The sequence below is a fragment of the Papilio xuthus genome, unplaced genomic scaffold, assembly GCF_000836235.2.
Source record: "Papilio xuthus unplaced genomic scaffold, Pxut_1.1 DF826938.1, whole genome shotgun sequence".
NCBI lineage: Eukaryota > Metazoa > Arthropoda > Insecta > Lepidoptera > Papilionidae > Papilio > Papilio xuthus.
In genome coordinates, this window is record NW_013531711.1 from 3,114,625 (window position 1) to 3,183,034 (window position 68,410).

Here is a 68,410-nt window from a genome sequence, read left to right on the forward strand (position 1 = left end):
GTTTCAGATTATGACCTTCATCTCTGCCAAGTTTTGTCAAAAACCATTGAGCCATTTTGAAGATACCTTGTAACAAACATCCATTCACCCATACATCCAAATATTCACATTTATAATGTTAGTATGATTTTAACAAAATAATAAATTATTAATCTATATAATACCAGTAAGCTACAAAATGTGTATATTAGAGGAAGTTTGAAAGTAGCGCCAGTGATCAAGAAATTGAGGAGTAAAAGATTAGCATGGTTTGGACATGTTATGAGGAGGGATGATAATGATATAAGCAAAAAAGTAATGAGATTGAATGTGGATGGCTACAAGGGTAGGGGAAGACCAAAAAAAGTATGGAATGACTGTGTGAAAGAGGATATGCATAAGAAGGGGGTAGACTTGGATGTGACGGCTGATAGAGATGTATGGAGGAGTAGTACATACTGTGCCGACCCTCGATAGGGATAAGGGCAGATTGATGATGAATATCAGTAAGCTACAGATAACAATTACCTTGAGTTGGGCTAACTCTTCAGCTGTGAAGTATAAGATAGTGTTGTATTTGTCTGGTAGGACATCAATGTATGGCTTCCAAAATGATTCTGAAAAGTTACCAAAAAACTGACATAAATAAAACAATTTAAACACAAAATGTAGAGTTCAAACAAGAAATTCACTACTTTTTTATCTAGATTTTAAAATACTAAAACATTAGATTTTATTTAGGTTTTTCATATTTAATATTTCCTATATAGAGATAGGTGTCATAGTTACCTGGCTTGCTCCTCTCTAAAAGCAGATACAGTGCCAATGAAATATTTGACATATTCATCAAGATAGGATCAACATTAATAAAACTGTTAAGTTCTGATTCTATAGCATTTTTTTCAGTCAGCATAAGTTTACCAGGCACAGTCAGAATGAGCGAGTCTTCGGGGAAATCTTTAGTTGCCTTCAAACCCATATCATACCCCTCAAATTCACTTATTTCCACACCTGAAAAAATAAGACATAGTATATGGAAAAATTCAAAATAAGATTAATATAAAGTACTAATTTCAAGCTATAAATATTCTAAGTTCTATGTGTTGTCACTATGAGAAAAGAAATTAACCTTTTCTTTGTTTAGATCAATGCAGATTCTTGAATTAGATCAATAGAAAAAAATGCAATGCTCAGACATTTACATTTATTATACCAAGTTATATTAAGTGATACAATTTTGTAATATATAAGCATAAACTAAAACCTATAAAGGAAAAACTTTAAAAAACTTTTTATGAATAATTACATTTGAAACATTAAAATAACAATGATTATATCACTGTTTAATAAACCTACCATTTTGTAGTAGAAGTATGTAAGTACAGAAGGCAATATTCTAAGCAATAGTTGCATCCTTGACCTAAACTGAATGCAATTACTTTTATTTACAACAAGACTTCTTGATTATTTAATGACAAAAGGTAGAATTAAAAGAAAATTATTATTGTCAATTACCTTCAAACTGTGCTCCATTGTCACGCAACCAAATGAGATATTTATCTAATTTTTCTTTACGTTCAATCTGAGCATCTTTGGGGTACAATTCATTTTCAATGCCTATGATCTCCTTTACAATAGCATCGATTTCTAAATGATGATCCCAACTTTTTAATGTATTACCAGTAGTCCGGAACACACTGGTGAGTTTTAGCACTTTATCTATCAAAACAGTTAGTTCTTTTCGCTTTTGAAGATGGAATTTGTTAGTCTCCTTTCCAACATTCCGCTTTTTCGAGATATGCTTCGCTTGCAATTTTCGACCCATGATTTAAACGCTTACTTCACTGTTAAGTATAACACTTATAAAATACAAGTTAATTAATTGTAAAATGATCCCATTTACCGATTTGTAAATGTAAAACGTGGGAATGAGGATAAAAAAACTAAAAATAGTTATATTGAAAGTGTTGTTTTCAAACCTATGTAACGAAATATGACACTGACGTTTCAATGTTATAAATATCATGACATCTTGTTAATGTTACCATATTAATAAATATATGACGCAGGTAATAAAACTACCTAATGCGAGAGTTCATTTATCCTTTAATATTTTATAAGAAATTTTGTCTATTTTCTTTAAGATAATAAATTTTAGATTAACCCTAACATTATCTTAAAGTTAAGTAAGTCGGGTAAATCTTAAACATATGGTGGTCGTGTTTTAAATCAGTTTTTTTTTAATAAATCTTATTTTATTCGCCAAATCAGTATATTTCTTGGCAATTTGAATTTTAGGCATCCGGTTAATTCGATGTGTAAAAGGGCTTTCATAGTAATTGCTGCTTGCGTTATTGATTAAGTTCTTAAAGCATACTAAAGCCATTCCTATTTGTTTAAATGTAACGCCAATGTCATAGGCAGTTCCACTGACAAACTTCTAATTTCTAACTGGCAATGGCAATGGGACAATAATATTTGGCACCACGCTCCACAAGTTCCACGAAAAGTTATTTGAAACCGCCCCAGATTTCGACCACAGAATAGCCCTGTAAATTATTGGATGGCGTTTAGATGCATCCCGCATATTTGATTGTACATATATAACATTTTCGTGACATGTTATACTAATTAATTTTATAATAGTTAACTTTAAAAAAAAACTTTTGAAAATAATTGTTTCAGTGGCCTAAATGATACAGTCAAGTAACCTTAATCTTAAACTAGGCCTAGTGGTTGTAATATGGCATATTTTAACAATATGCGCAAAAATGTGCATCACAAAAAGCCTTAAGGCTGACAACTAATAAGCGTTTATTTTAAAATAATGAGGACGAAGGTGAACTTGTAATTCTTTATAATATTATACCGATACTGATAAAACGATTAAGGAACGTCTGTTTATTTTTATGTAATACCAGCCGTAGCCCCCGACTCCATCCACGCGAAACTGACAAAAAAAAATTTGTATGTATATATATGTTCTTCTACACTATGTTCACATCTATACCAAATTTCAGCGAGATCCATGCAGCCTTTCTGAAGATACCTTCAAACAAACATCCATCCATCCATCTATCCATACAGCCCACCATTCGCATTTATAATATTAGTATGAAGTAGGAAGCAAGAAGTAAGATTAACTAACGCCAACGACTTCGTCCTCGTGAAGGAACATTGTATTGAGAAAACCTGAAGACAGAAATTTATTTTGAGCATTGGGGTACTGTAATATCGATTTAAACAAAACAAAATGCAATGGATTTTCCATACGACTATAGCTTCCGTTGTCGGCAGAGTAAAACAAATACTCATATATCAAAACCCCTGCGTAAAACTGTCAACTCCTTTCATTCCTTTGTTTATAGATTTTTCGAATTTATGGGTGAATTAATATGTTAAATAAATATGCATAAACTTTTACTAGTGATGTGTTTTTCTGATTGACTTTTGAATATTTGAGGTATTCTTTTGTCCAAAAGTAATTGACGTAGAGAAAGTTACTTAATCGCATTTACCGTTGATTTCTGACATCAAAATCTCTATTTAAAATATATCGTTATCTCTGTCATTATCTTTGATAAGACAGAGATAACAATATAAAGAGAGATTTTGTTCTCAGATACCCACGGTTAGAGAATATTTCGATTGAAGAAATTTAAAATCATAGACTAATACACAGAATAAAGAATATTCATGCAAAAAATCGACACATATCCTAATAAATGCAAATCTTGTAACTTAATGATTTATATTTCTATATGATTAAAAGGAATATTGCATAGATTCATTTAATAATTCGATCAAACGCAGTGCGTTATTAAAGCGTGGAATATTAAATTGATAGTTAATTGAAAACACAATTTGCGTGACGTGGAAATCGTTCGCAAATTCCAACGCGACACACCTTTCATTACGAAGTCACTACACAGAGTATAAAATTATGACTAAATTAAATGAATAAATAAATAAATAATTAGGGGTATTATAACAGCCAGCGTAGTCAAAATGGCGGTTAAAAATCTCTGCATTTTCCCTGCCTAATTTTTGCGAATTATTATTATTACGAGTATATGTTATACAAAGATGAAAGATTTGATTGTTTGCTTGACTACGAAAGAAAAGAAATAAAAAATATTTCACTCTTTGGAAGCTACACTCTATCCTCGGGAGACATAATCGACATTTATTTATTACTAGTCTACTTTTATTACTAGATTCTTTTGTAATTTCGCGCGGACGAAGTCGCTAGTAACTGTTGATAGAAGATAAATCGACGCTTTTTCAAGACTTTAGACATAAAATAAATAATAACGAAAGAACGTTAGATAGCATTACGTAACAGGATGTGTTGCGTACATTATTATTATATCAATAAAAAAATCGATGAATCAAAAAGTTTATCTTAGTACGTAATATCTTATTCAAACAGATGAGTCATTTAATATGGTACTTCTAATATGTTGAGAGCTAAATAAAGTTTGTGTTATTGATCCTAAGTAAATTCGATATTGCAGAATTAACATGAAGATTAACTACTTAGGTTAAAATTGCGGCGACAACAAACTTTAATGTGTTTTACCTTATAATAAAAATTTGTGGAAATCAACAAGGTATCCAAATGTTTCAAACCGATATATTGTTTAGGATTAGGACAGGTTCGAAGTCACATAAGCTAAAAACTCACCTGAAGTCACAAAGCTGTTGTGACTGACTAATGAGTTTGTAGAGACGAAAAATATGAAAAATAGCTGTCGCCCGCGCTTACGTCCTCGCTGTATAAAAAAACTTGTAGCCTATGCGTTCTTCCAGATTATGTTCTACATCTATGCCAAATTTCAGTGAGATCCATGCAACCGTTTACGAGATACCTTCAAACAAGCATCCGTCCATCCATCCAAACATTTTTAAAATTAGTAAGACGTGTCTAAACTCAAAGTTCAACTCTATTCAAATCACATTTAAAATTTCCTATGTTACAACTTTGGAATTTATAAGCGCATTTTAAAATTAGTAATGATGTAATAAGAACAACGGGAGTTACTGGTTTCGTACGTCACATTAGAAACATACTAATAGGTGGTTCTGTGAGCAGGTTGTCTGTGCAGAGCCTCATCGTTACTAATGTCTATAATACCGTTGAAACATTTGAGTCGATTGAGAATTCTATTAAAGGCTGTGAGCTCAGCGCTCGTGGAATATATTAGCGACGCGTGAACTTTATGCAAAGCTCTAAGCTCTGAGTCGCACCCGCTAAGCGACTATCATTTACAAATTAATTTATAAATATGCGTTACTTTGAAATGCAAAGAATTAATTAATTAAATTTATAAACAGTTAATAAAGAAAATAAATGGTAACTTAATTTAAATTAAATAAAAAATCTTTCTAATAGTATAAATGCGAAAGTTAAGATGGATGGATGTTGGTTTTGATTGTATCTCCGGAACGGCTCAATGGATCTTTATAAAATTTGGAACAGATGTAGATCATAGTCTAGAAGAGCGTATGAACTATTTGTTTTTTTTTTTAATTTTACAGGATGTAGTCGCGGGCGACAGCTAGTAGAATAATCACTATTGCTGGTACTTAAATGTTAAATTTTAGCGCAACTCACAGACTATTTGGATAAGCAAAAGAAGTATTATAGAAAATGTATTTTTAAATCACTGGCTGATTTTTCCTCGAAAAATTATTCAGCAGACAAATTTGAAACGATGTAAGTCCGGTTTAAGTTCGGGATTCGTCGAACATCTACCATATATAATCGATACAACAAAAAGTAAGGACTAAGCAAAGTTTGTAAAAATCTTAACATATTAACCAAACAAAATATGAATACTCAACTTTGTTCAAATTATTCGTTTATATTATTTATCTATCTAAATTAAGTTTCATTGAATGCATTTAAATATTATCCTTTTACTTCTGGTTGACGCAAGAACAAACGTGGGTGGTTTTTATCCGGTATTTTATTAACAATTATCATTGACCGCTTCGCGCCTACTGATTTTAATAATTACAATAATCTACTAGTTTTGATTCTATTTAAATGTTACGGTCACCGTAATGTAATAATATAGAAATATCTCTAGATATAAAATGAAGTTAATATAATTGTTTTTTCTAACAATCTATTCTTTATTCATAAAATAGCTCATGCATCTTTTTACTAATTATTTCAAATAATTTCAAAAAAATTCCAAGGAATTGCAAATTTTTATTTCATCAATTGACACAATATATTACGTACTACAAAGTATGTATTTGCATCTGTATTACTTGCACTTTCAATGAGCAATTCGGTAATAAAACGTAAGAGATGACGTCGATTACATTCGTGACGCAGTAACCGCAGCTCTGGGAATAGTGATGGACTTTATTATATCGATATATGCCGATATATATCATTTTATCGACAAGAAACTGTAAAAAATATTTATTGGTATGCAGAATTTCAGAAACGTTGTAAAAAATAAACAATTAATAAATTTTAAATGAAAACTGAGATGGAAAAGTGTTTCCTAAGTATGGTTTAAATTGACATTAAATACTAGGCGACTAGTGGATAAAGGATCAGATAAATAAAAAAAGGTCTTGACAGACAGATGGGCGGACAACAAAGTGATCCTATAAGGGTTCCGTTTTTTTCCTGTGAGGTACGGAACCCTAAAAATAAACAATATTAGTAAAGAATAAGATGCATCCCTACCTACCTACACAATGTTATTTTTAATGTTTCTATGAATATAAAGTCAGTGTTTAGTTTGGCTAAGGATTTTGGCTGTCGCATACGAACATCCGGGTTAGAACATCGATAATTTTGTTCTGATGTGGCTAGCACTAGTGTGATGATTAGGAGCGAATCATCGAATCAATTACGAAGCATTACATCACCGAAGGATTGAGTCACGGACACGGCTCTTAACATATACTTGGTCCTTTTGTCCGTGGGCTTGGATCCTTTTAGTCATCATTTTAGTGAGACAAGTCACTACTAACCGCAATATTGTAAACAATCGTTTTGGCGGTGCATTATGACGTCTAAAACTTCAACTCTACTTTGGCAGATTTTTAGGAAATATCTTGAATAGGTTTTTTATATCTTTGCAAAGTTGTGACAGTATTTCAAATATTGGTTCAACTTAAGCCATGCTGATCGTATAAATATTGCTTATCTACGTAAAATTATGTTGCAATAAAATTATTACAGTTCGATGAAAATGACGATATTTGTCTTACGTTAATTAACAAATGTATAATAATCATTGTTACTTTAATGAGTATATTATTACTTTAATAACTGGATTCAACTGCAGTACTTCTATTATTACCTATTGCTGTCTCTGTTTTTTCATACAGAGTGCAAGGGATAATAGTATGTTTTATACAAGAGTCAGTCGAAGCCTACTCTAATTGATAGTTACTTTTCACCACAATTTATTTTATTGACTCGATAGATGGCGCTGTAATACCGTGTGAATAGGGAATTTTTTAAAATCATATTTTTCAAATCTATAACTGGTTGATGGATAAATATCTAATCGTGGTTCAGATTATATCTTTTACCGACAATTTTATTATTGTTCGTTACAAAGAATCGCGAGAGCTTATTCAAAGATAAACAATACTTCGAATTGTTCGTAAATCGGTTTGTCAGTATGTTAATTCATTAAGGAAATCATAGTACAAGGGTGTTAGTGCAAATTATTTGCATGCATTTTATTACTAGACTTAGATGATGAATCACCAGTTCACTGTAAATTATTTAAAAATGGCATGATTAAAAAATGTATTTCTTATGTTGCGTATGTAAAAACAAATACATATTTATATGAAAATGAATCATTTAACATTAATTGTAGTTGGAAATTAAAATTCAAATCATACGACACTTCAACAAGTAAGTTCTTTGATGTTTTGTTTTTAATTTGTAGCCCTTCTTTGATCAAACCATTTGTAAAACGCCGCGTCTCTATATTTGAGTGTAAAACATTATTAAGAACTTTTATAGTCTATGGTAACACTCACCAATTGATTACGAAATTTGTGAAACCACTAATTACTTAAGTAAAATTCACGTATTAGTGTAAGGAAGATTTAAATAAAATTGTAGATATCAAAGACTTTTACTTTTTGCGAATCCTTGCATAATTTAAGTTTGCTGAGCATATGTGAGATGATATTTAGCTTCAGACCTTGGCATTTAATGAAAAGACGTTCCTAAATGTTTACTGCAGGCCACTTAAGTGACGCGTTAAACTTACGTTCCAAATAGAATTTTAATTTCGAAGTACCATTGATTCGTTGAGCGTTTATCGTAGCGTCGTAAAAACGTACGCAGCTTGTGTGGCATCGTAAATAAATTGAAGGAAATTATAATAACGAGTATCTGACTTTTATACTTTTAGAAGCCATTGAAGGAATTGTAAATGAAGTTTTTTTTTTAATTAAATTGTTTGAACTTGTTTTTTTATGAGTAAAAATAAACCTTTTTTAATCCAATGTAACTTAATAGAAATACTTTCTGGTTACCTAGGGTGCTATAAAAATTGGAGTGTCTATATGTAATATTGAAAAAAGAAGATTATTTCGACACATGATGTATATCTGTTGCTGATAAACGAAAAGCTGATTTTATTATTATTTTTGTCTCTGGCTGTGTATGTCTTACTTCCGTGTTTGTTCCGAGTAATGCGCGGAACGGCAGTACACATTTTGACAAGACTTTAACGAGAAGGTTGCTGATGCACGCGGGTTTAAACTGTAGGCTATTTATTAATTCTGCGCTGATGAAGTTACGGTTGACAGCTAGTTAAAATAAGTTTACCTTTTCCTTTTAGATTACCACAACAGATATCATTATTGTATTTTGTATATTCCTAACACTTAAGCATTAAGGCGTGACTTGCAAATACCTACAAATGCTGGCCAGTAAGTTTCCTGGCGTAATATTCGAATAATTATACTAAGCAACCTGTCCAAATCATAATAAACTCAAGGATAAGTATGTTCTTTCTTTATTTTTGTTTAAAAAAAACCGTAAATAAAATAGAATCCAGGACAAATTAAAAAAATATTTATTTTAAACCTCTATACTATATACCTATAGTTTATTTTTATTTATGTTTATTTTTATATAATGTGGCACACGAGCGAGCGGCCACCTGAAATCGCTGAAATAGCGAAGTGACCGTTACCCATAGACATACGCAATTGCTTATGCGTTGCCTACCTTTGATCGACGGAGGAGAGGATGCACAAAAAGAAAATATTTTACCTTTCCATGCGTCCTCTCATCCGGAAAGTCCACTTCCACTTTCCAACGTTTCCTTATAAGAAAAACGGTGGGAAGAGAAAGGGGACTATAATAAATTACGTCTCTTGGACGCAAAACGTTTATAACTATTGTCTACGAAATTCTAAATGAACTTGTGATAGCTAAAACAACATTTTTTTCTTAAAGCTTTTATAGTAAGACAAAAATTGTTATACGTTTACGTAATACATACGTAGCATAAGTATAAGCTTTAGTTGATCTTTGATTTCCAATTTATCAATCGCACTGACAGCGAGCCTTGACTAATATAAAAAGAATTATCATCAACTTTGAACTTTGAAGGTTTTATAAATATACTAATTTCGTTTAATGCGATACGCTTTTTTCAATTACACGTTTAACAATTATTTGTATTTTGATTAATTGACAACCGTTCATAATTTATCTTTGCTAGATCATAGATTAATAGATCGAAATAAAATATTATGAAATAAATAGTAGAAGAATATGTAACTTCTATATAAAAGACCATACACACTGGTTAAAATCTTGATTTTTTATTATTTATTTATTGCCTTTCCTCCAGAAAATATTTTCATCTAAACTATTCAACATCAGTAAAAAATATTATAGTTTATACTTAAAAACTTTCAAGATAATTTCATATAACAAAATGAAAGAAAACATGTTTGTAAGAAATGTCTTCAAACAGCACACGTGCACACGGAATTGAAAACAATCAATCAAGAAAAAGTTCATTACAAATATCATTTCTTATGATAGTTTCACACGAAAGCAGAACAGGACACCGTGACTTTGTCTACTACAGGCGTAGTTTCTTTTTATTTACGTATTCGAACCCCAAATAATGTTAATGTGTTCCCATTATCATCGATGCGGCACGTGTTTCGTCCAAAGTGATCCAGACGCTCTGATTAATGGAGTCTATACGCGACGCACCCTATCTTCGCGGCAGATTTACAGCTTAGACAAAGGAAATCAATTCTTACAATGACATGTGAACTATATGGGGACCCGTTACTTATGCAACACTTTCTGGAAATATGGTGATGGATTTTTCGATGAGAATACGGAGACATGCTGTATATTTTACATTAAACATAAATATAAGTACAAAGGAAATTAATACTTCTAATTTACTGTTTTAATTTTTAAATGTATAATTTCTATGAACTTTTAGAGATGAGATAATTTTATCTGTTTGTGATTTATAAATTACTAGCTGTACCCCGCGGCTACATCCGCGTGGGATTAAAAAAAAGATACTAGTCGCTTTTCAGTTCTTCCAGGCTATATTCTACATCTATACCAAATGTCAGCGAGATTTACGAAGCCGTTCTGAAGGTACCTCCTAATAAACATCCATCCATCCATCCAAACATTCGTAGTTATGAGATACAAAAACTTATTTTTTGTTTGCGGTTATGACGTTTTGCAAAAAATATGCTTTTTAAATAACACAAGTAAGAACATGTCCAATTAACCGTTTGGTATTTTATTCAATCATTATTTTCTAGTGACCGGTTTTTAAAAGGTTTTTAATCGTTTCTTATTAGTGGTAGCGGATAGAGTTTTGATAAAAGGGATAATTTTATTATTACTAAAGATCTTTAAGCGTACTCCATGATTCAATCCAACTATCTATTTTTCTTATTTAAAACCTTGGTTAGTGCAAGTTAATAAACATTTACTTTTGACATTTCGTTTCATCCAAAGGTTACATAGAAAAGATTGTCTTTAGCGATAAGATCATCTGAGTGCAACGATTTTTTTTATATTTATTCAAGTTTGTCAGAAAGTGTCTACATGAGTAGCCTTTCTGGAGACATCTTGCTGAAATTTGGCATAGATGTAAATCATAGTCTGGAAGAACACATAGGCTACTAATTTCGTTTTTTTTTTTTTAATTCCGCGCGAATGGTGTCGTGGACGATAGAAAGTACATAAACGCATTTACGCTGCTAAGTAGAGCTTTTAATTTCGTTTCGTTAAACATTTTCGTAGATCGTTGCTGCTGGCTACTTAATTCCATAATTTATGTTAGATACTAGAAGTGCATTGTACAAAACAATGTTATTGAGATAAGTCTATAGGCACAGTCAGGGCCCTTCTCGACGTTCCACTTACAGAAAAAATAGCCTAGAGAATTGTAACGAGATGAATTTTGACTCTTCTTACAAAATATCCAATTAGATTGCATTTAGTTGCGCACACGATGTTATAACACATTTGAAAGCTGCGTCCTATTGGTTATTGTTTCCGCGTCGTCGCATCAATGCTTATAAAAGTGCAAACTTTGCTTTTTAGTTGAAATACCGCTAGATTCCCTGATAGTACTTAAAAATCTTCTTGTTATAGTTGGTTTTCTTGGTTGTATCTCTTGACATTGATATAAATCATTGATTGTAACAATGCAATGTAGAAGATAATGTTCCATCATTTTATCGGGCGACTGTCACGATTTCGGAGGCGTGGCTATTCGTGCTATTGTCAATGTCATTACATTTCTACCCACGTTTCTCCGTCAAGCGATATAATGCTTATGCTAAAGCAACGACGGATGTATTTTAATACGTTTTTAAACACACGGAAGTCGCAGCCATGATATTCTAATGGTCTATCGTATAGTCGCGGTAGATAAATTGTCTGACGCGATCTCTTTGTCCCGTCAATATGTCAGCCATGGGATGTGCCGCGTTTGCCGGTGTTGACAAAATGTCACAATTTCACTGCTCGCTTTAATTACCAGTATTACATTGACAGTGAATGTATGTCTGTTGTAAATAATCTTGGCGATGGAAACAAAGCGTGTCGACTGTGAACGATGACTGTAATTAGTGTAGTGGAAATATAAGTTATTATTGTTTTTTTTTAATATTTAATGTATATAATAAATTTATATATAGCCCAAAGCATTAATAAACGCTTCGATTATTATTTCGTTGTTGATTTTTTTCTCTGTTATTATTTTAATTTGATTTATGAGAGCATAAAGCGACTGGTACATGTTATTTAATTTATGAAGAAAAATACTTTAGGGTTTTATAAAAAAAAGTGTTTTTTCAAAACTGTACGATCTTCTTCATTTCGTATTGAAGACATTATTTTCAATCAATACTCATAATACGGAAATTATTATTAAAAAGAAATATATTGCCAACTTTGCATCCTAATATTAAATTATATCAAGCAACATTGTATTATTCCTGTTATTAAATAATCAGTATGTCCTTAATACTATCAAAGTGTGAATATCCATTTTATTGCTATCTAATCCGACCTTACCTACACGATCAAGATAAAAATTAATATTTCGCATTTTAATCAGACTTAACTCAATACATTTAATACGTCACCTTCTTATCTTACTTATTATTATAATATAATAATATAAATGGGAATGTTTAGATGTATGGATGTTTTTAGAAGATATCTCCAGAATACAGCATGGATTTCCCTAAAATTTAGCTTAGATGTAAAAAAATAATCTGGAAGAATACGCAAGCTACTAATTAGGTTTTTTTTATTCCACGTAGACAAAGTCGCAGGTGACAGTTAGTAATTTATAATCCATTTAATTTAAATGATAACGACATGTTGAATGATTGATTTATTTTATTAATGAAATATTGAAGGAAAAAAAATGTTTTATTTATTTCCTTCAAAAACATTTGAAAAGATAACCTGACTGGGAAATATTTTTTTAAGACAAAAAACTGGTCTTTCTTGAGATCTGGTAAACAATTTGATAGTACCACACCATCACAAATACCAGTTTAGAGGGACTTAAAACGCTAAATTAATACATACATATTAAATATGTCTTACAAGAACTTTAAAAATTTGTTGTAAACAAGAATAAGGCGGAAAATTTCATATGTATGAAATGTAAAGAAAATACCATCTCTCCATGTAAATATATTTTTAATTTGATTTATTTGACCGCTGCATAACCTATAAGTACTGATAAAAAATTCTAATCTCTATTGCTAAACTTTACCCTGTCTTATTGTTTCCTAAACATCCTTATCAGCATCATTTTTCACCTAAAATGACGCAAGTCATGAGAGCATTTAGACCGGGATTAAATAGAGACATTATCTCGTCACATCAGCTTGACATTTCCGACGTGGTCAAATGCAATCACCAATCATGTTGGTGCATAATAAAATTTATATTCGGGAATGACTCATTAAATTCATCGAAGGACTAGTTTAAATTCAGACTACAATTTATTAAACAGATCTACTTTAGGTCTTAGTTATGCTTACCTTAGTTATGTTTGGTAGGTTCCTATACTTTATAACAGTAATTAGGCTTGTAAACCAGAGGGACACGCAGATCTAGTTGGCTTCTTCTTTGAGGAAATTCGTACGCTCGTCTCTCACATGCATGCACCAATGTGCGTTGGTTACCAAAAGATTTTTCATCATAAAATCAACAATTCATCATTGTCACCCTGTATCCTTAAATTCCATCAGCAAAACATTTAAATTAAAACCAAAACTTACCAATTACATAGCTTTAAATATATTACAGTGGTATAATGTAACATATTAATACGTAACATTAAGCATATAAATTCATTTATTGTGACATTTAAAAAAAAAACATGCATTATTTCTATGCAATAGAAATATATCGATTGCTTGGTCTACCACTGATACATAGTGTTAGGAAGAAAACTCGACATTCTGCCGGTGTACTGGCGCAACACTAGCCTTACTAAAATGTCGACATTTATGTCCCCTCACTACTCATTCCGACACTTGACTTTATAATGAAAGCGCGCTATTCGCGCCAAAAGATTATAACTAATAATATCTAAAAATTTTCATAAACTAGATCTGATTTAATTAATAAATATAATCTTTTAAGGAAAAATAAATTCCGCCTTATTTTTTTGCTTCTTACACGATTTAAATGATATTCAAGATGTGTTAAACAAGTCTAGTACTAAAATAACAACAAATAAGCTTGCACATTAATTTTCTTTGATTTGATAAAATATAGATTTAATCATATACTCTGGATTACACTTAAGATAAATATTATATCGGCAATATTTTATAAAATGCTTGTCGATTAAGATATTTAGATTGTGGTATCGGAATAAATGTGATAATATTATGTCAAATCAAATGCCTCAACAAAAGCACGTAGTGACTAACGTTTTTTATATCCGGCATAAGAAATACAACTTTAGCGTGAATCCGCTTGAAAATTGGGAAAATTAAACCTTACTTTTACCATGAATCTAAAGTAATATATAGACTGTAACAGTGGTAGAGACCGCTTTAACATCTTCGCACGAATTGGCCCGGCTCGCCCGGTGAAATACCACGACCACATACAAGGCAGGCGTTAAGTCTGATGAGTCTGATGAGTGTGCGTCCCGGAGGCCTAATTTAGTCCTCTTTTCCTTCCCACCCTTTTTCTTATAAGGAAAGAATAGGATGTGGAATTGGACTTTCCGGATGATGACGATGTCACTTCGCTATTTCAGCGATTTCAGGTAACCGCTCGCTCGTTTGCTAACTTATGATAGAAAAAAAGACTGCTTTAAATAATCGGTAACAGCTTTAAGCGGTTTGTGAACAGTCGATGAAGTGTAAACAATACTAGGATTCGATATTTCGACTGCTATAAGACCTCGACACATAAATGAAGACACAACAGGATTAGAACGACTTTCAGTAAGAAAGAGCAAGGAGAAGAAGGATAAAGAAGTACAGCTGACACCATTTTTAACGGTGTTGCAAAGGGTTCGTGTATGGCAAACACCATCAGCTAATCACCCAATAGCTAACTATTGATACCGATTGAAGTCCGTGTATGTTAGCTTTTAATCAAAGTAAATTAAAAATAAAAATATGAATGACACTGGCAAGATAGAATAGGTATTTTGCTTATATTATTACCGATTTGGAGAAACATTTGAATAGCAACAAAGTCGTGAGACGGCGTACAAAAAGAATAATAAAGGAGAATTCAAGATTTTACATATGACGATATTTATGGTTTGGTTAAGAATGGAGACATTGTTAGCACGCGACAAAAACAATAGTGCTGGTTGAATACTTTGTTAAACAATATTATGTGGAGGTTTCTGACATTTTTTTATTAACGACAAAAGATCGATTCCCAACCTATCGATTTGCGTTTTTTAATAACTTTTTTTTATTCATAAGAGATAGTAACCATGGTAGCAAAATATTTGTGGTCAAATCGTAATAAAAAACTCTTTAAAACCTTAGACTCCTTCGTTTATTGAAAGGATTGTCAGAGTGAAATGTAGTTGAAAGAAAGTTCTGTCTTTGTTCTACCCCTCTCCTCTAAGGAGTCTTGAGTGTTATTATTTGTTTTACGAAGGCGTAGACAACGTATTAATACAACCAGTCCACTTATATAGCTGTAGGCATTATCTTGATAAATAACCACAACTAATTAAAAAAAAAACAGCTTTGTAACATGTAGTTAGTAATAATAATAAGCGGCGAAATTGCTTCATTGATCAACGAGCTGTTTAAAAGTAATTACAGCACAGAGACAACGAGAATGAATCAAATTAATTATGTCCACCAGAGCAGCAAATGAATAGAGAATCTATTAGTAAATTCTTCCTCTACGCATAAATAGATAATAATTAATTAAATGGCTCGCTACACTAATTGTATACTAATCATTTGCATATATCACAATAATATGTAAAGTTATAATATAGTTTGAATACTTACATTATTATATGTGCAGAAGTTATCGAATTTTCTTAAATGATATTTTTTTCTACTAATTACTTAAGTATTTTGTCTAAAATATTTAAAACACGTTTCATATTTTCTCGATTTTTCTACGTAATATGATGTATGTTTTGCAAGTTGGTCTATCGACGTAAATTTCAAATTACCGCCGTCGACTTTTACTTGTTTATCAATATTATATCAAGTATTGTATACCTACCTACATATTGATGATTGACGAAATTGCTTGAACACTCAATTAACTTAATTCTTGAGATAATTGTGATAACTTTGCCTATTTCAATTTGATATCACTTAAGCATTATCAAAAGTTTCAGTTAATCGCAAATTGAACCGCCTTGTGCTTGTAATCTGACAGAATTCTCATCCAATCATGTTCTAGTATGACGTGATTTTCCATCCTTTTGATTGGTGGACGATGACGCGATGTCTATTTCTGTGCGCGGCGAGTATGCGCACGAGGAGCATCGCGCATGTGTGTGTAGGCTCACGCACCGCGCATGTGTGGCCGTGTTGTTGCGGCGCGCGGGCTCGCGGCGCGCTCTCTCTGTTTACCGCGCGGTACTACAGCCGGTGCGCGTGTCTCGTGCGAATCGAATTTTCCGGCGGAGGTAGTTGCAGCAGCGTTCCATGGTGTTATCCCTTGCTATCGGTGTTAATTCATGCTGATGATATTCGATTTAACGATCGGAAACGAGCGTACCTATTTCAGGCACGAGACATAAAAATTATAGTTGTTTTCGGCGGATGCGATGAATAAATTTTGCAAATCGAGTCTGTGTGTCGAAAAGAAGGTTCGTGAGCGCTATGTTTTGAACGGGCGGCGTGTTGTGGCCGTGCCGGGTGGCGTGGATGCGATCCGGCTGTCTCAGGACTTCTCGGTCTCCACGAGACTAACGTGCCACCGACCGGTCTGCGGTCTGGAGTTGTCGGTCCGGACCGAGGAAGACGCGCCGCCGGCTCTCCGAGTGGACACGTGCTAAGGTAAAGCCTGCATCCTTGTTACTATCTCGATCGGATGATTTTTTGTTACGCATCTGCATTATATCTCTTTACAGATTGGCTTATCATCACTTTTATTTTTATAATAATAATAATATTTACGTGATAAGGCGATAAGCATATATTTTCTTAACTTTCTAGAAACTTGAATATTCTAATTCATTCAAATTACATTAATACTTAAAGTTAACTAATAAGATACTACAGTTCAGAGAAATGTTCACCAATCAATTGCGAATAAGCATCTAAGAGTGATAATTGAGTCAAAGCCCGGCTGGAAATACACCTTACATAACAGTGGTAGAGCCATGCGACGGCTGTTGCATGTAACAGTCGGCCACTCCGAGCTGGGGATGGACCACGAAAAATTCCCGCTTTAGTATTCCTATTTGATGTGTTTAATTTCAGATTAACCTCTTGTTTACCTTATCACTTACTTTTCATTCCTTCACATTGTGCAGTTCCTGGCAACATATTAGAAATGCCTCTAATTGCAGAGGTTACTAATGTTAGAAGATAGTGGTGGTCAACCCACTTGTTGCTCGTTCGGTATCTGTAACAATAATTGAACAGTACAAAATGATTCCTGGATTAGAATCGCCGGTTTTCGACAAACGGCCTTTTTCATATTGGAATCTAGTAAGAAATGGACCGACGAAATGGTAAATTTATAGTAAATTTGACATTGCTAATGTCTACTCAGGTGTTAAAACGTTTGTGTATATATAAGATTTTGCTAAGTGAAACATTGGCGTATGTTTTCCGTCGGCAAATTGTTTGCGGTGTAACTAACTGCAAGCATTGAGACGGATAATTTTAAACATGGAAACTGTTTTGTTGACGAACCGATGACCTTGACGGTTGTTACTTAGTGCGGTTATTGTATTACATTTATCGCGTTTACACCTGTGCTCTTTGCCCAATGACCGAACGAGGGCTTGAAAATTATTGGATATTAAACAAAATTGTCTTAATATTATAAATGCGAATGTTTGGATGGATGGATGTTTGTTGTTTGTTAGAAGGTATCTCCGGAACGGCTCAACGGATCTTGCTGAAACTTGGCATAGATGTATAACATAGAAGAACACATAGGTTACATGTTATACATCTTATTAAGTTATTTTAAGAGAATCAATCACAAAAACTAACTTCTGTATTACAATATTTTACAAATAATCAAAACTCTCTGGCCTATTTATCTGGTTGTTTATACACCAAAAGTATTTTTTTTTTATAAAAATTCTCGAAAAGATTTTATACATTTTCTCTGCATCAATAGAAATGCAAAACAGGATTTATAAATATTTTAACACAATACGATGTAATGGAATTGAATGGCGATTCGCATTCAATGTCGTCGGTGAAGCGAAAAAAAGATACTTTTGCATACACAAAATATGCGCATTACTATGTTAATTGTATCTTTGTTATAATCATAAATAATTTATTGTTTTACTGGCTTATTAACAGGTTCTTCCCTACGTTCCTATTCTACATCCCTACCCTTTATAATAATAAGCTAAAATATAACGCTACGCAGTTTATCGCATTTCACTTTCATACGAATTGGTACTGTCAGCATTGTCAGACCTTAATACTAGGAAATTAATAATAGAGTTCGATGAACACCTTATTGCTATGATTAGCTATCGTGAGAAGTCAGGTCTAAACTTATTAATTTTTAAGTTGTAGTTAATTTAAATTACATTTCATTCTTGAATACTATTAGTAGATCATTTCAAAGTTTGTGAAGAAAAATCTTCTTTTTGAAACAAATGAACCGATTTCTAAAATTTATTTACCTTCTTCGAGGCATAAAATATTTTTTAATCGTGCTTTAGTTTGGAAATTGAAATTAATAATTGTATTTATTTCTTTCGATTAAACCTAACAATAGGGATTTTTTTTTACATCAACTCTTTAACTTGAAAGCGTGTTTTGGGTTAATCATTTAGACAGAAGTCCCTTGTTTCGTCGTCGTTTTTGTCACGCGTGCATGGCTATGGTAATTTTATAGCGTGTTTAAACAATTACACTCACGTTCTGTTTCCGCTAAATTACCCAGAAAGGTTTGGGAACAGTTTCTTATTTGTATAAATTAAAATCATGTGTAAAAACCGACATCAGTTCCTTTCTGTAATAGGATCAGTGAAATTAAAATAGGAAATCGCTGCTTAGTTTTCAGTTATCTTTACTGTATATTTTATGTCATTTATCCCTCTCATTGTCTAAGAACAGACAGAGATAACAATATGTTTTTGTACATATTGTCTCGGCTGTGGAAACTCAAAATAAGCGAATATTTAGAGAAGATTGGTGACATTGAAAAGGTTTGTTGAAATCCATATAAAAGCCATCTGTAGTAGAATACTTCAATGTATACATAATGTTACTAATATAATTGCGAAAGTTTGGATAGATGTATGATGGTACGAAAAAACCCCGAAACGGATGGATTGATCTGGATGAAATTGGAAACAGAAATGGATTACTTATTTTTTAATTCCACGCAGACGAAGTCGCGGGCGACAACTGGTAATGTAATTTGTAAACGAATATTATGTCAATAGCTAAAACGTCAATAACTAATCAATTCCTGTGTCCCGACAGAATCGTTTTTTATGTCGACCTAGATACGGTTGACATAGAAAAACTCATATGCGCATATCAACCACAATTTATATCCCAAGTGTATAACCCAATTTCATTTTATACACTTATTCTAAGAAATCTTACTAATATTATAATTGCGAACGTTTGGATGGATGTTTGTTAGAAGGTATCTCCAGAACAGTTCGACGGATCTCGATGAAATTTGGCACAGAAGTAGAACATAGTCTGAAAGAAGGTATAGGCAATTTTATTTTAATTCCGCGCGGACTGACTAGGCATAAGCTAGTCATTTAAATGAAAAAAAAATCGCCTTAGCAACAAAATATAAAGCAGTACGTGCAGTTTAGTTCAAGAATACTATGGAATTTGATGGAGCTTAGTAAATATATTTTATAATCGCCAGCTAAGAATTGTCATGGAAATGTACCGAAGGCAAGATTCCAGTCAAGAGTTTTCATTCTTTTTTCAATTTTTTTTATTTTTTTTGATTTGCATTTTCGTTGTTGTTAATCGTTTGTGAACGAAAATGTCGCCATGTTGAATAAATTATGATATCTTAATAAAGTTATCAAAATAAAAAAGACATTTGAAGATTCGTATATTCGGGGCGCTGATATAAATTGGGCTTGAACAATTCATGAATGAGTTTTGTCGCCCACGCTGACCGGCTGTTTTTTGTAGCCAGCCGCGGTATCACAGTCCGAAATAATTATTATAGCAGTGCATATCGTACTGGTTTCTAATAAAGGTCGTTCATTACAGGGCTACCGACTGGACATTCGAAACCCATCAAATTATACTAAAAAAAAAAAAAATTAACAGTGTATAATTTTACTAACCACAAGTACTTTAAATAGATTATTATATTGTCTTAAAAAAATAAAAAAAAATTGTTTTTTTTTTAATTATTATAGAAAATATATAAAACGTTTTTGTCTATAGATCCTCAATATTTTACAATATTCCTTCAATTTATCTTACCATTTTCTGTAACTGAAAAAATCTAATTGCGTTATCCACTTCATATCAGTCATATATTGTAGATACGCTTATTTAAATTTAACAATGTTTTTATAACAGTGAAAATAATATAAAAATTATTTTCTAATTTTTGCCAACCCTAATGAACGATCAACAGTTCCACTCTATGCGTCAACGAAACACAAAAACTAAGATAATAAATGTCCATTATTTCATTATGTAATATTCTCGTTGTGTTATGAATGAGTGAGCTTTAAGGCTTACGTGTTAAAGTTAAAAATAAAAGCTTATAATAATCAAACTGGAGCATTTATTATTGTGCACAATTTGGAGGACGGATGAGTCTTGATAATTACATTGCACTGTATTTATTAACGTTGAAAATAGATTTACTTCGGGAAAATTTCCAAAGATTAATTTAAAAAAAAGATTACATGCAAAATTTTTGGTAATTTGGTGTTATATAGAGGGAACTAATTTACTAAATAACTAGCTGCCGCCCGCGACTCCGTCCGCGAAATTAAAGACAACATAATTAGTAGCCTATGTGTTCTTCCAGACTATGTTCTGTATGTACGCCAAATATCACCGAGATCCGTTCAGCCCTTCAGGAGATACCATTAAACGAACATCCATCCATACAAACATTCAAATTTATTACTAGCTGAAGAAGTTTATTTAGCGTACCGCAACAAGTTTTGCAGGAAGGACGTTTTGGTTGAATACAATTTAGCGACTATTTCTGACGCCAAAGTCTAGTGCGCAGACATATGTGTAGAGACGGCGTGAAGAGACGATTCGAGTATTGAAATCTTATGTTATACGTCGTTGGTTTCTGAGACTAAAATCCCTATATAAAACATATTGTTGTCTCAGATAAAGAGAGGGATAACGATATGTTTTATACAAGGATTTTAGTCTCAGAAACCAAAGATCAATCTTTTGTTTTTGGTAATTGCTTCATGATAAATAATTGTTTTTTTCAATACTTTTCAATGTCTATCGATTACACGTACTTCTGTTCTTTGTATATAAATAAAGTAAATTTAAAACCACTAATGTAACAATATATAACACAGAGTATTTGAAAGAACATTCCAAAGTTTTTTCAAGCATAGTAATAGTATAAAATTGTAATAAGTTGCTCACTTACAATGATCTGTTTGTACCTAATTTGGGCAATATGGTTTGCATTTATCAAAGAGTTCAACTCACACAACACATTCGGTCTCAACATTGTATTTAAAATTGAAGAGTGCTCCATCCGTGATAAGAAACGCGGTAGTGTGCATTCACAAGGCCTCTACACATATGAATGAAGTTAATTAGTGTATTCGTTTATATTTTGTATGTTTGTACTTCTTAAGACATACCGATATACATAAATTGCATACTTAATGATTCTTCATATTTAACTCCAACCGATTAGAGTAAAGGTACATTTAGACACAATCCGAAATCGTAAGAACAATTCGGCAGTCGCTTCAGAGTGAGACGAATATGTATTTCCCGTACGTTTGTCTTGCTCTGAAGCGACTGCCGAATTGTTCGTACGATTCCGGATAATGTCTAAAAGAACCATTAGACCGATGCATTAAACCAGAACGATGTATTCCTTAAATGTGTAACATTTAAACTTACACACACATCTACATTTCACTTGGTTTACTTATTAACACATTCCTTGTATCATCGGAATACACAGAAATGTTTCTTAACAACTACGATTTAAAGTTCATTTTCACTTATAAATATTCGATAGATGTTAATGCACACGTGAGAATAATTTGTTTTAAAACTTTTGTTATTTTTTTATAGCAACTTCAACCTAATCACTTCCTGCAAATGAAGGAAGTCGTGCGTTTACACAAAGTTAAAGAACAAATATATTCTATATAATTGAGTTTACTACGACCTTGAAGGGAAGGTCAAAATGGCGACTGCAGTAGGGACCCTATTTCGACAGTCATAACATTAACTGTTTGTTTTTGTAGTACGTAATCAGTAATTGACGAATGGTCGTTGAAGATATCGAGTGGGTGTTGAAGCATTGGATATGTCAATAAAGTTATAACTTAACGAATGATGATTGCGAAAGGAATTTTTTAAGCCTACACTGTAGTTATATTGAGGCATATTAGTTTTACATCGGGATTGTCGGTGGCTCAAGGAGTTAAGCATTTGTCTTGTAATCTGCAGGTCTTGGATTCAAATCCCGTCGTGTACCAATGTGTTTTTCGATTTACATATTTACAGTTACCCGACGATCTTACGGTGGAGGAAAACATCGTGATGTAACATGTCTGCGAAGAAATTCAAAGATGTGTGAAGTCAACCAACCTGCACTGAGCCAGGGTGGTTGACTAAGGCCTAGTCACACCTAAATTTGAAAGTTCTGATTTTTTCTTTCAATTGAAAAGGCTTCTAAACTACTGAACCGATTTAAAAAAATCACAGTTAGGTAGAGCTACGCTATGCCTGGGTGACATAGGCTATATTGCTTCCTAACTTTTTTTTATCTATAGACACGAAGATCGTCAATATTAAAATGAACACGATTTACGTGATGGACAGCATGTGATGAATTTTATATGTTAATCTCCTAATAAGATAAAACGATTTATAATTTATCTGAAACGATGCAAGATCGTAAAATCCACTAAATTAAAGTCTAGAAAAAAGAGTGAAATGCTATAAGGAACTCTTATTACGCGTAATGTAGGCGTCGGAATTTTTATGGCGCTATTTAGGAAAACCTAGTACGTCAAATTTTACTAAGTCTGCTATATAATTTATATTACTGTTATATACTTATGTAAGCTGTAAAGTATATAGTTCTAGCACTTAACGCCTGGTGTCATTTAGCTCTCTTTTGATATACCCGGATAATTGAATATTATATTTATTTATTATAAAAATTAATATGATTTCTTATAGGTACATAATTTTTAATGGTACTTTGATCATAAAAATATTTATTGTAAAAACGTGTTTATTGCAACTTAGATGCATCTAACGTAGCTGCGTAAATCAATGTAGATGTATGAAGAATTCTTTTTTAATGACAATCTGCATCCTTGCAGGAAATAAAATAATGTTACATACTCAAGGCTAAATAGAATTAAATTCTGATTAGATTTTACACAGTTTAAGTTAAAAAAACACGGTCTACTTCTGTTTATTGTCTTTTGCTTTATGCGATAATTTCGGGTTTTTTCACTTTTTTACACCTAATGCAAAGTGCTGGCCGATGGTTTAAGCAAAAAGTAAAGAAAATGACGTAGCAATTGCTTACTTCTCGTGTTTATTTATAGGTAACATCATCGTAATTTTTTTGAAATAAGATCCATTTTAATTACGTCTACATAAAATTTAGTCAACAGGTTACTGTGACAAATATTTTAATCCATCGTTAACAATTTTGTTTTTTCTCAGTAAATTATTTCACTATAAATTTCCATAGTTTCTGCTTTACATTGATGACATATCAAGCTTCATCTTTTGTTACATATTTGATGTTATACAAATTACAAACAAAAAGATAAATACAGTTTCGTACATATTACACGTGTTAAATTCAGTTTTCATTAGCGTTGTGCCTTAATCGCTTGTGTAAATTTGTGTGGCCTTGTATGAACGTTTGTTCGGCGATGAACAGAACTTCCGTAATATTGTTTTTTTTTAACGAAAACGAATGCGTAATGCTTTATCTAAGAAAACAATATGTTTATGACTACCGCTAATTTGTAGTTAGACGTTAATTGATAGATGCTGTGGATTATGATATTAAAAACATTTTTTTTTAAATTGCTGAACATAATGTTTGTCGTAAGATAGGATTTTGGAGTTTTATTAAACTTGTAGTAGAATAGGATGTTTATCTAAAGCAAATCGAATCGTACTTTTCTATACGTATTTGAATCGAATGGTCAATATTAGCTTGAATGGAAATACATTTGCAATCGTAACACAATACTCAACCAGAAGTAGTCTTTCGTAGACTCGTATAACCGAACAACTAATTTTTTTTTATATCAAAAGGTGGCAAACGAGCGAGCGGCCACCTGTAATCGCTGAAATAGGGAAGTGACCGTTGCCCATAGACATACGAAATTGCATATGCGTTGCCTACCTTTAATCGACGGAGGAGAGGATGCACAGAAAGAAAATATCTTCCCTTTCCATGCATCATCTCATCCAGAAAGTCCACTTCCACTTCCCATCCTTTCCTTATAAAGAAAAGGATGGGAAGGGAAAGAGGACTAAATTAGGCCTCCGGGACGCACACTCATCAGAAGAAACCCGGAATTGCTTCCACTTCACGCCTGTCTTCCGTGTGGTCGTGGTATTTCACCGGGCGAGCCGGGCCGATTCGTGCGAAGATATTAAAGCGGGCTCTACCGCTGTTATCGGACTCTACCACTGTGGAAATAATTAGTTAATACCGGGGATTTCCCTGTAAATGTTCAACTGATAGATACATAGTGATTCTAATTCCTCAGTAATCAAATATTTTTTTATTCAGAACGATTACTTATTCTATCCTAAGCTATAACCAGCGTGGTATCTCGTTAAATAACTTAAGAACTTTGTTGACATATTTGTTGACTTTATCTCTTATCCTTTAGCCTCCGTAGTGATATAAATTAAAAGATAAAATTTGTCCTTACTTATAAATTGGATGTATAGAGAACGTAAACATCGTCATGTTGGGCGTGATTTAATCCTATAATCTTAATAAAGGCCCATATTTAAGATTATTTTTATCTCGGAAAATTTGCAAATGGCCGTCCGAGTCGGCGTCTTCGACTCGTTTGCGATATCTCAAATATTAGCTCTGCGTCTACAGTAAACAGCTTTATCCGAGAGTCCGTTTACTTCGCTCTATATGGATATAGCCGCTCTCCACTTTATATACAGTGTTGCCATTGACAACGGAACATATATGCGATATTTTAAACAAGGCTCTTGGATAAGCAAGAACAATTACGCAAAATTTAATTTATTATTTTAATTTATATATTACGCGGGATTAAAAAAAAATTAACTTAAGCCTATGTGTTCTTCCAAACTATGCACAACATCCTTGCCAAAATTTCATCAAGATCCGTTGAGCCGTTTCGAAGAAACATTCTAATAAACATCCATCCATCCAAAAAAAGCCGCGTCCATCTATCTAAACTTTCGCATTTTTAACATTAGGAAGATTTTCAGACAAAGCTGCTTCTTGTGTGTTTCATATTTTGATGGTCGACCAATAAAGTACAACTGCGATAAAAAAAAAAAAACTTATTACGCTACTTAGTAATATCAACATCTTTATAACTAAAACTACATGAAATGTTTAGTCTAATAATCACGTGGGTGGGCTTTTGATGTACCATTATTATTTTTATAAAATTATTCCATCTACTATTTCGATAATAACAATTATCAAACTATTCTAAACCTTTAACCCGTTTACTACAAGATTGATTTTTTTTTTCTCAAAGACAAATATCATTAAGGGTCATTTGATACCGGAATAAATAAATTGTGTCACGTACTGTTAATCGATTTCAATTAGCTGCTTTATGTAGGAAATGCGTTGTGCATTTTGTCTGGTTATGACACGTAATAGGCGGATAGAAGATACATAATATTGCTTATACAACAAACTAGATGTCGCCCGCGACTACGTCCGCGCGGAATCAAAAAAAAGGTAGACTTTGTGTTCTTCTTCTGTGTAGCCGTTCTAGAGAAATTTTCTAACATCCAAACATTCGCATTTATAATATTAGTAGAATTAAGATAACTAAAATTCCTATTTAATGATGGCTGTAAACAATTGACCTTTGTCCATTTTAATTTAAAAAAAAGTCGTTTTGACCAAGTATACAAACCAAATAAGTAATAACAATAATAGCTCAATTTGCTTGCATTTCATATCTTGTTATCTTTATTTTTATTCAAAATTCAAAGGCGTGAGATATTTACCTGTATGTAGTTGTTTTGTGCGATTGTGAAACGCTCGTGTGGGTGTATTGAGGAAAGTGTAAATGAGTACTTATTGAGTTGCTGCGATTTCTCAATTAAGGAATCCTAACTTAACAACAAGCTCTATTCAGACCTTGTTAATATCTAGTAAATAAGTTACTTTCAAAACCTATTTTCACGATTCTTCTAGGTTATGTCAGTTGGTCATCTAGATTTTGTTACTTTTTTTTTAACACGTTCCATTCCACTGTCTGCTCTGTTCGAATTCAACTCATACGAAAAATCGTAGTGGCATGGGATGTTTTTAATAACTTTTTTATATCTGACAGTTTACTTAAAGACTGACACTAATCGTTTGTTACCTAAATCTCCGTATAAAACATAGTTGTCACTTTGTTTGTCTTTTTCAGGATTTTGGTCTCCAAAACCCACAATTTTATGTATAAATGTTAAACAAAAGAAAAATCTGTCCACATTTAAGAGTACCCAATGACCCAGACACCGGTAATAAGGTTACAGGTCGCAATAGGAATGTGAGATTTACATCGACGCCTCCATGGTACTGCAATCCATTAGCCTTGCGAGCTATTTAGGCGTTTCATTTGGAGCGACGCTGTTTATACTTGCTCGTTAATGTACAATGACACTGGAGATTTTATTGCATTTTGCACGTCTCGTTCTCTATATACTTCTATTATTTTTAGTTTTTATAGCCACAGAACATTTATTTAATGGTAAAAGTAGCTTAAAACGTTGTTCCAGTAGCTTTTGTTATTGCTAAAATATTGTTAATATTTGCTAGACACTATCATTTAATTACTAACTTATTCTATGCGTTATTCTTATTTTAAAGCTATAATCTATCTGTAAGTTTTATTCAGATACATTCGTCTGTTGTGAAGCTATGCAGTCACCAACATCCATACATCCAAACGTTTATAATTTTTGTATTAGTAAGGAATGAAATGTATGGCATGAAATGTATTGCGTAATTCGCTTTCAGAAAGAACAACGTTCGCCCAAATACCACGTACTCGTATTCCCGTTTTCAATTCGCGAGAGATACAAAAAAAACGAAAGCCTTGTAATAAAACCTGTTATATTCTTTTGTAAGAGGCTTCGATTTTATCTGTATACCAAAAGAAACGGACATTTCTTTTAAACAAGTACGTGGTTATTGTGGTATTTAAATCGTCCATTTAGCACCAAATTATCATCACCAATTTTGTAAGCAAAATCTACCAAATAAGGTAGTGATACTAAATAACTTTTGTAATTAAAACATATTTTTGCACAAGATTCAAAACTTTTGTTACAGAATATTTTTTTCAACAGTAATTGCATTAATTTTTAAATGCAACAAACAAAATACAATTTAATTCTTTTCACTCGATTTACGATAGAATTGTTTATAAGTTAACACATATTTTAATCATTTTTTTTACCACGAGTGATCCTTGTTATATTCCACAATCAGGATTACACAACTTACATTTCTGATCCTTAATCTTGATAGAGATTTAGAACTTCAAGTAAATTTCCATTCAACTGTAATTTTAAATCGGATTTAACTAAAAAAATCGCAGGCGATCGACCCCGACTGCCAATTTGGCAGTCGCTAAAATCGAGTATAGTCAGAATTCACACATCCAAGGCCCATCACTTGCAAATTGAAACGCAGACGAATCGACTGCTGCCTATAGATTCTCTTTTAATTGCGATAAAAAAATTCCTTCACGTGTTTGATAGTTAATGCCCTAATTATCACGACGGTACATCAAACGCGCCGACGTTTGCACAACGTAGAACAACGGTAATGACTCTAACTCGCTCATAAATTGACAATAATTTTAACGCGACAACAAACATTTTTGGCAACTATGTCACGTAACTCTTAGAATTCACCTTTTTGTATTAGCGAAAGCATTCGATAATCACATCTATAGAAAAAGACATTTTATGTACTACACTAGCTGTCGCCCGTGGCTCCATCCGCGTGGAATTTAAAAAAAAGATAATAAGTAGCCTATGTGTTTTTCCAAGGTATATTTTATATGTATGACAAATTTCAACGAGATCCGTTCAGCCGTTCTGAAGATACCTTCAAACAAACATCTATCCATCCATCGATCTAAAAATTCGCATTTATAATATTTGTAAGAGTAACATTAGTTTGATTTATAATTTTCATGTTTGTATTTACTTATTCAAACAAAACTACTAAAGCAATTTACTTTATTTTATATCTTGTTTGTACTATCAAAGGAAGATTACTTCGTAAACTTCATTTAGGTGCACACTTCAAACGCGCCGCTGTTATCGTTTGCAGATATGACAAATTGTTATTAAGACAACCGCAAACAAGACATGCATTGAACTCTGACCTCTTTATCTCTAACTTGCTTGCTTAAAGTTCTTTGCATGTGATAAAAAGTGGGCTAAATAGTGCACTTAGAAAAACGTCTAGATGCTTACGTTTTTTATTAATTTAAGGACTGATGATTTACGACGTACTTTTTCTTTCTAAAATTGAGGCAAACGACTTATAAATCGATTTTGTTTGTTTACTAAATTCTGAGTAGCACTGCTTTGGCTTGGGTTTTGGTATAAAATAACGGATGAGGATAAATTGGTATAAATAATATTTATAATAAAAAATTAAAAAACTAGCTGTCGCCCACGACTCCTTCCGCGCGCAATTAAAGAATCATTAGTAGCCTATGCGTTCTTCCAGTCTATGTTCTTCATCCATCCATGCAGCAGTTCCGGAGATACATTCTAACAAACATCCATCCGTCCAAAAATTCGCATTTATAATATTAGTAAGAAAACAATCAAGAAAAATAAGGTTAAATGCTTATTAAACTAACATAACGCTATATACATATGTGTATTTCGTAAAAAAATAAAAGTTCAAATTAATAAAATGTGTCGTGTCCTCACATTGGCAGGTGTGGCCGGTGGCCGGGTCAGCCGCGAGTCAGGGGCGAACTCGGTTTGATAATTGCCTTTATTTTTAATACCTACAAAAATAATGTTAACGCAAGTACGTTCAGTATTTTTTGTTGTTGATACATCTAATATACTAATTATTACTTTAAAGCCTTTGCCCTGCCGCATAATACAACCCTGAAAAAATCTGGATAGAATGGGGAAAATAGGTCATGGTCAACATTCAGAAACGCAAGGCGCACGATGTACTATTCAAAGTTTATTTCCTATGGGACTAACACTTTAATTTATACTCAGAGTTCTTTAATTAATAATATAAAATAATTGGTTAAATATAAATCCCAAGAGTAATTTTGTCATCTTCACTTGCTGTGTCAGATCTCGGGCAGCGTAATGTAAACAAAGAAATAAATTTCGTAAAAGCTTTATTCTGTCCACCTGAGTCGTTGTTTGCAGATTTACAAGCGATATTATTAAGCATTCATTTTTAGCGTTTTTCTTCTCTTAAAGTAAATTTAGATAAGGTAATGTAATTTAAAATGGTAACTAGCCTTCACCAGCGAAACCGGTCAGTACGGAATTAAAAAAAATAACTAGTAGCCTATGTGTTCTTTCAGATGTTATACATCTATGGCAAATTTCAGTGAGATACATGCAGCCGTTCTAAAGATAACTTTAAACAAACATCCATACATTTAAACATTCGTATTTATAATATTAGTAAGTTAAAAAATTACAGGTCAACAAAGTAAATCGTAGAGTACATATTCTGAAATAGGTAAAAGATTCATCAACAGAGTGGAAAATCTAATCTTTGTAATTTTCCTTGTAACATCACTTTCCTTTACGACCGAGGTTACTAGTATTGGATAACATAAATTGTACATTAACGTGGCTGAAAGCTTTCCGTTTCCGTTTACTCTAACAAGGTTTAATGACATATTTTCCCAATCCCACGTAAGTTAATTCTTCACGACCGAATTTTTACAAATAGATTAGTAGAGACATTATTGTGAAATTAATAGGTCAAATATATTTAATACTAGCTGTCGCCCGCGTCTCCGTTCGCGTGGTATTAAGAAAATGTTAATTAGTAGCTTATGTATTCTTCCAGACTATGTTCTACATCTATGCCAAATTTCAGCGATTATCAAACAGCAGTTCTCGAGATACCTTCAAACAAACATCCATCCATCCGAACATTCGCATTTATAATAGTAAGATTAGTAAGATTGGCTCTTCTTTCCTACAATAGTTTCAAGACCTTGAGTACTGTTTAGCTTTGCGTAAATTTTTTATAATCCTATTAAATTAAAGATGATATATCCAGCTTAGATTATCAAGAAGATACTGTTGATTCTTATTGAACGGGTTATGTAAAGAATAGTGGTATTGTGCATCGTATTCTTGGCGCACTGCCAAAACTATGGGAGCAACGTAACTCTATGAAAAAATAATATCCACCCACACGTGTCGTATAACATAATGTGAGAACATTAATCACATATACACGATATAAATAAACATAGTTTTTTTAAATAAATTCCATGCAATTGTAATTAGGAAATGATGACCTTGAAGAAAATTAACACTACTACTTCTGGCATACAATCTTGTTGAAGACTAGTGATATCGCCAATTAGTAAAAATTTATAGCAGTTGCCTATAATTTTTTTTCTATTAAAACCTCAAAGAAAAATTTAGTGAAAACGCTGCAATTCAATTATTAACATAACAATCAACATACGAGTATGTCGTTCTCATTTTAAGGCTTGCACTTATACATATTGTAGTAAATGCATAATATGAACTACTAGCGGAATTAAAAAATGGTCGTATAGCCGAAAGCCTTACTTTATAAATAGACTATCCAACAAAAAAAGATTTTTTTAAATCGGACCAGTAGTTCCTGACATTAGTGCGTTTAACAAACAAACTCTTCCGCTTTATAATATCTCTATATTTATAACAAAACTTTATAAAAAAATCTAATATACAATGTTTTATCACGCTTTAATTGTTTACGTGTGCACTCACACGTAGACGAGACAGACTAAATACACGTAATATTCAGTAACACTATACGAGTATTTATAATTGAGACTATATATCATTATTTATCTCTTTAATCTATCTAATAAAATATTTGAAATTCACCAAAAGTACATTTTCATCAAAATATTACTAAGACCTATTTTTACTAGTCCTTGAAAAAATATATACATCAAACATTTAATAGCATCCGTTTAACTGAGTAATAAAACATAAGTAGATAAGCATGTGTTTACTAAAGGGCAGTTTTATAGAATAAATCATATCTCATAAAACGAGATTCGTATAAAACTCGATATTCACATATCGACAATCATAAATCCTTTGGCAGGTACAGTGACGTGGCTTTGGCTCCAATCCAATTACTTAAGGTGTGAAGTAATATTATTATATGTACACAAATCGTTATCAGCTGTCTACTTATGACAAATAATGTTATGTAAGTTAGAAAGTGGAAAATTCTTTACGTGATTAAATAAATAATATTTTGAGGTTATAATTAATTTCATAAGTTCAGAGTTAATATCGGAATTTAATCAACTGAGTACAAGCATTAAATTATTTGAACGGCTAAACAGGTATTATAGATTACTATTTGACACGAATATACGTTTCGTGTTTTTTTCTAGCTAGACTAGATGTACAAAACACTATTTTTAATGGTTACCTACAAAAAAGGTTTCACAGACTCTAGAAGCTTAGGCAATCTTACGTCTAATTAATATTATAAATGCGAACGACTCAACTGATCTCGATGAAATGAAAAGAAAACTTAGGCTAAGTTTTTTTTTTAATTTGGTGCGGACGATGTCGCCGGCGACAACTAGTAAAGACATAAAAATCTTATGAAAATACATTCAGTGATTTTTAAGTTTACCACGTTGTTATTACTTTGTTTCATATACAAAGATATATTAATCATTATTTTTACTGTGGGAAAAATTTCCAGTTTCACATCCGTAAGTTGATTAATAACCTAATTGTTCGGCGGCAGCGACCTCGCACCGCGTCGCTTCCCGACTTCATTCGTTCATTAACAATTCAATGCAAATTAATTAAATCGATACAATGTTATATAAGAACAGTATGAATGGGCTACTGGATTTTATTTACATGCTCTATCTATAAGGGGATCAAGTACGTGTGTATCGCATATTAATAGAGTATCACAGTTCGAATGGTAGATAAAAAGTAGCAACCGTTCGCCTAATTACTGTACGTAGTTATGCTTAAAACTAGAGACTTACTTGAATGAAAAACTAGTTAGAGCTCCAGGTCGCTTGAGCATTATGCAATTTAAAAATTAAGTGAGGATTATGCAGTTCTAGACTGTTGATATGTATCTTGGCATTGACGATTTTTAAGCTCCACGACAGTCTTCTTTACCATGAATTTTAAAGTGACTAAAATCATCAGTGACTCCATTTACAGCTTACATTAATTTTAGTATTTATTTGTGTATTGCTGTACAAAATTCTTTTAGAAAAATGTGAATGAAACTTCAGATAGAGTTATTTTGATCACGTTTTAAAGCAATGCCTTTTAGTTTTACTACAAATTTTAAACCGATGAGAAATGACGGATGATTTCCCCTGTCCTATAGCAAAACAAATCGCGGGCGGCGTGCCAGACGAACTGGGTCGACTGGACAACGGAATAACGTTCTTACTTCATTATCACAAAGATTAATTAGATTCTACTCGAATTACATGTTTTCGTAACTATGGTGTGAGTTTGTTTTTTTACCCATAAAATTAAAAATAACTATAGTTTATTATAGTAGTAGTAACAGTGGTAGAGCCCACTTTAACATCTTCGCACGAATTAGCCGGGCTCGCCCGTTGAAATACCACAACCCCACGGAAGACAGGTGTCAAGTGGAAGCAATTCCGCGTTTCGTCTGATAAGTGTGCGCCCCTTATAAGGAATGAATGGGAAGTGGAAGTGGACTTTCCTTATGAGAGGATGCATGGGAAGGGCAAATATTTTCTTTCTGTGCATCCTCTCTTCCGTCGATAAAGGTAGGCAACGCATATGCAATTGCGTATGTCTATGGGCAACGGTCATTTCGCTATTTCAGTGATTTCAGGCGGCCGCAAGCTCGTTTGCCACCTTATGATATAAAAAAAGTATACCTATATGTTAATTGTTATATACTGTATTACTCTAATGCGCGTAATTCTTGATTGGCAGTACTCGAATTTAATCAAAGTGACAAGTAGGTAAAAACACTCTAGCAATGTGATACAGAGCACATTATCTTTGCTGTATAACTTACAGGAATTAAAAAGATTTTGATTTTAAGAGCATTTTTATTATCTCTGCTAGTGTAATGTGCGTTTCCTCACTGCGCAGACTAATTTGCGCATGTTAGATAATAGGCCGATGAGATGCGAGTCAATTTGAACTAGACGGTTTAAACGTAAGAGTAAATAAAGCCTTGACAAATGTGTGTCTTTAGATTTATTTGAAAGAATACTACACGGTCTTAGTTAAACAAAAGCGAAGCGTATCAAAAATACTTAATTGTTTCTCCATGACATGAGTGGTTGTTTTAATTTAATAAATAAAATCTCCATTTGCTTATAAGATATATGAACTTGAGTGAAGGATGTAGGACAAGATTATGTTCGTAGCATTCTGTCGAGTAGCGTACTAACAATTTGTCCACGTCCAAGACGCATGAGATAATGTCTCTATGTGGGTGAATATAATAAATATACAGATAAAAACGTGTCCATACTAAACGTATTAATGATTCGAGGCGACTGAATACATTATATCATCATTGTTTTGTGTTATGTATACAAATATACGATTAAATTAAATAAGAATGGCCATGTTGAAGTAGGTTCTTGTTAAAATGTGCGCATCAAATATACCTCTAAAAAGTTTCATTGATTCGAGTTTTCTGTTAAAAACTTTGGTTTCTTTCATTTGTATAGAAGGTAAATGTTATTTCTATAGATTGTAAATCGCTTACTATATTAAGTGTTTAAGTTTAAGCGTTAAGTATATTTTGACTACACTATGTTCTACATCTTTGCCCAATTTCATCAAGATCCATTTCGCCGTTCTAGAGATTACTATGTATTGTTGTCCATCCAAACGTTCTCATTTATAATATTAACAAGATAGATTATTTATTTGTTATTTGTAGAAAGAGTACAATGCTCCACATGATACTAAGTTTTCTGCATAACAAGCAAAGGCTATTATAGCTTCATATGCAAGGTTCTAAGAGAGTCAAATTCTTACGTTACAATATTTACTAAGGCAATAAATATACTAATCCATTCATTGTTAATAATAATTAAATGCAAATGTTTAAACAATTCGAATGATGCGAGATTCTCCATAATAACCTGCATTCGTTTGCATTCAATTAAAGTTGGCGGCCATTTTGGAATTTATAAAATTATACGCGCGCTTTCCGACATCTTATGTTTAGTTTGCGGAATGTTTATAATTGCATGCTCATTAAATTCCACAACTGAAATAAACCAAAATAAATTGAAATTTTATAAATATAATAGGACGATATCTGTAGTTATATATTAAATCTATTAGTTTTTTTTTGGCAAAACGCCCGCTTGCCTTGTGTAATTTCAAAGCATTAGAATTGTAATACAAACCATTCCTTAGCTAATGGATAGCAAGACATAATAATATTTTTATCTTTAAATACGTCGTGCACTTTCGTACGGTTACATTTGCAGTACACGTGTGTCGAATTCTTTTCAAACATTTACATAATTGACAGATTTATTATCCGCAGGTCGTTTATTATTAAAATAATAGCACCTCTGATTAGTTTTAAGACATTTCAAGACATATCTATTCTTCCTATATATTATTATTGATGATCTTATGAAATACACAAAACTAATAATTTGTCAATATGTTAATGTTAACCTGTCTTTCAATCGAAACGCAGATATCCGTTTAAAACAATTGTTATCTCTGTTTTGTCAAAGATAATGACAGGGATGATATATTTTATACAGTTGTTTTGGTCTCAGTAACCAACGGTAAGTTTTCCCACAAAGAAAATATATTGAAATTTAAAGCAATTAGCGTCGTATATCTTAACAAATACATTTGAATAACTTACTCCTTCCTTAGTGTAGTGACGGTGGTGTAATTCCACTAATGCTCGGAATATTAATTAGCAAAAATCTTGTGTTATGGGATCAATTTGCAGTTTTTCTCTTCTTCTTGTAATGTCTAAAAAAGAAATGCATTTAGCATTATTGTCATACGATTTTACATATTAAGAAACAAAGGGCAACGACCTCTGATGTCAACATGTTCTCAGTACCCATTTTCAGATATATATGGAGTTGTTTACATTTCTAAACGTGCTATAATATTTCATATGCAATGTGCACTTTTTGTTAGTTGTAGAAATAATTTGTTGCAACTATAATACTATTCGTACTGATTGTCATAGCGATTTTCTATTTGGTTTTGCGTGTTTCTTTTAAAAATTTGATTTATTTAATGTGAACCGGTTACTTTACGAACTTCATTTTAGTAGTCATGTTTTCATTTGGAGTAGTCAAATGGTTATTTAAACAGCCTCTTAGAGTTGATTTCTCCCAGTATAGGGTCCAATAAAGGATTCAGTTCGCCAGTATAAATTACCTAAGATGTGTATGCATGTGCATTTTTCGTTCTTGAATCGAAATAAATTTGGGAGTAGTTGTTGATTAGTTACACGGACATTTGTTTGTTAGTTTGCAGATATTCAAGACGTTCGTTTGTTTAATATTTATATTCTATTCTCTGTTGACTACCTTTGTTCTAATCGTTTGTCATTGTGTATTGAATCGAGGCGCTTGTTTTTTTCGTCTATGTCTTTGCATCTAGAAGATCTAACGACGTGTTGTTGATATATTGTTGTTGCCAACTTAATAATTAATATCAATATATCACGAGAGTATTCGAAGCAACATTTTGTTATGCAACTTTGTTTAGTTTAGTAAACTCGTGGAATATTCTCTTTCTGTGCATCCCCTCCTCTGTCGATCAAAGTTTGGCAATGCAATTGCAGATGTCTATGGACAACGGTAGCTTCGCTATTTCAGCGATTTCAGGTGACCGCTCGCTCGTTTGCCACCGTATGATATAAAAAATAAGTTAATAGGTACGCTAACACCAAGTGAACCGAAGTATTTGAAATCTTATCCGAGATTAAAGTCTTTTGATGTATTAAAAATTCTTAAAGCTTTAAAATATATTTTTAGACAGTACTACGGACAACATATTCGTAGTATTACATTTGTAGAAGTAGGTCTTTTCATTATACTATCATAGTTTATTTTTCCAACAGTTCAATGCATTAACACAAAGTGTTCTTTGCAATATGATCTGAGATCAAAGCATAGACAATTTTATTGTTAACCTCAGTTATATAAAAACTTTTTGTATGCGTGTTGCGTGATAATTGAGCCGCGTGGGCGGAAAATGTTTGATTGCCCGTTCGGAATGTCAAAAAGCACATTTAAAACTTTACATAATGTATTTATTATGGATACTACGTTTTTCTGGTTGTTTATCATTTGGCATATTATAATGAGGTTATGGCGCCATTCTTTTGACTATTAATTCTTTACTATTGTTTTGAACTTATGATATTAACATTTACATGTTTAGTTGACGTGTATTAATTTATCTAATGGAATTTTTCGACTGCGATATAATTCGCTTCGCTTTCAAAGATCTTCCCAAAATTATTTCAAAACTTTCGCACCGAAGTAAATAACTTAATTACATTACCTTATTAAGTAAATATAAAAACTGATAAACAATGAGACATGTTATTTTGTTTTCCCCGAATTCGTTACCTTATTACAACTTGTAAACCATCATTAGTTTTCCGATAGTTGTAAACATAAACAGAGGTCGAATTAGCTTTAAAGTAGCCGCTTTTCGATTGTCTATTTCTATCATAAAATAATAATATTCTTTCCAATAGTCACCTAATAGATACTTAACATAGAGTAAGGTACCTTGCCGTATGAGGGTCAGGATAATTCCAAACACGCGAACTGACTCCGAAAGCGAGTAGCAAGGGTGAGTCAAATGTGAAAATCTTTTTAGCATTCCTATCAGTCTGAAGTGAAATGCAAGTACCATTTGTATTCAGCCAATCGGGCAACAGTAAGTCTGAGGCCACGCCTACATTTGATGCGCATTGACCTAGAGCCATTGAAAACTACGTGACTTTAGTGCCTAGACTTACGTAATTACCTGCACGCCGTAAACTTGTTGAAGTCTCTTGATGATTATCCTTCAGCTATAAGAACTTGGGGAAACTTAATAATAAATATTTTTATTATAATCCTGGTTCAATCGAAATTATATGTTTCCTTTTGAAATTTTACATCAAAATGAAATCAGGGATAAAAACAGAACGAGAGAATTTAGTCTTGACGAAAAGAATTGACTTTATGTAGAGTATATTTCGTTATAGATGGATTCGAAAATCTTTAGTCATTATTTAGTATATTTTGGTGTGAACACAAACATAGTATTTTTGTTTTATGATTAAAATCAAGAAAAAAAAATGTGTTTTAAAACCTGTATTCGTTAATAAAAATCCTTTATAATGTTATTTTAGCTTACAGTATCCGGTAGTTAATCTCAGTTAAAAAAATATATCCAACAAACACAAGGCTTTAACGAAATTATAAGTTTTATATCGAATACGTGACTATGAATTGAGTAATTTGATTAATTATAAAAATACAGTTTCTTAATTTAATTTTCATAGACGTTCGAAGGCCGGTATGGGGACCTTTTGAATGTTGAACGTTATAAGTTGCATTAGGAAATGTTACAAAGCCTTACTGTTTATAAAATCATTAATAAATGTCGAAATAAATTTTATAAAACTGTATTTATAAGAACCAGTACCATGATTATTATTAAATCCCATTAATCAAAACAAGGTGAGTAGGATTGAGATTGGTTGGAACAAAATAATGTTTTATAAAATGTTCGTGCAGCAAATTGGTTTGTGATGTTGAAGTAGTCTAATTTGTGAATGTAATGGATTTCCATTAAGCTCATTTAAGCCTTAAAAAAATATTAGCCTGTAATTAGGTCTGAATAAATCTACTTTGCCTGGGGCATTATAATTCTAAGAGCATATAGTTATATGCGTATATTAAAACCGTAGCTTAGCTAAAGGTAAGCAACGCAACTGCAATTGCGGATGTCTAAAGGCAAAGTTCACTTCGCGATTTCGGTGAATACTAGTGGCCACTTGTTCGTTTGCCACTGTATAATATAAAAAGGTACAATTTCTGTTAGTAGATCTTACTAATCTTAGAAAAACTAAATAACAAAAATAAAGAGTACTTGATTGCAAAGTAAGAAGATTGGGTTTGGTTTATTTATGGAGGCACCTATTAGGAGGAGTAATGGTTCCTCTTGGTAGTTGTGGGTTAAACCCACTGTCTCTAATTGAATTGGTTAATAGATTCAAGAATGTGATACAATGATCAATTCGAGGAATAATGTCGGTATCATAAATATGCCGTAAGTCTAATTTAAACTTTTATATAATACAATCCAATTACGTATAAGCTATGTGGTATGTATGTAGGATATTCCGGCGGCGTCCTGCTCCCGACATTATACGGCGTTTTCACTTAGTTTATTGTAGGCATATGAAAAATCGGTCCTTAACCCTTTCGGTATGTAACGGCCTAAAACTTAGGTATTAAATTATTTCATAATTTTTTTTAAGATGAATTTTTCGGAAAACAGTTTAGAAAAGATATAAACATCGTCGCGTTTTTGAACGAACAAACTTATTGTGTTCGTCATAATTTACATATTACATAAAATTACATAAAATATGAATATATATACACAAAGAAATCCATCACATTATATAGTATTATTAAAACATTGAAAATCGTTTATTAGTTGTCGTATTGTTCTTGAACGCAAAATTTATTGCACAATTAATTTTATGAATGGAAAGACCTAGTTAATGCCGCTGAGGCGGGGAAGGTCACCTGCTTCAATGTCAATAAACAGCTGAATAACTGCATTTTTACAACACTGAACATGTGCATAGCAAGCAAAAACATTTCATTCAAATTGCTTATTTTGTTGAAAGTACTTTAATATATTCTAGTCACAAGATTAACATGGATTTCAGAAAGTAAAATCTAAACAATCTTTGAGCAGAGATGAAGATTTTTTTTGTATTCGTGTCACCAACAATTTAAATATAATGGTACACCTACACCATGCCAAATCTTACTAATATTATAAATGCGAATGTTTGGATGTATGAATGGATGTTTGTTCGAAGGTATCTCCGGAATCCGGAACTCCGGATCTTGCTGAAATTTGTCATAGATGTGAAACATAGTCCGGAAGAAGATACAGGCTACTTAATAAGTTTGTTAAGCGCGGACGGAGTCGCGGACGATAGCTAGTAATATAATAAATCTCTTAAATAAATTTATTATAACATACCATGTTGTCATAAATAAACCCATTTATATAGTTACATGTTTATTTATTTCCATGATGTGTTGTCCGGCTCCTTTAATCTCAACAATCTTCATAAATATATTTACGACAAAGCAATTATTGATAATTTGTTTCCTATTCCACTTTATTACTCGCCTCAGTAATGTGTGTCTGAAGTGCCTCTTAAGGAAATGATTAACTCTGACGGCTAATGTACATACAGCTTTATAGAGTACTTTATAGTAAATAAACTCTATGAATATGATGAAAAGATTCACTAACCCAATAACCGATCCTAAATTCGATCCCAATATTACTCTACCAGATATCGCCCGCGACTCCGTCCGCTCGGATTAAAAAAAAAACTTAATTTGTAGCCTATGTGTTCTTCCAGACTATGTTCTACATCCCTGGCAAATTTCATCGAGATCCGCTGAGCCGTTCTGGAGATACCTTCAAAAAAACATCCATCCATCCATCTAAACATTCGCATTTATAAGTAGGATTTCTTATGGAAAGTACAGAAATGTACTAATCACATCAAAATTGTAGTTAAGATCAGGACTTTCGATAGTTATTGCGATCTTGGTGCATATTATATCTCTAGCTATCGAAATTGATGAGGAAATATGCGTTAAATTTTCAATAAATATGAATGCCAAAGATGATAATCTCTTACCGTGCATTTACCAATTTTCATCGCAATTACTTCAACCCGTAAACTTCACAAATATTGACTTTATTCTAATACTTTCTTAATGATAAGACGAAAATGGTTGGGAATTTCGTATAGATAATATCGAAAAATATTTGGTTTTCCTACTTATATGTAATTTGGAACAATGCCAAAGCTTTGTTGCATAAAGATAAAAATAGATTGCAACCATAGACGATATGTTTTTTTTTTCTAAAGAATGATAGCACGCGCCGTTATGTAAATATTATTGCTATATAATCTAAATATAGGGCAAATTGTAAAACCTTACACGTTATTTGAAAAATGTATGGACATTGTAACTACAAATAGTCTTGACTTTGACCATTTGAAAGTAGATAAAAAGAGAAAGAAATTTTTTCCATCGAAATATAATCTTTTCAAACAAGACCTCGTTGGTACTCCCCTATTTAAATATCGCATTCTCATTTTGTTTGTATGGATGGATGGTTGTTTCTTTGAAGTTATCTCCAGAACGGCTAAACGGATCTCCATTAAATATGGCATACATATAGAACATAGTCTAAGAGAACACATAGGCTACTAATTATGTTTTTTTTAATTCCGCGCGGGCAGAGTTGCGGGCGATAGCTAGTGTAGTAAAAATATATCTGACGTTCTTTAAATTAAGTACCTAAATCAAGCAGTTAACTTAGTAACTTAGATTAGAATAACAATAAGTCTAAAATGAATTTTATCATTTTTTAGATTTCTTTAAGTTAACCATGACTTTGTTTTATAAAGCAACTTAATCTGCTAAGTGAATTGTTGTGTCAACTTAGATGAAATTGTGTAGTTTTATAAAATGGTATGCGGCTATTTAGACACGGCACGCTTGCTTTTAATAATATTATTGGAACGTACATTTTAATCTGATTGTATCTTTATACCTAATTTATTTCAAACTTATGACTTTATTTATATTCGGAATAAGAATACAAAAATTAAACACAAAAAGACATGAAAAATAGGCAAAAGAAAATACGGAATTCAAACATTTATAGAGATAGAAAAAACAAATGAAAACATGGCAATAAATTCTCTGGTAAATGCAACTTAATTCTTAGAAATAATGAAAACATTAAGTTCAATTTACCTTTCAAAGTTATGAAAACTTTCTTTTTGGTTTAACTATTCATTATTTTCCCTATTCTTATTTACTTCTTTAATAACTTATACAAATGACTAAAAAGTACTTATATATAGCGTGTCCCAAAATTCATCGATAAAACGGTAATGGCGTATAGCCAGATCGATAACTACACGGGGAAAAATACTAAAAACAATCCAACTCTTTTGTAACTTCTCTTGTAATTTGATACCCATATGATTAGATACTGTGGCTATTGTAAATGAAGATTTCATTTATTATTCTTTAAAAATAATGCATAAAGTAGGTAATTTTTGATCACACTATATATTGTATTATTTAACTTCCGTGATTCATTTAAGATCAACTAATTATATTTTTACAACACACTAATTACAGCGAAATACAACAGTTTAAATAGAGACAGAAGCAGATGCCTTTGTGAACGTAAAACTAAACATTAGGTTATTGTTTTGGTTAGAAAAAGGAAAAAATTAATCAAATAAAACGCAGGGATAAAGTTTCCTCAATTTGGTTTTATGAAATGACATTGAATGTGAGTTAGACACGTTCGGGTGTGGGCTGCATAGATTAGGAGACGACCGCAAATAGGTCACGGCGGCGGACGCGAGACGGATCGATGGACCGTATTTTTTATGGCAACTACGATCCTACGTTACTATAAGTAGACTACAGATTCAATTAATTGTATAGGTATTTTTTGGCTTCATAATTTAATGGAATAAATAAACTACAAGTGTAATCACGAATCTTCGATGAAAGTCATTTAAAAATTGCCTACGTAAAAAGATCTCAGAGTCTGAACATACCCAGAAGATTCCGATAAATAATTTTCATCGTATCAAACATATTATATAATACATGTATTTATAATATAATCAATAAATTATAATTCAATAGAAACATTTACGTTACCCGATAAGAAAATATTAAGCGACACTGGCGAGTGAAGACTTAAATTTACAATGCTTTTTTTAAGTCTTCGCTTGCGGTTGCAGATAAAAACCGGTTCCACGCCCACAAAAATTCTGATTGTCGAGGACGAATCAACATTTTGGAAACGTTTAATTTCGAATACCGCTAATTTACCTTTTATCGAATTTTATTATACCAGTTATCAAAATAAAAAGACAAAGAAAATGGACAATGCGCTTGAGTATTGAAACTTTTTAGAAGATTGACAACTTTATAAATACTGGCTGTCAATAAACCGTCAAAAGAAAGAAAACTACGGTGTTATCTTAACTCAATAACAAAACATCAACGACTCGGGTAATTGAACATTTAATGAGGTTGCAAACCGGACAGACATTTATAAGTTGTATATTATTTATTTATAATATACATATTACATAAATATTTTTATTCTTTTATAATTTTTTATCTTAGTTTCAAGGGCGATGTGGTATTAAAGAATGACCTCAGATTTTCATTATTCGTGTTGAGATGGTGTTTGAATTATTAAAACTAGTTTTGCGGTTACGGAATTCTATTGTATTGATAGCACTCAGAAAATTTTCCTTGAAATGTGATCTATACACGGTGCTAGTATATGTCAGCCAGCGACGTGGTCCAACCATAGAGGTATTGTACATATTTCCTAAAGCTTTTGTAAGACGAGATTCTCATTTTCATACATTTATACAAGTTAGAAAAATGTGTATTTTGTCACCCACGCTTTTCGTTTCCGTCCAAGCAAACCCACGTATCGTAAAATTGACAAAATATGCCGACACTCTGCAAATGGTTCGGTCTAAATTGCATAGCCTTAAAATGTATACGGGTATTCGATTAGCGTTATTCTATTTCGTCGATGCCGCGATTGTGGAACGGTTAGATTAGTCTGCTATAAATTTCAGAGTCATCGCTTCGATTCTCGAACATGGTTTCTTATAAGGCGCCGTGCTTTTTACATACAAAATAACAATAATAATGTTAGTAAGCGCTGAATTAAGTTACATATATTCAGATCGGTTAGATGAAAACAAAATCCCACGTCTATTGTAAACAAAAGAAAACTAAGTGCATTGTCTTGAAAAAACTTGATAAGTGTGATCAGGAAACGTTTTGTTTTCGTTATTTCCGTAGCACGTTTAGCATAACGAACGAACGCTATTTTTAGCGTATCTAAACATGTTATGTCCAACACTAAATTAAACAGCCTTGGACGGGCGTATGTTTAGTTGTTAGAACATGAACGCATCTATGTAGCTACATAAAAGATCAACTACAGTACTTTGTACATAATAATAGTCGTATGTAATTATCCTAACGCTTTGTGAGTCTCCAGGTATTATCATTTTATTGGTTTCCTGTCATAAAATTGTGTAGAGGTCGAATCGGACACTGCAGCTTGGTCTAACAATTGTTGCAATTTTCCGCTTTTGAAACTTTGTATCGCCCCGTATCGTATGGAGGACAAAACAATATAACATATGCAGAGTTTGCATGGGTAACGAAGATACAACGTATTACTTTATACAGCACTACCCGGTAGTGCTTGATTATAAGATTCAATATCTTGCTTCGCTGACATTGTTCCCGGAGATAACTGAAAACAAAGGGTTATTGAGATTCTTTAGAGAGCCGGACTGGCTGGTGTCCGTGCCCTGGTCACACTCAAAATACGCGGTAGTCGTGGAGTTGCGAAAAATCGAGCCCATTCAACTATATCAGTAGCGAATATTAGCCTTTGATTGAAATATGAACGGTAAAGTTAAATTATGAATCTTACCTATATTAAAAAATGTGAATGTCTGCATAAATCTCGTTGAAATTTGCCATAGATGTAGAACATAGACTGGACATAGACTAATCAGTTTTTTTTTAATATAACACGGATGGAGTCGACAGTGACAGCTAGTAACATTATATTTATGAATTTATTTATTGAATGATTTTTGTAATTTTGAAAAATAATTCAAAATGAAATATTAAAGTATAATTCAATTATCACTAGTCCTATTGCGGTTTATTTGTGTAAAATTGTTTATTTTAAGTATACACATTGTTTCGACTGATTCGTGACCGCAATTCTGAACTGTATGTTTCGCTTCAAATGTATTTAACTTAATTTCCAAGGTCACTGACTAATTCCACATTAATACATTAAATTATTCGGAAATTAATACATTTTCCGCAAAGTAATTTCAGGATAATAAATATGAACTGGAGAATTTAATTTGTTTATTTATTAGTGAAATAGTTAAGCTCGTTATCTTTGAGCAAATTTTAAATTAATTTTAAAAATACTGGACACCTACACTAATGTTGTAGCCATAATAATACAAAGAAAAAACTTACAAACTATCCTTTAGAACACTATTGTTTTTTTAATTCATCCATCTAATTGACAAATGTAAAATAATTGTTTACGGATATATTTTTTAAGGTTTTAGTTTTTAAAATGATGATTTAAAAAAATCATGTCTGGTACTAATAAGTCTGTGATTGCAGCGTAATCATTTGTTTTTAATTCGACTATAGAAAATAATGCAAAAATTATAAAATTATTATCATCTCTGTTGTCACCTATTCTTGTAAATAAAGGCGTCATCAAGGTATAAATTAATTCTATAAATAAACAATTAATTTATCTTTAATACTAATCATATTATTGAACAGTGCGACTATGAAATTATCCATTTGAATTATAACCATGTCAAACGCACTAACGTCAAACGTGACTGAACATAGTTGGGCTCATTTAATAATAAATCGGTGAAGGTTGGTTTCAACTTATTCATTTGCCATTCCCACTTAACAAATGTTTGCTTGATGATTTATAGCATAGGTTTACACGTGCGTTACGGATATTAATTAAAATATTAGGTTGTTTCCTTTAAGTAGATTTTATTTGAAAAAAACTCTTTAATATCCCTTTATTAGTAATCCATAAAGAATTTGGAACGTGGCAGTACTTTTAAATATTTTTTTAAAAGATTGTTTCGTTAAATCATCTTATTTGCCAAGCTATTCTTTACTTTTGACTTTACTGTGACGCAATTCTTAAGTAATTTAATAATATTTAAATACCTAGATTTGGCGCACGAGGTTACCGCCATGTGGCGTATGAAATCGACTACCATTATTCCGATAGTCGTATCGGTGAATGGATTGATAACGAAGAGTTTCGACCAACATCTCAAGAAGCTCTCGCTAAACAGTTGGATTAAGGGCCCGATACAAAAGGCAGTTATCCTAGAAACCGCACGCATCGTGAGAAGGTTCCTGTCTCTGCAGCCCTGACCACTGGTTGTTTGAGTCATGGGACTCCGCAGCCGGTGGTGCTTTATTTTTAATTTAATATAATATAATATATTAAGAATAAGGTTATAAATGAATAAGTACTTAGGTTTAAATAACATTAATCATTTTCATTATATTCAAAAGCATCTTTCATTCGACATCGTGAGCATGCAAATGCAGATTTTTTTCGACTGCTACACGTTAGACGTGAAATTCGAGTGAACAATGCCTTGCCAAACTTCCTTTGTTCCTTTTACGCCGACATGTATTTGGTAGTACATATACGTAGACTGGCGCCGTATTACATGTCAAAGAATAGATAGGACGCAGAATTGACAAAAATGATAAGTTGATTATTAAATGGTTATATTAGAGTAAATAAAAGTACGTGACAAGCGCTCACGCATTAAAATAAAAAAATAGTAATAAACAACCTTAATTAAAGCAAAATAAACACAATAAATGTCTGAATAAATATTTAATTGATTGATTGATAGATCATTAATGAATAAATAACTTATATATTTTTTAATTTGATATTAAATTAGCGGCAAACTTTTATAATGTTAAGTAGCTGATAACTACAGCTGTTATTTTAATGTCATCACAATTTTAATTAAATATATTTTGAAATACTAATTTATAACCTCCCGGAGGCAATAGTGAGCGTTAATACTCTTTGGCATGGGATTTGCAAGTGTGCGCGTTAGTTTCGGAACACACCCACCGACCGTCGCGCCAAAATTACGGCCGATAGAGTTTTTGCCCGCCACCAAGTGTCAAGGACACGCGCGCTTCTGTTGCTACGTTCGGAAATGAACGCTAAATGAACTGCTTTGTGCACGATCTTGTTGTGTTTCATTATCTACTTAATTAATAACGTTTATCAATGCAATTTAATTTATTTTTAACTCTCATAATATTGCAAGTGTTGTTATTTTTCTGTAAAACAAAACAATAAGAGTGCAAAATGTAAATACAATTTAGAAGCTTCACTTTAGATTTTTTAATTTGGAGTTTATTTTTGTATTAGATGTTGCCGTTTTGTCTTAGTAACGAAACTAATATTGACAAAATGTCCTTCAACATCGAAGAACAATCAACGTCTAACAAAAGGACGCGTGTTGTCCAAAATCGCGTCATTGTGATTACTTCTGTTAGTTTGAATACAAGTATGTTCGTGTAGATTAAATAACAAGACGTTACAATTACGTAATAACTGTTACTGTAAAATCTAGTTGAAGAAGTTACTAGAAACATTATTTGATAGAAAACTATGCAGTACAACTTCCAATAAAATGCATTGAATTTATAAAATAATTCAATTAGTTGCACTGCCATAAATAGATATATATGTGAGAATCATTAATCAATGACATACATTAAATGTCAATCAACTTTTAAAACTTCGACTTGCCAAGAAATCCAACAGCGAAAATGTGTACACCTAGCGCTTATTACAATTTTATCGCGAGTGTTTTGTTGTCGAAACGCAATATAGCGCAGATATAGCTTTTATTTTACAGCACTAAAATCTTTGTGTGCACTAGACCTTATTTCATATTCATTCATAAGTCAACCGGTTACAGTCGCCACTTAAAGAAGTTTCTTTAGGGATAATTGATTTTATTAGATAAACATCGATGTTGCTATATAACAATTTATCTTTACATCGATGTCAACATACATAAAACAGGAAGTCGTCATGGTCGTTCCATCATCAATTTAATCCCGATTAATCGATGTTTCTTTCTACATTATCTTGAAATTGTTACAGAATGTTTTAAGTGAAAAAATAAGTGGTTACATTAATAATTAAAGTAAATTAAGCGTTCATTTCTATTGCCTCACACGTATATTGGAGGTAAATTATTTTTAGTTGCAAACGGTCTTCCATTTAAAGTGCAGATTACTTATCAATTGTGGTCATGCGTGATTGCCGTAGGGCTTGTTGCCTGAAGGCGTTGTTAAGTGTGACGTGTACATAGACACAGGTGAACTTTGACTGCGATTACGTGATTTTTAAACGTGTTTGTTTTTCTCAATACAGGCATATTAATATTTTTATTAAAGACTAGCGGTCACCCGCGACTTCGTCACCAGGGATTTAAAAAAAATAGTATAATTTTTCCGCGTGCAAAGCCACCTTGCCGTCAAGTCCGGTCAAAATCGGTACAGCTGTTACGGAGATTAACCGCAGCAAACGCGCACTGCGGACAGACATACAGACAAAAATGTTTAAAAATTGTTTTTTTCTTCCTTTTACCTTTTCAGTTTTTATCCGGTTGTATTCCAACAGTAATATACTATAGTAACAAATAAAGCGTTATTAACAGGATAAAACGGTAATAAAACTAACGCAATTAACTTGGCACATATTAAATCGTTAGTAGAGACAGAGCGGGCGCGGCCAAACTAGGTTACCCATTTCTTGTAACTTCACGCCGGCCATCAGAAACATAACGACTAGTCACACCTCCATTATGTTGGTACTTAAGCCCTTTTAGCATCGAAAATGTTTCCCCCTTAACTCGTAAAAGGTTATCGAATGTCCTTTTCACTCTTGTGTTTTTTAGGTAAGTGAGAGTGAGAAACAATTCTTATGATAGTAAGAAAGTTATAATTGCGTTTTAAAGTATTGAACGTTTATGAGATCCTAGTAGTTCATTTGAGAGAAAATTGTGTTTAAACTAAAAACTAAATGCACAAATATTTGCATACCAGTCTGTCAATATACGGATACTGTTAACTTTTCTCTGCCCCAATTTAATATGCAGAAAATGTTATCAAATAAATTTTGTATTCAATATTTTGCTTCACTTAAGATATATGGTATACAGGCCCACGCAAATCGACCGGATACATATATTTTTCGGTCGCCGTTTTTGTATACGGACATCCTACAGCCAGTTCGTATTTGCATATTATAAGATTAAATTGCCAAACCCACGCTATCTTGCGGCAGTAAGCTAAACAAAATAATCAATAAAGTTTATGTGCTACATGCTTTGGTACACGTCTTCTGTGAAAATCAAAGTAACTCTCGCATATTTTATGATATCTAATAATATTTTCATAATAAGTCTACTATTGAGAGTGAAATTCGAAAACAATTCTTCAAATTTTTGATAATAAAGTCAAATACCAAAAGCGCTTGATGTATGTACATTGTTAAATTTTCTCGTAGCCTTAAGATAACTGCATATTTCACTTTCACTCATTATGCGAGACATGTGATAGGTAACATCTTGTTTGTTGTACGAACAGATGCGTTCTATTTGTTCATCAAATAAGCCATTCACTGTCGATCAATGCGTTACGTAAAATTGCTTAAATAAAGAACATTTAAAAAAATATTTAATAACATTGCTAGTTACTTAACGTTCAATGTTTTAAAATGTAAACGTTCTTTATATAAAGTTAGTTTTAGAGTTTTTATCTACATTAAAATTAAAGAGAACGATGGTAAAGCGAGACAAGATTTGACCTGCATAATCGTACTGAATAAAATAACAAGGAATTACAAAAAAGCTATAATCCAAGGCTCTAACCATAAAACGGCTGTCTAATACGACTCACAAAACCATATTTCTCTAGAGGTGAATTTTCCTCAGCGCGATCGGAATAAGTAAAAACGTCAACCGTAAGTAGGTTACTCTGTCTTTGTGCTTTATTGTGTTTACGTGCCACAGATATGAGATACAGAGATACAGGCTGGGTCAAGGTGTATGTAAGACAGCTTTCGAGTCTCACGACTATATATGGCGGCTAGCATATTTTAGCTACCGTTCAACGTCGCCACAAATCATTTGTTCGGTCACGACGCGTCCCATTTGTTTGCCCGACACCCTAATTTCCACATAATGTTGTCTAGAACCGACATCAGTGTCGTGTCTATTAATTGCTTAATCCACAGTCCGTCTATCCCGAACGTTGTGACGAACAATGGACGCGGCCAACGCGGAAGACTCGAAATGCGTCGTAAAAAGTGCGTAGTTTTAATTTTATGGCCCGCATTCAATTGGGGCCAGTAAAAAACGTTTTATTGGAGTCGCATCCTGGCAGTAATGCCGCGAGGTCGCGACGCTCGCAGCTCTAATTAAAAAACTCGATACGCGAACTTGCGAAAGCGCAGCAGAGACGCTCAATTACGAAATCTGTACGCGCCCTTCATTACTTTTTAATTATATTTATTGATCCGATTCATTCTTATTATTACTATTAGTATCACTAACTTATTCACGCATATATTGACCTTATACTCATTGATGATACGAACTATGACATAGTATTTAATTTGTATCTTAAATTGTTGGATGCAGTTAAAGACGAGGATGTCTAATACTTTATTTGCGAATTGCTTTGCAACGTCGCAGGCACAAAAAAGTCATTGCATCTAGTCCTATGTATGTCAACAATTTGTGTCAACTATTCTACAAAAAATTCCGATCGATACAAATAAATTAAGAAACAATCAGCATTTTTTAAATATTTTAAAATCAATTTCGCATAGGAATTAATATAATAACAATTGTGTCCTTTGTTTCAGATAGAACAAAACCGCCACCTACGTTACCCTCCCGTGAAGACTTCCGACAGTGAGACTTTTCAAGTGCCATTTGGAACCAGTTTACCATACAGTGATATTTAGGTATAGCGCTAGTACTGCCTAGCTAGGTGTAGTGATAGACTTAGGTGCGGTGCTAATAGTATTTAGTGTTTAAAAGTGACCAAAAAGTTACGAAGCTGGCTCCGTACAAGGATATATTGAACTCATCTAGTATGAGCTCGGCTGTGCCAAGTATCAAGTGTGAGGAATCGCCGTCACCAAGCGCGCCCCTCGGCGCTGAGGGGGAGACGGAGGGAGCAGGCTTCAAGATGAGCATCAATGTGAACCTCAGCACTGCCATGATGAACCTCCTAGCGGCGGACAACGTGGGCCCCGCGCTGCGCACGCCGGAGATCGTCAATGACGTCATCACCATGACCAACCCCCTAGACCAGTACAACTACAATGACAAAAGTTCCACTTTCAAAGTGAGTTTTAATTCATCTATTAACTTTTAATTATTTCTGACTTCTTACATTTTTTTACTTTAATTAGGTTTGTGAAAATGAAAACATAAAATAACACAATATAAAATAAGAAAATAGACAACTTAACAATCGGCCATTTTTTAATAAAAAACATCTTGATATATTGCGCTAGTAATTTAACTGAGCTGTATAGAATTATTCAAGTAACATTGAATTTTATGATCTCTAACTGCCTTAGGTAAATAACATTTCAAGATTCTAGTCTCTAAAAGGAAGGTCTTTTAACTTAATAAGCAGACAATTCATTAGTCCAACGATTATGTTAAGTTTTGACTATTTAGGGCCGAATCTTCGCAAGAAAAAGAAGTCAACCAACCCGCACTTGACCAGCGTGGTTGACTATGACCTAGTCACACCTAACTTAGGGAATGCTCCGAGCTCCTCAGTGTGGACGTACAGTGAGCTCTTGATGAAGAAAACTTCATGTATCACAAAAGCTTAATTTACGAGATTTTTAAAATAGTTTCCGTAATAATAATTTGCTTTAACTCTGTAAATTGTATGCTTCCTATCTTTTATAATTGGATTAAAAACGTTACGTTTATTTCTTGCAATAATAAAATGAATGCGAAATTAAATAGAACTTAACAAGTCCGTCCATTTTTTAGAACCGCTTCCATATAAATGATAATGAAGGTAGGGGTTCTCGTTGACCCACTGACCTATTTCCACCGCTCAGTTGTTTTCGACAAAGATGCTTTGTCCATTATGTTTTACAGCGAAACATGCATCAATTTAAATGAAATAAATATATAGTGGTTTTGAACGAATGAAATATTTTGAATTCACGTTCATAGTTTTATAAATAAAATATTCTTAACCTAATTTGATAGAAATGTTTTTAAGCTATTATTTTTTATAAAATATTAGCAGATTTTTTTGTAAATTTACTAATATTTCTTTTATCATTCCAACTAAGCTCTAAGATGTGCTAGGATATGGTTTACGACAATAGTCGAATGGCGGGATTCGAACCCCCGACCTCGTGATCGGAAATCCGTACCCTTAACCATAAGACTATTGACGGTTAAAAAAAATTGAAATAAAATACTGTCTTTTTATACTTATACCCATAGTATTTGTCCTAGGTCTATTTAAGAACGTATTTTTTTGATACAAAGTGAAAGCGATCCGTATATTTAATCTGGATCGCACGAACAATAAGATTCCTATGGCTTTCTTACTTGAATGATAGTCGAGTAGTGAGTAGAATAGAGTATTTAATAAAGACGAATGGGAATGGTAGAGTTTAAATGTTGCCAGCTTTACCTTATATTCATTTACAAACATGTAATGTTGATGGCAACTTTGTGTGCAGTTCATGTTATACATAGTTAGGTCTCAGACATCACGGCGCCGTTATATCACTGTTTATCTTTATTTAGTTAGCGTGCTTTTATTTGTTATCTCACGTCATTTCATGAATGAGATGTGTATGTATACATACATACATACATTGCGATGTGTAAAATGCCACAGAGAATTTAGAGCGTGAAATAACAATGGGACAATACATAATTATTTGCACATTTTAATGTATAGGTATAACGATTTTCGTACTTTATAAAATTTTATGTTCTAATTCCAATGATTGGTATTACATACAAATGAATATTTTAATGTGCATTTATTTATCTTTTAAATAATTTGAATTAATAATAATACATAAATAAATATAAACTTGGTATATGGCGGGATTCGAACCCAGGACCTGCAGATTGCAAGTCAAGTGCTTGACCATTGAGCCACCGACGCTTGTGTGTGTGACCAATTTTTTTTTCGATTTCCGATTTACATATGTACATTTATCCGATGTTCTTACGGTGAAGAAAAACATCGTGATGCAACCTGCACATATCTGAGAAGAAATTAAAAGATATATGTGAAGTCAACCAACCCGCACTTGGCCAGCGTGGTTGACTAAGACCTAATCACCCTTAACTAAGGGTAGGCACCAAGCCCATCGGTGGGGACGTATAGTGAGCTGATGATGGTGGATGGTGGATGGATGTGGATAAACTTTATCGAGTTGTAGAATTAAATTATTATTTCCTATGAAATCGTAAATTCCGTAAGAATTAAAAAAATACATTAGGCTTATCGTAAACATGTTTGCGAGATGACACCGAATTGCCAAGTCAATAATGTAATCAAACAAGGAAGGATGGAGGTCGTTTGAGTTTATTATTCGATAAAAAAAAAGATTTACATTTACAAATAAACCGTTAATTGATGAATCTATGATTTCTGAACGTAGTTTTAAAACTATATAAAATGATATTTTTCTAATGCAAAATTCAAAAACCAAAATTCGTTAGTCCAATCTGGGTATGTTAATTGTTCCCGTCCTTCAACCTTTAGGCGGTTTGCCAATTGTCGGATATTAATCGTTGACTGTAGCATAATAATATTTAAAATTTATTGCTTCCAAGAAATACTGTTAATGACCAAAACGCAAACATGCTATGCTTTTCTTAACACAAATAAAATGGCTTTAGAAATTTGTTAAAGTATAACGTATAAACTTATTTAAGATGCCTCAAAGCTTTAGGAATACTTAAGAAATATGAATACATAAAATCACATCACGAACACATACTTGGATAGTTTTTGCAATGAGTTAATTTATTGTGACCCTTAAAATGTGACCTAATAATTTGTTGTTATCGTCAAATTGGAATAACCCATCAAATTACTAGTAAGTCAGATGTATGGTATGGTTTACCTTATTATTTTTAATCGAATTATTGGTTAGCGTTCAAATTGCTAACATAATTTCCTATTAATAACATATAACATAAAAAACCAACAGAGTAAATAACTCTTTGTTAATAATGAATATACTAACGGTGGTCACCGAAGTGTAAAAAAATCCATTAGCGGTAGTCGGTGGGGCGCGAATGAGCACGGATTCATTTCCTGGTGTGTTTGCAGGGCGGAAGCGGAAACGACTCCAACTCTTCGATGTCCAACGGCTCGTCTGCCACTTCACCGGCTTCTGGTACCCCACCCAGCATACAAAAGGTAAGCACACTTAACTAAATCATAATAATAATAGCGTAGTTACCCATCACACCGAAAATGGAGGACAAGTTGTTACCCGCGACTCCGTCTGCCCGAAACAAAAAAAAAATTACTACTACATCCATGCCAAAATTCATCGAAATTCATACAGTCTTTCTGGAGATATTTTCTTACAAATATCCATTCATGCATACATCTAAAGTTTCGCATTTATAATATGATTAAGGAGTTGATAACTACGTTGATAAAAATACTTCTAGTTCTTTTATTAACATCTCCTCATATATGATAAAAAGATGAGCATGATTAAGTGTTTATTTTGTACCATAAATATTTGAAACGAGCTATACCTTACGATGATAGAAATGAGGATAAAACGTTGAGAAAATGAATGAAATGGTAATAAGATAAAACGACATCATCAGTAAATAAAGTTTTTCTTATCTTTACTTACGCGAAACATTAAGATGGATAATCCTTTCCTCATAGATACACGCACTCGTATTTAAGTAAGTTAAGTTTATTAGAAAATATTAATTTAACGACTGATTCTAAGAAATTTCGAATGTCTTCATCACCTATTCATAAATTATATATAGTAGGAAATAATTGGATATTTAAAAACTATGCCGTCCTTGTTGTTAGACCAATTTCTAGTGTTCTCTTGTGCCAATCTCTTTCATCCTCCTGATAAAACACAACGTTTACTTCCTGTTCAAATTCTATTTATGATCAAAAATATTTAAGTAATGTCATTATTGCTTTAGACCTAGTGCTATTTATTTTACGGAATAACTAGAATATTACGATTTAACAGTGCAATTATTATCCTGCGTATTAATAACACTTGTAAACAAAACTTTGCGATATATTTTTTTATTGTTATAAATAGCTTAAAACTAGCATAACCTGTTCACTCTAGAATAACCCAACACAAGTACTTAAAACAATCCTTAAGCCGGATGTATTACGCTGGATTTGTTCCGTTTTCTATAATTCATATTAAAAACTAAAAAAACAATTAGGTGAGTAATATTAGAAATATTATAGCCCAAAAACGTTATGTAGCACAGCTATAACAAAAGCTATATTTTATCGACAATCGTAAATAGTGTTCTCATTACGTAAACATGTCACATCCTGTATGTGTGTTTCTATTTTAATATTTCTTTAGTACATCAACAGAATGTTTTATTCATATTATTGCTTATCCGACCATCTGCTACACTTCACGATTCCGGGAGAATCAAGGTCCTAGGTCGTAGAGAAAAAAAAATAGAAGATTTTCTATAATGTATCATGTAACCAAAGTCTAAATAAACAGCTTTATTTATATAATAATCATTAAAATAAATTTATATATTTTACATGAAGTTTTAAATCTATGATATTAAAAACGAATAATTACCTAAAAATATTATTGAAAGAAAGCCCTTTAGACAAGATTCCGAAGATACTGGCAGCGTGCCCTCTTTGAATAGCTAAACTAATTATTTGTCCGAGGTAGCTAAAGTCTAAATTGTACACTTGAATCCTTCTAATCTTTCAGAGTACATTTCGAATAATAATATTTTATTATAGATATTCTTACAAATATATGTAAAATGAATAGTTTATAAAATAATTTAAACACAATTATCTCAATAATTCTTGCAATTTAATATTTGCATGTTAATAAAATAGTTTTCGACATAACATTGTTATCAATCTGAATTACTAGACATATACAAATACTTTGTATCGGAGCAATTTCTATTATGAAATATTGAAGTCTTTTTGCCTTTAATATCGAGACAATGGACGGACGTTAAAATGTGTGAGAAAAAAACAAACACATGTTCGTGATTATTATAATTGCAATTGTATATAAATTGCTATTGCATTCGTTACCTATTCCCGCGTTTTATATAATCACTTGCTGTGTCCCACGACTCCGTCTGCGCGGAATAAAAAAACACTAAATTAGTAGCCTATGTATTCTTCCAGAATGATCTTCATCCATGCCAAATTTCAGTGTGATCCGTTCAGTCGTTCTGGAGATATCTTCAAACATCCATCCATCCATACATTCGCATTTATAATATTAGTAAGAAATACATGTATACAAGTTTATTCGCTGCTCATCGTAACCTTGATGAAATGATGCGATCAAGGTGTCGACCGTGAATCATTGCAGTATAAAAAATCTAAGAACACGATCTTAGTTATCTGCATAACACTTAAATAAGTACGTGTTGTGTTTAAGAGCTCAATAGAGCGCCATTGGCACAGGGGTAAAGCATTTAACTTGTAATATGCAGGTCCTGGATTCGAATCTCGTCTTGTAACATTGATTTTTTTCGATTTACATGTGTACATATATCCGAAACTTCGTGGCACAACCAGCAAACGTATATGCCTAGAATTTCAAAGATATGTGCAAAGTTAAACTCGCACTGAGCTAACGTGGTTGACAAGTCAACTCTGACTTAGGACAGGCACCGAGCCAATCAGTGGGAGCGTATTGTCGATGATGGAAAATCTTTAGTTAAAAACTCAATTAAATAACAAAAGAATGTCTTTATCCAATCCTTTTTTGTTAAATAAAATAAAATTAATTTGTTAACCGCGTTAAACCTGGATCTTGACATTGCCATAAAAAACTCCTTTAGTTTTTTAATACATAATTATTACGTTTTATTATAAAAATATAACTTTGCATAATATATGCAAGTTCAATATACATATCAAAGGCACGCGAAACACTCATTTCAACGTAGAGGCAACTTAGAGACGAAGTTTTTATAGCTGTTTTACAGCGTTCGTACTGAACATGATTGTTTGTAAACACTGATTGTAGGAATAATTAACCTAATTAAAATACTTTCATCTAAAACTTGCATTATTTCTTGTACTACGAACAAGAGTTTGTGTTGTAACTTTTAGAATAAGATTTCTTGTTGTAATTTTTAAACTCCATTTCATAAATAAGTTGAAAGTAGACATCATAATATACACTTATTTTAAGTGTTGCTAACCGAATTAATAACTGTGGGTTTCTGAGATTATAATAGTTTAAAAATTGTTTTACACGGAAATTTTGGTATCAGAAACCCAAAGTTAATGTATATTCTTACCCAGTAATTCAAGTATAAGTGGGCAATAGCGCAACATAGTATTGTCTCTTTTATTCTCTTTGAAAAAAGTGAGACAAATATATATTTATGTACGTATGTTTTACCAGTCGAAACGTTGATTTATGTAAACATCTATCGGCAAGAAAAATAAACAAAAGCTTAGCTCATTGCTCAAGTCGTCGTTCGCTTAAAGTTATTCATTATTTCCTTTGCCACTTGAATTGTATGTCAAGGCCACAACATCGTCCGATTGCAATTTATACAAATAAATCAAACTTTGATCAATTAGAATTGAATAACCTTCAATCATCTTCGAAATCACAAACTTGCTTTATAGTTTAGACGCAAAATTATTTTTTTATATCATAAGGTGGCAAACGAGCGAGCGGCCACCTGAAATCGCTAAAGAGCGAAGTGACCGTTGCCTAGACATACGTAATTGCATATGTGTTGCCTACCTTTAATCAACGGAGGAGAGGATACACAGAAAGCAAATATCTTCCCTTTCCATGCATCCTCTCATACGGAAAATCCACTTCCACTTCCCATCCTTTCTTTTTAAGAAAAAGGGTGGGAAGGGAAAGAGGACTAAAATAGGACTCCGGTACGCGTACTCATCAGATGAAACGCGGAATTACTTCCACTTGACGCATGTCTTTTGTCTAAATATTAACAAACCTCGTCTTACACCTTTTCAACTTTTAGTCCACAACAATAATTCCAGAAATATGTATCCAATGACACCATATACTTGAAACTGTCTAATCGTTTAATTTTTATTCTTAGTGTCATATAATTACGATTTCTTTTATTCGATAGTTATATTTATACCTGATAAAATTTTATTCCAGACTTGTTCGGATCTGATCAAGGCCGGGTTGAAGTTGTCAATCGAGTCGAAGCGCAAGATGTCCGGTAGCGATACTGACGGTGGCCTCAAGCGCTTCAAGAAGGAGGACAGCGATGACGACTATGATAGCAGTCATACGCACACCGTCAAAAACGAAGGGGTAATGTCTTGTTAATTATTAAAATTAAACTTAATCACAATTACTTGTGATAATTTTTGTAACGTATTTTGAAAGTACAGTCAGCAGCATAAATAAGTATACATTTAGAAAGCTTCGGAAACTTGTACAAGCCTTCTGTTTCAAAAATATTAATGCACGTATGTATCCGTACGCTTCTAACCATGAATTAGTTGTTGACGACATACATAAGTTTTTTTTTAAACTAAAGGCCTATACAAGTTTGTAATGTTTTTAAATTAATACATATTTCTGCAGCTGACTGTACATATAGATAGATTTTTTTTGTTACATTTTGAAGCATTTAACAATCAATCTTAGTAGATCAATTTTCGCACAAGTTAGTTTATAACAATCTGTAACCAAATGAAAAGTGAACTTCCTGTCTTTTCATAATCACGATCACTTGTGATGCAAACGTTAGGCATAAATTATATTCACAATACGGCATTCATATAAACTGTACCAACCATTAAGCTACCAGGAACTCAGAGACGCGAGATCGCGAATCGTTACTAAACCAGAGTTTATAGCGACCATCGATGCATTATAATTCAACGGCTTTATTGAAGTTTTATAGGCTTACAAAGAAGGCACCAGCATTGCAAATGCGATTGCGTCCGTGACAAAACTACCAGATGGAAAGTTAGTGCGATGAGAAATTAGATACGAGTAGAGTGTCAGAGCCCTTGTTCATAGATTATTTATTCAACAGCTGACCCCGGAAGACGAGGAACGCAGGCGACGCAGAAGAGAACGGAATAAAATAGCGGCGACAAAGTGCAGAATGAAGAAACGAGAACGCACTGTCAACCTTGTCACTGAGAGTGAAGTTCTGGAGAACCAAAACCAAGACCTCAAAGCGCAGCTAAAGGTAACGTGTTAATTATTTTAAATTGTTTTTACTGTAATGGCTTTGTGATTGATAAACCTTAAACTTAAAGATAATCTAGATATAGCTCATAGAAACCCTATTTAATATATGAATATTTTCATAATACACTGTCTGTCTATAAGTCTAATGTGCAATTATTACCTTTACAGGATTTAGAAGTTCAAAAACGGCAACTCATCGACATGTTATCGCTGCACGCGGGTTCTTGCGTCAAGAACAACAACTCCAATGCAAGAACTTCCCCATCAACGCAGTACAACATGCTCCGTACATACGAACCTCAGACATTCCCCGCGAACTTTGATGCGCAGTCGCCTTACATCAGACCAGAGTCCGCTAATATTCTTGCATCCAGTTACACATGTGTCACACCACTCAATGGAGACTCCTCCATAGATACAATCTCCTCACTCGACAATACTTATATAACGCAACAAGTTATAGACGTCGACTACAACCGGCCAGACAGTGTTCTCAGTCTTCCACCAAATTCTGATACACACTTCATTAATACAGACGGCTACATGCCTAAAGCAGCCAACCTGCTCGTCCCTATTGAACACGAAGCAGAGTACTACGAGTCTGAAGTAAACTACAATTTGTCATCCGCCCAACCGTGCCACACATACCCCGGTACTATCTCAGATGCTCAAACGAAAATCGCCAACGGCCTAAACGACGGTTGTCTCGTTTAGCTATCTGTCCCATTACCATCTTATCGTCGGGTCCAAAATTCATTTTGACGTGTATACGTATATATTTAAGAAATTACGAAAATTCGAAATATCACCGACATTGTCCTTTCATAATCGTTGTCCTTTTTAATATTTTAAATAACATTTGTTGTTTTTGTTTACGCACCGCCACATAAATTTTACGTAAAATAAAATAGAAATCTAAGCTACGCATTATATTTGTTAGTTTAAAATGGTTTTATTTCGAATCGTAAATGATGTCTACTGTGTAGAACAACATAAATGCATGTAACATGTTACAACGTAATATGCAGTATAAATAAGGTCAGTGGGCAAATCGCCATTTAAATCGAGGTAGGTGCTATATTTAAGTTGATTTTAATTTTTTTTTTCAATAATCTACGAACGTCACATAATATTTATTCGTTCTTAATTTCCAATGTGTTGTGAAATAATATTTTCAAGTCACTTTTAACACAATTCAACTGTAAAACAGTTGCATAAGTGACGATGTATTGTTTAAAATTTTATTTAGTCGTCTAACATGATACCGTATTCGTTTTTAAGTTCTTTAATTTTGCTTTGATCTGTACAAAATATTTATTATCACTAGATCTGATTAATTATATCGAAGGTGCAATAGTTTAAAACTTATATGAAAGTTGAAATGACAAATTAGTTACGATAGTGTCTAGTCTTTATAGACACCAAATAAAGTTGTAACTATAAACATAAATGTTCACTTCCAGTACAATAAATGATATAAAACAATGAAATACCTCCTGTTGAAATTCCGAAAGTATATTATATGTTACAGAAGTATATAAAAAGGATTTAATATTCCACATTTTTAGACATAAGATAATTTAGATATTAAGGTGCTTTAACTCAGATTAAATCGTGATATGATTATTATTGTTATAAAAATAATTACCTAATTTTTAAGTATTTTACATTAAAACGACATAACATAACTTACTATTTGAAATTGGCACAAAGTGTCACTAAATAATTCATAAATTATAATGTAAACAACAGAAGTGCCTCCATTACGCCTACACAGCTCTTTTATCATATTACTAAAATGATAGTTTTGTAAAATATTACCAATTTAGAATAAGCTTTTTGGGCTGCGATATTTTTGGACATAGATTAAAAATATTTTAATAATTCTCGACTGAGCACAAAATATTGTAATTTGCATAATAACTGGAGTTGTACTATTATGCATATGTCTAAATTAGTGTTTTAAAATAATAAACAGTTGAGATTTGTAGACAGTGCCTTTTGCGTACCAGTGAACCTAGTCTTCTTGGCTGCATTTGTATACGGACAAACAGCCAGTCGCGCAAGCATTTATTTTTATATTGTTATTGTGATAAAGTAGTGTACTTCAAAAATTAATTAAGCACAAGTAATTGTTCATGTTTGTTTCTTAATCAATATTTTTTACATTGAATTATTGTAAATATGCTCCTTTAATACTTTGCGAAATGTAACACAAAAGTGACACGTTTTATTTTTTTTTATAAGTTTAAACGATAGTAGAGTCTGCAACAACATCTGTTCATTATATTTCTAAAAATCAGTAGGGTTAGACAAAGTGCATTCGCTTTGAAGCGATTTCATAGCGAACTTCAAAATTGTATGAAAGTGACGCGCGACAATCACGTGACTTAACAAAAGTTATTGTCAGTTCTATACATTTTTGAAGTTCGTTATTGAATCTCTGGAACCCCTGGTTTGACTGGTGAACAATAATATACTATACCAAGAGGATTCTGATGATCAGAGGAGCATATTGAAATCATTGTAGACCACATTCAAAAAATTACAATAAATTTGTAAAATATAAATTATTTTAAACTAATATAAAAACGGCTAAAACACTCACGTATGTCCGGTGTCGGCAACTAGTTTCGAGCCCATAGGTGCCCTTCATCAGGGTGAGTGGGACTGGTATTAGCCTTGAGAGTGGTGCCAGGGTCGTTGACAAAATTGGTACTAAACTAGGGCTGCTGTTCAATATTTTAGCCGTTGATATATTCGTTTAATTTATGATAAAGTCTCACAAAAGTTTGAATATTTTATTTTGTACACTTTATTACAATGTAATATATATATATATTTTTTGCTATTGTTTTTAACATTTACGTTATTATGTTTTTGATTCGTGTATAAACTTTATTTTTTAAGTAATTGGTATCTTCTTAATAATCTTGTGAATAAGATTATCTTAGAATGATACATTTTTGATGGTATTAACCATAGACACGTAGTCATTTTAAATTTTATTTGTGTTTCTACCAAGTAATTGTGATAATAATTGCGTATGATTTAAAATGGAAATAAATATTTGTTTTTAACAAATCAAATAATCATTTAAAAGGAATAAAATTATAATTTTTAAACCTATGAATGCTTCCATATTAAGAATAACTTTAACAAACATTTCTATCAACGTATTTCGTCACAAAATGTTGTTCAAAAAAAGTGAATTAAATCTTATATTTATTTTAAATTCAATATCTTAAATATCTTTTTTTCTATCTGTACATGTCAGATTTTTTTTTATTAAATTTTGTATTCATTAAAATAATTTCATTGTCTTTATATTATAAGACATTATTGTATTTGAAAATGAAATGATTAATAAAGTTGTTAATATAAATTTTATATAATTAGATTTTGTAAGTGTTGAACATCACTTGTACCTGCTTCTTCAATATGAATATTTTGAACAGTCGAAGCAAAATTACTGCGCTTATCCATTGAAAAATAAATCATGTATTGCATTGAATTTAATTATTTTAAATTCCTATACACCTATTACCTATCCTTATCTTAAACCACGATAAAGGGAAAGTCTTCAGATAGATAATCTTACTAATATTGTAAATGCGAATGTTTAGATGAATGTTTGTTAGAAGGCATCTCCAAAACGGCTCAAAAGATCTCGATAAAATTTGGCGTATATGTAGAGCATAGTCTGGAAGAACACATAGACTAATAAAGTTTTCTTTTCAGCTCGTATGGAATCGCGGGCGACACCCATTATTTACTAAATATATACATGTTTTGAGAATCTATTGAAATTATTTATTTAAAGTACGAGTCAAAATAAATTTAAGATATGAATTTTTAAATAATTATGTTCTATTTTAAGGTTAAGAAATAAAACAAGGAAATTCACAGCGACGATATTCTTTAATATCACAATAAAATTTAAAACAATTTGTTCTAATTTATGTAACACGTAGACAATATTACTATATTAGTAATAAAACTGAGAGTCAAATTGATTGAAGAAATTTACCTAAATTGATGCTAATCTACGAACACATACGAAGACATTTAGGGATTTTTGAAGAAATTATTTTTATTACGAAAATTTAAATTTAACACGTTTAATAAACACGCATTGAAGCAGATTTTTTCTCTACCTGCAAAATAAAATAGTTTAAACATTGTAATAGGTTTAAAATAATACATTTGAAGTTGTAGATAATAGTCTGGAAGAACACATAGGTTTTTTTTAATTCCGCGCAGACAGAGTCTCGGACGACAGCTAGTTATAAATAATAACCATAGATAATAAGGTAAGGAAGATATCAAAAGATGTTAGATAGAAAATGAACAAACTGCTTACATGTTTCGAAGTCAAAAGACAGCTCACATCTTGCACACATTTCATACGCTGGTGACAAAAGAAATACAAAATCAATGGTTAAACATCGAAACTTTCGTCAAACAAGATTTCTTAAAAATAAAGAATACATTTTAAACATAAAATAAGAATAAAATATTCCTTATCCATAAAATAATTGCAGTAAAAAAATATTCCATTAAAAATTTTCAGTAAAAAAAATTTGCTGCAATAATTTAATGACCTTAATATAATATTGTCAGAATATAAAATATCGAAGTAAAGACTTATTTATAATATTTTCTTACCATTTGGCACGTTTTGACCAATCTTTAGGTGTCCAATACAAGCAGTCTGGATCGATACGTAGCCATTTTTTCTCCATCGCTTTCTCATGTTGCTGTACAATTTCCTTTATCGATAAAAGAAATATCAGATCGACGGATAATGTAACATTTTATATATATATGAAGTGTAAACGATAACAGTTACCTGATTAACTGAGATGATGTATTGCCCTTTGTAATAGTTGATTAAATTCAAATTCTGCAGTGTACTTATAACGTCCTCTTTCTTTATACTCGTCATTTCACAAATTTCACTAAAAAAATAATTTTATTTAATAAAAAAATAAAAATCATATACATTTTCAAAAACAAAGAAATTATTTATGTGCACTTTTTCGTTTTTCTTTAAACACGCTAAAACGGAATGAATTTATTTCTTTAAATTAAAAAAATATATATAAACTCTATGATATACGTGTCTCCTGATAGGTTAAGATATCCCAGGTTCAGTCTAACCATAAAAAAAAAATCTTCATAAAAAAATACTATTTTTTGATTGACGATCGACATAAATTTTTTAAACTTACTTGATAGTAATGATGGGCTTCTCATTATCGGCAACGGGCGGTACATTCATCAGTATATCGAGTATGGTCTGCGCCCAGTAACTGCGGTACGACAACAGACCGAGGTCAGATAATGGCTTCTCTGGAGAACCCGTTTTGCCTTCGAACTTTGATAAATTATAACCTAAAACGAAAAATTGGAACATTAATTTTTTTTTCGTTTTTTTTAATGTTCAGGTTCACGCTATTCTTATGAGTCCTTTAAAAAGTCCATCTTATCCGCATTCTGTTGATTTTTTTTAAATTAAATCAATTAATAAGATATAAAATTAATAGCCATAAGTTTTAGTGAACTTACTAAATTCTATAAGTAATTTTCCATACCCCTTCCTTTGGTATGGAGGTAAAGTTAAAATACACGCTACATTGTAGTCTTCAGTACTCTCCTTTTCTTTTGAAAAATATCCGACTATGTGAAATCCTGAAAAATTTTTTTTTTTTGCATACAGAAATCCTAAACTAAATGGCATATTGGTAATTTCAATACTTTATGTTAGCGATTTTTTTTATTATAAGCACTTTAAAAAAAAAATTGTCTTAAAAATATAATGAATCTATGATATAACAAACCTCTTGCATCAAATTCTGTCATAACATAAAATAAAAATGGATCCGTATCGTAGTACAAAGTCTTGTGGTCGAGGAACAGTTTGGCGAGCAGGCACAAGTTCTGAGCGTAACATTTGTTCTTGCGTCCGTCGATCTCAAAGAAAGATATACTTCCCTTTCTGTAGATCTCATTACCCGGTGGGTGTTTCAGTTTACATTTGATCTAGAAAATAAGTTTGACATAAAGAGGGAGACAAATAGATAGTGCGAAAGAGAAAGAGAGTATAAAGTACTTACTAAATGTCTCTCAAGGCACTTTTTACTTTTTCTGTACTTCAAACAGAATTCACATATGTAGATACAAGGTAAGTTAACCATTTCCTGGAAAAAGTAACAAGTAAGTCTTATTTGAATCATCAAACAGAATTTTTAAGTAACACAAATCATGGCGTCCAACTGTTGCCGATAATCGAAAATGGCGTCCAACGATTGCCGACAATCGAAAATGGCGTGCAATGATTGCCGACAAGTGAATGCGGCGTCCAATTGACGAGGAGAGAGCGAGCACAGTCATTATTTGCGCGAGCGAGATAAAGAGTTGTTTTGACTGATACTGACCTGTGGGTAAGGTGCGAAGTACCAAGGTCGTATCCTATGTCGTCCTAATTCTATCATCTCTATGTTCTTCATACGTGTGACGAGGTCATCATGGCCGTGCGCCACCAGACTGCCGGACTGTCGTGGCCGTGCGGTCGGCGTGGCTGTACCACTCGCTGCCTGCTCCGTACCGCCTTCTAACGATTCTTGGGGTGGAGGCTCCTAAATCATTACACGAAATGGAGAAATCACGTCACCTTTCCTATGTTTTTTTTTGCTGAAGCGGACTTTTGCATTGTTACCGCGAGTTTCTGAGATCGAAATCTCTATATGAAACATACTGTCATTATCTTTGACAAAACAGAGATAATAATATATTTTAATCGAGAACTTTGGATTCAAAAACTCTTGATTTATTATACTAAATTTACACTAAGAAAAGCAACAAGCAGTAACAGCTAGCAGCTATAAAGTTTGGATCTTTATCACCTGCAAAATTTGTAATAAGTTAAAATTTGCATAGCTAAGAATTAAAGGCTCTTTCAAAGCTGGCATTACACATTGAATGGCCAGCTGACAAGATCACAATTTTCATTAGATGATTTTATTTTTTTGTATATGAACCTCAGTATCAAGGGAGTTTGCTTTCCGCTTCCTGTTGATCTTCTTCTGCAACGCGGCAGCAAGGACTGCGCCACCGTTGACAAGAGTGTTAGTCTCGCTGACCAATGTTGGGCTGGCCGGCCTGGACACCAATTGACGAGGCTCCACGGTCACTGCTATAGCTGTACAAACTTTAAATTAAAACAAACTAAACACTCTTTAAATAAAAATATATAAAATTAGCATTTTTGGAAGGTATCTATAGCCATTTTAAGTAATGTAATTATTTTGTTAATCAAATAATTTATGTTTAATTAATAATCAATGTTTTTATTAGTAAGATATGTAATTTATATTTGTACTATGTATTTCACTTTGAAACCACATGTATATCAAGATTATGAATACCATGCAAATTAAAATTTATAAAACACCCATCTAAAGAATCTATAATCTATTTTTTCTATCCTTCCGAGGACATGCCGGATTAATATATTCATACATCTTAAATAGAAATCGTTTTTATTACGTAATATTTTGCTCTTATGGAGATTTTATGACACCGAGTATATAAACTTCAATAACAAACAACAAAAAATGTACTATAAAAATTTCAATTCAAGTTTTATACATAACAAAATTATGGCATGAAAAAATTTTTTTCTTAGTGATATTAAAATTATTATAAAAAAAACATACCCGGTGTATATTTTTGTGCGGAACCATTAAGGGCACTTGTATTATGTATTTTTTCAGGTAATTTTGGTTGCAGTTGTTGTTTAGCGCATGTCTCTCTATGGTTACTGAGAGACTTCGGGGGCTCAGGGCAAACATTATCATCTGCCAACAAAATTTAAAACGTAAGAACAATTTCAGATATCAATTTACGACATAAATAAATAGGTTTTCTAAGTTTTTGGTTACAAAAATTAGTAATTTTTTTAAATTGGAATGCAGTAACACTCACTAAAATCAGAGCAGAAATTTATGGTTTATAAAAAAGAGGCAAAGATATTTGACACATCCGAATATTATAAAATAATATAGAATTGTATTTGTAACAACTGGATCAGCATATAAATTTAACATGGCAAAATTGAGCAGCGGTTCTTTGATATATTGCTATATTATACACAATTTCTATATTAATATATTTGAATCAAGCCAAATTCTACAAAATAAATTACTTTAACGTCTTTTAGCACACAGCACAGTAAGTTATGGCATATAAAATAAAATTAAATAGGTAAGTGTTGCCATTGTTCCCATATTCAGTGCAACCAATTCACATGGTGAGGTCACATTTATTAAAAAAAATCGTAATGGCACAGAATATGTTAACATGGCAATTTTTTTTCTATGTTACGCTTCAGAAGTACAGGAAAATACTAGACACAAGAACAAAAGAAGGACATTCTTAAACAATATTCTAATGTACAAATGCACTAATACACAAGTTGTAACAATTACCAAGCAATTTACAGAACATTTAAACATATACAGTCAGCGTCATATAGATCGTCACAGACAAGATATGCAAATATATAGGTACATCAAAAGTAATCAATTATATCGGTACAACAAAAGTCCTCAAAATAATAGATACATTCACCCTGCTCAAAAACATCGGTACATACACAGCGTCAAATATATGAGTACATGCAAGATGCTCATAAATATCGTAGCAGCCACAGCGTCATAAGTAACGAAGCAGTCAAGGTGCGCAAAAATATCGGTACATTTGACAAAATTGAACTCTATCTCTATATACTTGTGATACAATTTGGAATAAACTACTTCTGTTACATTCATTTGACACTTCGTATTAACATTATAGGTTGTCCGGAAAGTTCGTTCTGATTTTCGATATAAAGCTTACAATAGACTGTAGCTGAAGTGGATTCATTTTCGGATTTCCACCATTATAAAACGTCACAAAAATTTCTATATTGTGAATAATTTCATTTCAATGGTTGAGATAAAAACTAATTTTTAAAATTTTATCCAATAATAAAAGACGTTTTAGGTATAGAGTCGTACCAATATAATTTAAA

At 32.3% G+C, this 68,410-nt stretch overlaps 3 protein-coding genes across 7 annotated transcripts in view; 1 reads left to right on the plus strand and 2 right to left on the minus strand.

Moving 5' to 3' along the window:
* Setd3 (SET domain containing 3) overlaps positions 1-1,989 on the minus strand; it is a 24,390-nt gene extending 22,401 nt beyond the window's left edge. Inside the window, exons 1-3 of the mRNA XM_013317564.1 lie at positions 1,495-1,989; positions 769-990; positions 508-596 (exon numbers count right to left, since the gene is read on the minus strand). Of these exons, the coding sequence (XP_013173018.1) occupies positions 508-596; positions 769-990; positions 1,495-1,804 (621 nt within the window). The 5' untranslated portion in view covers positions 1,805-1,989. The remainder of the gene's footprint in view (positions 1-507; positions 597-768; positions 991-1,494) is intronic.
* Positions 1,990-16,611: 14,622 nt separating this feature from the next.
* Atf3 (Activating transcription factor 3) lies at positions 16,612-60,319 on the plus strand. The gene is made up of 6 exons (XM_013317547.1): positions 16,612-17,025; positions 50,743-51,230; positions 54,225-54,314; positions 58,282-58,440; positions 59,174-59,332; positions 59,503-60,319. The coding sequence occupies exons 2-6, from the start codon at positions 50,976-50,978 to the stop codon at positions 60,046-60,048; spliced, it is 1,209 nt and encodes a 402-aa protein (XP_013173001.1). The 5' UTR covers positions 16,612-17,025; positions 50,743-50,975; the 3' UTR covers positions 60,049-60,319.
* Positions 60,320-63,236: 2,917 nt separating this feature from the next.
* Tip60 (Histone acetyltransferase Tip60) overlaps positions 63,237-68,410 on the minus strand; it is a 6,707-nt gene continuing 1,533 nt past the window's right edge. For 3 of the 5 annotated variants that reach the window (XM_013317643.1, XM_013317642.1, XM_013317638.1), the window contains exons 4-14: positions 67,056-67,196; positions 66,378-66,547; positions 65,775-65,975; positions 65,454-65,537; positions 65,178-65,379; positions 64,906-65,028; positions 64,569-64,731; positions 64,187-64,295; positions 64,003-64,106; positions 63,698-63,745; positions 63,237-63,491 (exon numbers count right to left, since the gene is read on the minus strand). In XM_013317643.1, coding sequence (XP_013173097.1) covers positions 63,739-63,745; positions 64,003-64,106; positions 64,187-64,295; positions 64,569-64,731; positions 64,906-65,028; positions 65,178-65,379; positions 65,454-65,537; positions 65,775-65,975; positions 66,378-66,547; positions 67,056-67,196 — 1,304 coding nt within the window. In that variant the 3' untranslated portion in view covers positions 63,237-63,491; positions 63,698-63,738. The remainder of the gene's footprint in view (positions 63,492-63,697; positions 63,746-64,002; positions 64,107-64,186; positions 64,296-64,568; positions 64,732-64,905; positions 65,029-65,177; positions 65,380-65,453; positions 65,538-65,774; positions 65,976-66,377; positions 66,548-67,055; positions 67,197-68,410) is intronic. The other 2 variants (XM_013317639.1, XM_013317640.1) reach the window with 2 other exon arrangements.

Bases quoted from the DNA above. Each gene is read 5' to 3' on its own strand.
- Atf3 (XM_013317547.1), top strand. From the start codon at position 50,976: ATGAGCTCGGCTGTGCCAAGTATCAAGTGTGAGGAATCGCCGTCACCA. The intron at 51,231-54,224 runs GTGAGTTTTAAT...GTGTGTTTGCAG, and splicing joins ACAAAAGTTCCACTTTCAAA to GGCGGAAGCGGAAACGACTC. The intron at 54,315-58,281 runs GTAAGCACACTT...ATTTTATTCCAG, and splicing joins CCCCACCCAGCATACAAAAG to ACTTGTTCGGATCTGATCAA.